At 40.9% G+C, this 72089-nt stretch overlaps 1 protein-coding gene and 1 pseudogene across 3 annotated transcripts; one reads left to right on the forward strand and one right to left on the reverse strand.

The window, feature by feature from the left end:
• Positions 1 to 6742: 6742 nt before the first annotated feature.
• On the reverse strand, positions 6743 to 47330 carry RAB18 (RAB18, member RAS oncogene family). Of its 3 annotated transcripts, XM_059711647.1 has the most exons (7): positions 47097 to 47317; positions 42142 to 42197; positions 32873 to 32934; positions 15285 to 15357; positions 11871 to 11989; positions 11730 to 11796; positions 6743 to 8043 (listed from the first exon to the last, which is right to left on the reverse strand). In XM_059711647.1, exons 1-7 carry the CDS (start codon positions 47162 to 47164, stop codon positions 7868 to 7870), a joined length of 621 nt encoding a protein of 206 aa, XP_059567630.1. In that variant the 5' UTR covers positions 47165 to 47317; the 3' UTR covers positions 6743 to 7867. The 3 variants fall into 3 exon arrangements, with proteins under 3 accessions (XP_059567630.1, XP_059567646.1, XP_059567638.1); XM_059711663.1 differs by lacking the exon at positions 11730 to 11796 and having other exon boundaries at positions 47097 to 47330; XM_059711655.1 differs by lacking the exons at positions 42142 to 42197; positions 47097 to 47317 and adding an exon at positions 37965 to 38013.
• A 7195-nt stretch (positions 47331 to 54525) lies between these two features.
• Positions 54526 to 55546, forward strand: LOC132242698 (leukotriene A-4 hydrolase-like; annotated as a pseudogene).
• Positions 55547 to 72089: the final 16543 nt, after the last annotated feature.

The following is a 72089-nucleotide window of genomic DNA, read 5'->3' on the forward strand; positions in this document are numbered from 1 at the left end:
GAAGGGTGAAGTCAAGAGAAGCTGACCCAGCTTCCATGGGTGGCAGGCCAAGAGTGAAGAGGGATCTCTCGGCTACCAGGTCTTTTCCCTCAGAAGATCAAGGCCCAGAACCCAGGCTGGGCTCTACAGCCTGGGGCACCAGAGCCAAGAAGAGTAGCCCACATAAATCCAGCCAGGAAAGGGGGCAGGACTTTCTAATTAGGGGAGTCTGGAGCCAGTTAGAGATAAACAATAAATAAGGCTACCAACAATAAAAAAATATATTTTAAAAAATGTATTATAAGAACAGCAACATGCAGAGATGAATATACAGATGATCCCATTAAAAAAATAAATAAGAGTAAAATAATATATATACACTAGAGGCCCAGTGCATGAAATTCATGCACTGGGGTGGGGGGAAACCTCAGCACGGCCTATGCCCTCTTGCAGCTCAGGACCCCTTGGGGGATGTCTGCCTGCCTGCTTGCTGCTCCTTACCACTCACCTCGCTGCTCCTTAGTGCTATCCCTGAAGTGGGAGAGGCTCCTACCACAACCACTGCACTTGCCAGCCATGAGCCCAGCTTCTGGCTGAGCAGCGCTCTCTCTATGGGAGCACACTGACCACCTAGGGGGCAGCTCCTGCATTGATAGTCTGCCCCCTGGTGGTCAGTGTGCATTATAGCAACCAGTTGTTCTGGTCCTTCCACCATAACAGTAGCTTAGGCTTTTATTATATAGACCAGGGGTCCTCAAACTTTTTAAACAGGGGGCCAGTTCACTGTCCCTCAGACATTCCACACATGCGCACTGCGGGCCCGGGACGAGTCGGCTGCTCAGCAGGACAGGCAGCGGTGGCAAAAACACCCAGCGGGCTGGATAAATGTGGCCCACGGGCCATAGTTTGAGGACCCCTGATATAGACTATAGCCCGATGCACAAAATTCGTGCACATTAAAAGGGAATTAATTAGCAGAGATATTTTAATATTGCTATTTGCCCTTTCTCTGTAATAGAAGTGTGAGAGATGAAAGGAAATTAGTAAAATGTATATGAAAATAATATATACATTTATTAATAAACAGTAACAAAAGGATATAACACCAACAGAGGCATGATATAAAAACGGCAAAAACATGATATGAAAACAAAATCATGATATAAAAACAACAGCGATGCAAACAATGACTGATAAAGTGATTAAACTTATTCTAATATCTCCCTGTACACCACATTAAGAGTGAAAACACTTTCAGAGTGCTTGACTAATTTCCCTTGTGATGAAGTATTTAGAACTTTAACTGTAACGTCACATACTCTTCAAACTCGAGAGAAAGCAACATGTAACTGACCATGTGCGAAAACGGGTTCAGGTAGGAATATGCCTACTCTGTCTAGAGTTTGTCCTTGTGATTTATTAATAGTCATCACAAATGCTGGCATCACGGGAAACTGTCGTCGAATCAATTTAAAAGGGAGGCCAGTGTCAGATGGGGACAAATTAATTCTTGGAATCAGAACAACCTCTCCCTCTGCAGATCCTGTTAATACTTCAGCTTTGATAATGTTAGGTCGTAATCTTTGGATAATAAATCTGGTACCATTACAAAGACACCATTTACTATTGAGATTTCTCAATACCATGATGATTGCACCCACTTTCAATTTTAATTTATGACATAGCATTCCCACAGGAGTTAATACTATTAAGAAATTTGATGGGAAAATTTTCCTTTTCAGCATCATCTGTGGACTCGATGGAATCATCACTCAAATATGTGTGAAAATTCCATCGAGTATATCCAAAATTTCTTCATTTAATTTTTGAACATGCTCATTTTTTGGACAAAGAATTGCATGTTTAGATATATTTTTAATATTATCTATAGATATACTATTTCCTAAGGTAGCTTCAATAATAGATCCATTACAAATCATTTCATAGGGGATTTCAATAATATCCATTCCTAAATGAAAACTGCTATCAAGTTTGCCATCTTCAAGTTTTACTAACCATTCACTATAAGCAGAATCCTCTGATCTCATATTTGTTGTAAGAGACAACTTTCTGAAACATCCCCAAACATTACAGTACTTTAAACTCGTTTGTACTATGACCGATCACATAGCATGTGGTACAATACTGAGACATTGTCGAAAATCCCCTCCAAGAAGGAGAACTTTCCCACCAAATACAACATTCAGACTCATAATTTCTCTTAGTAATCTGTCTATGGCGTTTATAGCATGACTGGATGCCATGGTGCATTCATCAATAATGAGAAGTTGGGCCTTTTTAATGGTTTTAGCAACTTCACTCTTTATATTGAGTCTAGAAATTGAAGTTTCATTTAATGGAATAGGTAATTTATATTGGGAATGAAAGGTGATTCCACCAAGAAGTAAATTTGCAGCAATTCCTGTTGACGCTGTGGGTAAAACAGTTCTACCATGACCTCTAATATAATGTACTAAAACTTTATACAGATATGCAGGTGAATAGGATTCCTAGCTGGCAGGCCCCTGAAAGCAAGCTGGCTATCTGTTGATTCCGTGAGGAATGGGGCTCCCTCCTCCCTCCTGTCAGGGTCCAGGGTGCAGGTGAATGGGGTTCCTGGCTGGCAGGCAACTGACAGCAAGCTATCCAACAGCAGATTCTGTGAGGAATGGGGCTGCCTCCTCCCTACTGTCAGGGTCTTGTTTGAAGGCTGGACTCAGTACTTCCACGCTCTGCTCCAAGGGCGGGTTCCTGCCTTAAACCTTGCCCTGAGGGCAGGTTCCTGTCTGAAACCTCGCCCTGCAGGAAACAGCTGGGGGAAGGCGCAGCCGTTTCCAAGACAACCCCTGCAGGACTGACTTCCTTCCAGTTGGTCGAGCTTCTGGACATGATGTTATACCCAGGGTTTTTATATAAGTAGATATTTACATAGGATTATAGAGGCATGGAACAATGCAGAAAGGGTAGACATGCCAGGCTGTAACAGTAATGACCTCAGGGAGAACAAGGGAAGAGTGCATTTTCCCATGACAGAGAAAATTAAATAAAAAACCATGAGACCCTATAAAACAATAGGTCTTTAAAATCACATGTATGAAGTTAACTCATTTATATGTATATATTCACAAATATATGAAGATACCTCACTAAATTATTAAGTTACTTAACAATATTGGCTTTCATCAACACATTGAGCCTAATGGATAAAGAGCCCCTACATATGCACTTACACAGCATACATTTGGTTGTAAGAAAAAATGAAAATCCAACTCAAACTGGCTTCAACAAAAAAGGAATTTATTGGCTCTCATAAGTAAAAAGTGCAGAAATAATCTGACTTCTGTTCCAATTTGATGGAGGTTCCAAATTGCTTCAGGGTTCCAAGTTAGAATCCCTCTCCTTTTCTTGGTACTGCCCTCAGGCTGGCTCCTTTATGTTAGAAAAATGAGCTGCAGCAAGGTCAGACGTGAATCCTCATACCACACCATCTCCAAGACAGTGTCTTCATCAGCAGTTCCTGAAAAAGCCTCAGCAAACATCCTATCTCATAAAGAGGTTATATGCAAATTGACCACCACTCCAACACACAAGATGGCCACCCCCATGTGGTCACAAGATGGCTGGCAGGAGAGGGCAGTTGGGGGGGACCAGGCCTGCAGAGGAGGGCAGTTAGGCATCAATTAGGCTGGCAGGGAGTGGTTAGGGGGTGATCAGGCTGGTAGGCAGAAGCGGTTAGGGGCAATCAGGCAGGCAAGTGATTGGGTGCCACCAGTCCTGGATTGTGAGAGCGAGGGATGTCCGACTGCCGGGATCGGGCCTAAAAGTGCAGTTGGACATCCTCCAGGGGTGCCAGGGGAGAGGGTGCAGGCTGGGCTGAGGGACAACCCCCCCCTCCCCCAATGCACGAATTTCATGCACTGGGCCTCTAGTCTTTTAATAAGTAGCATGATCCGGGTAAGGTGCCTATCCCTGAACCATTTACTTTGAGTGTGTGTGGGGGGGTGCAGGGGAAGCTGGGAGAGGAGGCAGCATGGCACTGTTTAAAATTAACTGGGTTAACTCTAGAGCTGAAGGCATGGCAATGCCATCCAAACCACATGCTCAATAATGGGGGGAGGGGGGAGTGGGGAAGGGGCAATAGTTATACAAAGAAAAAGTGGGTGGTATTGTGAAAGAAGGAAGTGGATACTGGATGGGCAACTACAACATACACAAACAAGGAAGTTATGCAATAAAATATTAAAAGTACTCAATCTAATTAGTTATCAAAGAAATATAAATAAAATTACATAATTTGTTGCTTATCAGATTGATAAAAAAGAAATATTTCTTATGTGTGTGAGAGAGATGGTAAAGGCAAGACTGAAAATTGGAGCTCACACTGCTATTGGAAAGGTGCTTATGTACAAAGCTGTTTTAACTAGAAGGCACTTAAGCAAATTTCATACCACAATTAGAAACATTACTGGTTTCTAAATATGAAACAAAAAGCTAACAACAAATAGTAAAATTCAGAGTCCCATAATGTAACAGAAGTTGATTACCTTTTCCCCCCGCTCCAATCTGATAGATGTTTCCATTTTGGAAAAAATAAAGATCAGATTTCCTGGGTAAATCTATATTCTTTAGCTCCAAGTCTTGACTTGGCCTATTTCTTTCTAGTCTCTTCTTTCAACATTCCTGGACAAAACCCAGAATGAAGCCTATAGTTGGCTAATCTTGGCATAGCTGGGGTCAGAACTAATAAAATGTCTTCTGAAAACCGATTAAAGCTTTTACCCCATCCCAACTCGGGAAAATACATGAGGAACAAGAAATTCCTTAAGTATGATTGTTGAAATAGACCTCAATACATAGAAGCATAATGCTTGAATACTGAGACTTACAGTCTAGAGTACCTACAGGATTATTCTGATAACTTGATAATCAGAAAAAATATACACTAAACTGTATTTAAAGATATTACGGCTATGAGGTAGGTCTGTGCCATCCCACAGGTAGAATAAGTAGTGGCATAAGAAGGATGCTCTTATGAGCTATGGGGTCAGTCCCACACTTTGTACAGAATCATGTATATTTAAGTAAGCAAACTACAATGAATCAAAATGAAGTCCAATTCCAGTGCACTCAATTAGAAAATCAACACCAAGTGTGAATTTAGATGACAATTAAGTACTTGAAGTGAAAATACCTCTCCCCACCCGCCCCCAAAATTTGATTTTGAACAAGACTGTTCCTGGATTTTTCTCAAATCCAGTTACAAATAGGAAGTTAAGGTGCCATAAATCCCCTGACATTGTACTATTCTAAGTCAGAGATTTTCATTCCACCCTGAGAAGATAAAATAACTGAGAGACAACCTACTCCACTACCTTAACTTTTTGGTTAAATGACTTGTACATGGCTGGTTTACATCAATGGGATTTATTCTATAACCCAAAAATCTGAAATATTTCTATTATATGTAAAAAATAACAATAAGAAATAGGAAAACTCTTTCAACCCTGCTGAAACTAGTCACAGCAAAGGGAGCAGTGGTCAAGAACATGGACTCAGCAGTGAAGATGCCTTAACTGGAATCCAACTCCATCACTGATTAGCTATGTGATCTTTGGGAGGTTACCTAACAAAATTGTGGTTTCATTATCCTCATCTTTAAAATGGAGTACCAACCAATCTCTTAAGGTTGCTGTGAGGTTTCTTGAGATAATTCAGCACTTAGAACAGCACTTCACACAAAGGAAACTTTCAATAAATGCTATTACTCCATATTAAGAGTAATTGAGTATGTGTTTGTTTAAGTCTATTTCTGTATTCTGAGAACTCAAACACTATATCCTAATTGTTCTAATTTGCACCATCTGCATAAAGCACTTTAAAACTACTTCAAATGCTTGGAAAATAAAAATTAACAAATTCCTTTCAGTGGCTAATTTTAGATATTACAACTACTTCACTTAGAAAAACTCCACTATGAAACAATAAGCTTGCAACAAAATAGTAAAGGGAAAGCCACAGAATACAATAGAACTTGAATAACACTATATTCAGAGGTTCTTCAGTTGATGAGAGTAATCAGGAAATGGATAATACTTACTGAACAAATTCATCTAGGGAAAGCAGGCTATATTTATTCAAAAACTATAAAAGATTACAATATAAATCAAACAAAATTAGTTTTTAAAAGTTAAGTGATTAATGTATCCAAATTCTGACCAATTCAAGGCAATAATACAATGTACAGAAAGATTATTATATAGCCCAAAGAGCAAAAAACAATAAACAGAAATGCCTTATCAATACAGACACTACATGAATATAGAAACCTACAGTTTCAATGTAACAAAGAAATCCTAAGTACATGTGTTAGCTACCTTTTTTCAAATTAAAGTAGTAAATGTTTTATACTTGGTAAAAACATATATACTGTACACAACTTTTAATCACATGTAATGAGGTCTAACAAGTGTGAATAAAGTAGAATGTAAGGTTTCATGTGGAGGTGGACATTTCAGAAAGAACCCAACTTCAGGTAAATCCATTATCACATATATTGCAAAGATGACCCACAAAAGTGCTTATCCTTTGCAACTGCATACAGAGAACAAAATGCCCAGAAATTAGTATCAGAATCTTACTGTGAAGGGTATTAGAGTGACTGACTTATCTGAAAAGACACATTACTTATTTGGGGGCTTAAACAGCAGAGGTCAATGTGAATTAAATAACATGAGTAAAAAAAAACCATACAATGTACAATAGGTAGAGGTTAGAAAACTGAATATTGTGGGAAAGATTTATTAGTCTGTACAAGTTGGTTTTAATAAAATATTGACTACATGTTACAATAAATTACCAAGATTTTCATTGCAACACTATTTCCCCACACACATCAAAATCTGGAAGCAATATGTCTTTCTCAAATTGTAATTTAGTGTTTTTTATCCCAACCCTCAAAATACAGACATAGGTTTTTGAATATTAACATGCCATTTATGGAAGTCATTAGATACAGCTATTCATAAACATTACACAGCTACAATGGAGGTACCTGGACGAACACCATCAACATTTATAGAAAAAGGTGTTGGTTTCAAAGGGTAAGTACAACATGAGCCACAAAAACACTCTATTCGTGTCTTTCCGAAACCAAAATGGGGAAAACCTTATTGCCATTCTGCCAAACACCCACTAAAAATGCTGCATTAAGGGTCATGAATCCAATGTACATATCACAGAATTAAAACTCCAGTTAAGCAACTGAGCTACTCATTGAAGTAAATTAAAAAGATCAAACTTCTTTAACATATCAATGCTATTTTAGAAGCATCATCAGAACAGAAATTTAATTATAAATTGGCCTGGACTGCATTCTATAAAAAGAATTTTGCTTAATACCACAAGAGAATCTGTCAGCAGACATCCTAGGGAAAGCTGTGGAATCATGCTTTTTGTTATTCTTGAAGAAACTCACCAGGTTGGATACCTGTAATCTCTCAGCAGTTCTAGGAGTTCTACATATCAATTAATTCAGTAATTGATAGGAGTATTTAAGCAAAAAAAAAAAAAAAGACCAAAATTAGACCTTGTTCTCACATATATTAGATAGGTGGATTTTTAAAAATCACATGATAAATGTAAATCATAAAATCAAGTGTACTTATAAAAGGTACACCAATTTTATGTTACATAAAAACTGTAAACTGCAAACTGTGCATGCTTACCATAACATTTTACCTGGGAAAGCCAATGAGTGAGATTTCTTGTAAGTACTTATGCCATGATACAAAACAAATATGTGCAAACTGCAAGGTCCCTAAAATAGCAGTTAAGGAGTTTATATACAGAAAGATGTCACTATCTGATCAAATATGGCATTTCCCAGAGTTTATAACACAGAACAATAACCTCCACAGGCTCCTCCTCCATGGCCATCTTCCCTGTGTGACAGTTTGACTCCTTTATTCTGGTTCTCACTTTCCCACAGTCCAGGCGTCTGAATGATCTTTTCAACAAGTTCTTCAAAGGCACACTGTACACCATCACAGGTTTTTGCACTTGCCTCTGAAATTCAAGGGAAAATGTCATAGTATATTCCTTCTGATCATAGGCCTATGCTTTTATGGGAAACTATTATGGCATATATATCAGCCTACAATATGTAAAGACCCAAATCAACAATTTCCCCCCACAGGTTTAGTATTAGTGAATTTCCTCAAAGTCTCAGTGCCTGTCAGCTTTACCATTAACACATCTCCCAGATTAGCTAACTTTCCACCACCTGCCAAAAGCTACAGTCAAAGCCACCAGCTTCATTCATCTGGGCCAGTGGTTCTCAACCTTCCTAATGCCGCGACCCTTTAATACAGTTCCTCATGTTGTGGTGACCCTCAAACATAAAATTATTTTCGTTGCTACTTCATAACTGTAATTTTGCTACTGTTATGAATCGTAATGTAAATATCTGATATGCAGGATGCATTTAGGCAACCCCTGTGAAAGGGTCGTTCGACCCCCAAAGGGGTCGCGACCCCAGGTTGAGAACCACTGATCTGGGCTATCTACACTAATAAAAGAGGAACATGGTAATTGGCGTACAACTGCTACCCTTCCTATTGGCTAATCAGGGCAATATGCAAATTAACTGTCAGCCAAGATGGCCGCCGGCAGCCAGGCAGCTTGAAACTAACATGAGGCTTGCTTGCTTTAGTGACAGAGGACTCCAACGTTCCCCGCCTGCCGCTGCCGGCCTCTGAGCTTGCAGTTTCAAACACTGTAACAAATATAGACGCTAAACAAAACCCCAGAAACCAGCTTTCAGCCGGATGGGATCGCAGAGCTGGAGTTGATACAGAGTTTCGATTATAGAACCGAAACAAACCAGATACCTGCTTTCAGGAGCAGAGGCCTAAGAGCTGGAGCCTCAGAGCTAAAGCTGGCCCAGAATAAAAAAGAAAAAAGAAAAAAAGGAGCAGTTGGGAGCTTCAGTCCAAGCCTGAAAACAGCCCTCAGCCCCTCACCCAGGCTGGCCAGGCACCCCAGTGGGGACCCCCAGCCTGATCCAGGACACCCTTCAGGGCAAACCAGCCGGCCCCCACCTGTGCACCAGGCCTCTATCCTATATAGTAAAAGGGTAATATGCCTCCCGGCACCGGGATCAGCGGAGCTGAGAGGCCTCCTGGCACCGGGATCAGTGTGACAGGGGGCAGCACCCAAACCCCCTGATTGCCCTGCAGCTTTGTGTGTGACAGGGGACAGGGCCACAACCTCCCTATCGGCCCTGCTCTGTTCGTGACAGGTGAAGGCGCCCCAACCCCCCCCCCCCCCACGGGCCCTGCTCTGTGTGTGATGGGGTAGAGCCATAACCTCCCCATCGGCCCTGCCCTGAGTGTGACAGTGGCAGCGCCCCAACCCCCTGATCGGCCCTGCTCTGTGGGTGATAGAAGACAGCGCCCCAACCCCCTGATCCGCCCTGCTCTGTGGGTGATAGAAGGCGGTGCCCCAACCCCCTGATCAGCCCTGCTCTGTGTGTGACAGGGGACGGTGTGCCAACTCCCCTATCGGCCCTACTCTGTGAGTGACAGGGGGGAGCTCCCCAACCCCCTGATGGGCCCTGCTCTATGCATGACGGGGGGGAGCTCCCCAACCCCCTGATCGGCCCTGCTCTGTGCGTGACAGGGGGCAGCGCCCCAACCCCCTGATTGGCCCTGCTCTGTGCGTGACAGGGGGTGGCGGCACAACTTCCCCATCGACTCTGCCTTGAGTGTGACAGGGGGCCCTACCCTGAGCGTGACTGAGGGTGGCATCGCAACCTCCCAATCCGCCCTGCTCTGTGCATGACAGGGGGCGGCGCCCCATCTCCCCAATCGGCCCTACTCTGAGCCCAACCAGGGGCTGCACCTAGGGATTGGGCCTGCCCTCTGCCACCCGGGAGCAAGCCTAAGCCAGCAGGTCATTATCTCCCAAGGGGTCCCAGACTGCGAGAGGGCACAGGCCGGGCTGAGGGACCACCCCCCCCCCCCCAGTGCACAAATTTTTGTGCACCGGGCCTCTAGTTGTATTATAAGAGAATAACTAGCCTCTTGCTTCTGCTTCTCATAGTCCATTTTCTACACAAATGGGTCCTTTTTAAAAAAAGTATCAGATCACAGCACTATTCCCTTGCTTTCCACCACACTTAGAATTAAAATCTATTTCTTTACCATATCCAGTGAGGTCCAACATGACCTTTTTAAATCCCAGCTCCCATTATCACCAATCTTTCCCCAACACACACTGCTCCAGCCACAGCTTTCTTCCTGTTTCTTAAATACACTAAACTGGCTTCTACCTACCTCAGGAAATATCTGGTATTCTCTCAGCCTGAAATGCTCTCCCTCTAGGTTTTCATATGAGTGATTCTTGTTTAAATGTCATTGCTTTACAGAACTCTCCCTAATCAGTTCCCACACCGGTCATCCTCTCTTTCCTTACAATGTTTTATTTCTTTCAGAGGATAATTCACTTATTTGTTTCCTATACTAGAACATAGGCTCCATGAAAACAGGGAGTTCGCTCTATTCACTATTATATCCTCAGTAGCCAATCAATATTTATTAAATAAACAAATATTGAAATGAAGGACACCCAGCAAGTAAGCTGTAGAGATAGTACTCAGTTCCTTTCTAAAACTCCCTATACCTCCCACTTACAGCACCCTGCTTCTACCTATATATGATGTGTTCCCATATTAATTTATTGATTACTAGTCAATTCTAACACTATGGACTAAATTGGTAATTCCTAAAGCTGGCTTCAAATTAAAATTAACTAGGATGTTTTTTATATATCGCCTTCTAGGCCTTCTTTCAAACCCATAATACGGCCCAGGGGCCTATAATTTTGAAAAGCTCTGCAGGTGCTTCTGATATAGGCGGTCCACTTTTCGAGGTGAGGGGGTCGGCAAACTTTTTTTGTAAAGGGCCAGATAGTAAATATTTTGGGCTTTGTAGGCTATATGGTTTCTATTGTAACTGAACTCTACCATGAATCCAAAAGCAACCATAGACAATATGTAGGTAACTGAAGGTGGCTGTATTCCAATACAAATGATGGGGCCAAATTTGGCCCCAACTGTAGTTTGCCAAACCCTGCTCTACCATGCTTCTGAAATATTAATCTGCATGCAAATCCCATGAAGATTTTATTAAACTGCAGATTCTAATTCAGAAAATCTGGTTATAGCTTGAGATGAAGCATTTCTAGCAAGCTTCCAGGTGGTGCCACTGTTGCCAGCACATGAACCAGCAAGGTACAACTTTAGCACTGGGAGTGTGGCTTTATTGAATGGCATAACATCCTGAGAGGAATAATTTGATTGTTTCTGTATGACTTCATATAATGAGATCCTATTTTTTATTACAGAAGGAAAAATAAAGAATCTGATTCTATAGTTAGATGCTATACCATGAGACAACTATGAACTAAATACCTCTATCTATAATAATAAAAGCATAATACGCTAATTAGACTGGGCGATCTTCCAGACGAAGCTAGGGCTGCAAGGGAAGCCCGGGAGCCAGAGGGAAGCCCGGGTCCCGGGAGCCAGAGGGAAGCTGGTGCCGGCAGCCGGGGGAAGTAAGGCCTACTCTTGCACAGATTTTGTGCATCAGGCCTCTAGTATCATTTATAATTCATTGAGAAAAATTTAACAGAAATTCCAGTTTTAAATTGCTCATTAACAATGAAATGATAAATATTCACACACCTACCTATAAATAACATGGAATGCTTTCGTGCAAATTTCAGGCCTTCATTTCTATCAACTTCACGATTTTCCTAAAAGATGGATGCAAAGATTTTAAAAAGCTACCAAGACACAGAGAAAAAATGCCAAGTGTCTAACTTCTTACCTTATCGATTTTATTTCCAACTAGCATGTTTACTATGTCATTTCTTGTGCAGTATGTTTCCAATTCATTTAACCAATTATCCAGCTTAACAAAGGTGTCTCTTCGTGTGACATCATAAACTGAAATAAAGAGTCATTTATTAAATAAGAATTTAAAAATAAGAGCAATGATATCATATTTTTGATATGAAAATAAAAACTAACATTACCAATAGGAAAATCTGTTTTTTAAGTCTTTGATGCTTAACAATCAGTATTTACTAATTCAAAAGAAGAAACAAGTACATGAAAAAAATACAAACACATACACATTTCAATACACTGTTAAGAAGAATTGAGTTATATCCTGTGTGATAACTGAAAATTAATTGAAGCAAAACAACTGCTGCCCCCATTCATGATAAGAAAATGAAATCTGTATAAAAACCAAGTGTTTTGGTTCAAATCTGTGGCAAAATACCAAAAATTTTACATGAATATAAACATCTATGACCCTGTTGATTTGTTTCTTACAAAGACCAGAATTTGAAAACCCAAGTAAAATTAGTACATGGGATCCTGACTGTGTTCCTCTGTTATCACTTTCACATTATCTGAATTATAGTAAGTAAAGAGCTTTATTAATTTACAGTATTTTCTAAACTTAGGAGGTGCTAAAACCAAAACAGTAAGACTCACTGTCAAATAGAAGTAAAACCAAAGCCTCACAAGTCACAATTTGAAAGAATTCTCCCTACAACTGGTCAATATTCATTTTAAACCATTTCCCAGGAGCATTAAAAACACTTTTAATGCAAGCCTGTAAGATAGAGCAGCATCTGAGGTGTGAGGTTTAGGCTCTGCTGCTCCATAGCCTGGCCTCCAAGCCTCCCAGCCCAGGAGAGCATCTGTCAGCTCTGGCTGGCTCTATCACAGGAATGTCATTGATCAAGATGAAAATCCCAGAAATGTGGAGTTTCTTGACAAGACATCTAAAAATGTTGGAGGATCTGTGGGGGCTCCAGCATGTAGTAATGTAATGAAATTATAGATTCAAGTGGATGGAAAGGGGAAGATCGTGGATACCAAGTATAAAACATTTGGCTAGCTGAAACTGGTTTGGCTCAGTGGATAGGGCGTCAGCCTGCGGACTGAAGGGTCACGGGTTCGATTCTGGTCAAGAGCATGTACCTTGGTTGGGGGCACATCCCCAGTGGGAGATGTGCAGGAGGCAGCTGATTGATGTTTCTCTCTCATCGATGTTTCTGGCACTCTATCTCTCTCCCTTCCTCTCTGTAGAAAATCAATAAAATATATTAAAAATAAATAAATAAATAATAAAATAAAATATATATTAAAAAAAAACAAAACATTTGGCTATGGTTCTGCAACTGCCTCCAGCTCGTTGGCCACTGAACAGCTAAAAAGGAAGACAGTGAAGGAAGCCTTGACCATCAAAAACACAAATATCATCGAGGAACTCTGCTTTCTCCCTGTGGAACTGCACTATACCACATTGGCTGAAGATACAATCAAGGTCACCCTGGCTAATTAAAAACTGAAACAAGAATCCAGGAAAGGCAAGGTGAAGAAGAAATGAGCCCTTGGCAAAGCTTCCAGCAGGACACATCAGCTGCTAGCCCACCAGCCATGCAGTCACCATAGATTCCAAAAGCCCCTCGCATACTATAATAAAAGAGCTATGTGATACCCACATTTGTGGTTCTACTGCAAGCAAAATACAGTTTAGTTGTTCTGAATCCTGTAGTTTCTTTCAGCCCACTTTTATTACTTTAACCCAATTTGTGTATATTTTGTATTGTGTGTATGGCCTTAAAAGTGAAATCAGTAAGTCTCAAGTTTTGATAGTACATGAAATGCACAAAGATTTATTTTACCTAAATCTACTTTGGGGAACATTACCAATAGAACTCCTTAGTATGGTTATTTGATAGAACTAAGTATTATACATAATATATATCTGCATATATATAATAAAAGAATGTAAGAACAAAAAATAAAGGACAAGCACTTTTCAATAAGTTACAATGAGAATCCACATTTGGTTTTTAAATTTTGTGTGATTATAAATCAATAGTGTTAAGGGCTTTGTGCTATTTTTTTAATGACTAATAAAATGCCACTAACTGAAAATCAGTTTTTGGTAATACTCTGAGACCAACTATATGTGGATTAATCCTCAATTATTTCCTTAGTAACATGTACTTTTAAGTCTAATAAATCAGTCTGATCTTTATTTTTTAATTGCTAGACAAAGGGTTGAAAATAAATTTTGAAAGTTCTGTTACCATTGTAATTAGCTGATATTAGTAACAGGAAAGGAGCAAAGGGAAGGCCAGACATTATGAACATAGTCATCTGGGCAGCTTCACCAGAAGGCTGCAACTTTACACTTCCCAGGAAACCACCATTCCCCACAGATCACCATGGGAAGGGGTCCAACAAAGGGGAAGATACAGGCAAGCACCCTCCCTACGTCAGGGTGATGTAGGGAAGGTGCTTGTCTGTCAGCCTAACCTGGGAACAGAAATAATTGGCCAGAGGGGAGGAGCCAATGCAAGCCCACAAAAATTTGGGAATACATAATCTGAAAATAAATAATTATCTCTCTTTCTTGTGCCTCTGGCTTTGCTCCTGCTTCCTTCCATTCACCCATGTTCCCTCCCTAGCCATGTGGCCCTAGAAGCCACATGGCCCATAGCCATGTGAACCCCACATGCAATGAACTGCAGCTGGGAACACAAGCTAAACTAGCCAGATGCTGGACTGGACTTGCAAATATATGGAGATTCTGGGTATTGGCTTTAATCCTAGCATTGCTGAAGATAAGACTGGACTTTTACCATGGCAAGATGAAACGAGATGAGGCCTTGGAAACACAGGGGTTTAATTCCACAGAAATAAAACTTTCCACAAAACTTCATCCTCCCATGGAGAGCTCTGAAAATTCTTATCCCAGAATCACCCCCGTCCTAGCCAGTTTGGCTCAGTGGATAACAGCCTGTGGTCTGAAGGGTCCCACGTTAGATTCCAGGCAAGGGCACATGCCCAGGTTGCGGGCTCGATCCCCAATAGGGAGAGTGTGCAGGAGGCAGCCGATCAATGATTCTCTCTCATCATTGATGTTTCTGTCTCTCTCTCCCTCTCCCTTCTTCTCTGAAATAAAAATATATTTTTAAAAAAAAAAGCACCCCAAGAAGCCCACTTCCATGGGCAATGGGTGGAGACACAGGGAGCACCTCACCAATAACCATTTCAATATTTATTAATATTAAATGAAGTTAGTACAATGTCAAGTTACACAAAAGTAGCCCTAAAGAAAAATAAAAACATATTGATGTTCACAGATAAGGAAAATCAGAAATTACTATAATAAACAACATTTTAAAAATAGTATATTAAAGTAAAAACTTACCTAATATAACACCCTGTGCACCTCTATAATAGCTGGGAGTTAATGTTCTGAACCTCTCTTGACCAGCAGTATCCTAAAAGTGACAATCAATTACTATTAAATTAAAAAAGTATAAATAACAGACATTCAAAACACTAAGAGTAAAAAGTAAACAGCATTATTAAAAATATCAATGCACAAGTTGATTTAAACTTTGAAATTTAAATGAGTTCTCTTAATGACAAGTGTTATCTATAGATATAAAAGCCTAAGCAACAGTTACGACAGGTGACCAGAAGACCAGAAGACCGGCTGGTAGCTATGACGTGCACTGACCACCAGGGGGCAGATGCTCAATGCAAGCTGCCCCCTGGTGGTCAGTGTGCTCCCACAACCAAGCTCCCTCAGCCAGCCAACCTCCCACGGTCCCTCCTCCCGGATGGCCGGGTGATCAGTGCACTCCCACAGCCAACCTCCCGTGGCTGGCCAACCTCCTGCGGTCCCTCCCCCTGGCTAACTGGCCCCCATCGGCCCAATCACCGGCCAGTCTGAGGGACCCCACCCATGCACGAATTTGTGCACCAGGCCTCTAGTATTAAATACTAGTAAAATTAAATGCTGACTCATCTCTCAAAAATGCACCTATGTAAAGGTGTTCTACCACTTTGGATTTCAGATTTTTATCAGACACAAAACCTATTTCATTGAAAGCTATGATTCTCAACTCTGGCTGCTCAATGAAATTTCCTGGATAACAGGTTCCAACCTACAAACATTCTAACTTGATTGGTCTAGTCTAGGGACTGAGGGAAGTTTTTAAGATCTTCCCAGGTGATTCTAACATAAAATCAAGGTTGAGAACCACTGATTTAAAGAGAATTACAGGGGTGTCTTATTTTAGGTAAGCAACTTTTAGGTTGGACTTTTTAAAGTGTCTTCTTTACCAGTATATCTTCTTTTAGGAAAATGCATAAAACCGAACCACTCCTTATTTCTGACTCATGCTGGGTGTAATAAACATAAACTGTACACTAGCAGAAAATTAAGATTTCATGAGGAAGGAACCTCATCTGCTTAAGCACCAGGTTAACCCCAGTGCCTAGAGAAAGTCCTGCCATTGGATAGCTGCTCAACTTCTGTTGGGGAAAAACAAAATGAAAAAACTAACAAGTCTCTACTTCCAGGATGGTTCCTTCTACCTTCTTTCTACTATCCTTGGACTGTGGCTTCAAGGTATCTAAGATTATGCAAAGCAGCAGTTGGCAATTTGCTGCCTCAGCTCACCATGTATTTTATTATATAAGGTTTTATTAAAGTTTTATTGGAACATAGCCAGGCCCATTTACTCATGTACTGCCATATGGCCCACTTTAGAATTGAATTAAATATTTACTATTCACCCTTTTATGGAAAAGTTTATACCAGAGAAGACAAGGGTTGGGGGACTGTGTGAAGAGGGTTAAAGGATCAAAAAGTACAAATTGGCAGTCACAAAACTGTCATGGGGATGTAAGTACAGCATTGGGAATATAATCAGTAATATTGTAATAACTATGTATGGTGTCAGGTGGGTACTAGAAAACAGTGTGGAACACTATATAAAGTTTATGATTGTCTAACTACAATAATGTACACCTGAAACTAATATAAAATAACTAGAGGCCCGGTGCACAGATTCATGCACCAGTGGGGTCCCTTGGCATAGCCTGCGGGGATTGGGCTAAAATCGGCAGTCCAACGCTGCCTGCCCCTCCTGCTCACCCCGGCCCCACTGTGCCTGCTGCCGCCGCTGCTCAGTAGGCTCACTGCCACTCCGCTGCGGTCTCCGGAATGCAGTGGCCAGCCGTGAGCCCTGCGTCTAGCGCCCATCAGTCAGCTGAACAGCACTCCCACTGTGGAAGCACACCGACCACCAGGGGGCAACTCCCGAGTTGAGTGTCTGCCCCCTGGTGGTCAGTGTGTGTCATAGTGACCGGCTGACCAGTCGTTCAGTCGCTTAGGCTTTTATATATATAGAATAGAGCATGTAGGGTCTGTGCACCAGTGGGGTTCCTTGGCCTGACCTGCGGGATCGGGCTGAAACTGGCTCTCCGACATCCCCCGAGGGGTCCCAGATTGTGAGAGGGTGCAGGCCAGGCTGAGGGACTCCACCGGTGCATGATCAGGGCCGAGGAGGCACTGCGGGAGGGCTCCAAGGCGTGTCTGGCCCGTCTCGCTCAGTCCCGTTCAGCCAGACCCCAGCAGCAAGCTAACCTACTAGTCGGGGCATCTACACCCTGGTGGTCATTGCACGTCATAGTGAGCAGTTGAGTGGCCTTAGCATATCATTAGCATATTACACTTTGATTAGTTGAACAGATGACCAGACAACCGAACACTTAGCATATTAGGCTTTTATTATATAAGGTAATTAATGTAAACTAATTGAAAAATATAATTAAAAAACAAAAGAGTTTATAGACTGTTAACGTAAAGTATCCTGAAAAAAAGGAAAGCTGTATATCAAATGTCAACTTAGCTACCATCCCCATGGTTGTAAATTTGAATTTAGCCATGGAGCAAACAAAAGCTAGCTCCTTTACATATAAAATATGCTAATAACCTCCAAGAGGTTTAGAAGGTTGGAGAAAAATTTTAAACCAGCAGTGACAGGCTCCAGCAATAACAAGTTTCTTTCCCTCGCCACAGTAGACAATGCTTTAAGAAAATAACAATAGAGAGAACCAAGATGGCGGCATAGGTTAACGCCGGAGTTTGCTGCTTTGAACAACTACTTCAAAAGTGAAACCAAAAAACGGAAGGGACATCACCCAGAACCACAGGAACGCTGGCTGAGTGGAAGTCCTACAACTAGGAGGAAAGAGAAACGCATACGGACACTCAGAGGAGGCGCAGTGCTGAAGTCAAATTCTGAGGTGCGGAGTGTGCGGAGCGGGCTGGCGGCGGAGGGCACGGTTGTTGTTTTCAATCGGGAGGGAGTCGCAGACTCTGAGCACCAGATCCGGGCGAGTCTTTAAGGACCCAGACTCAAATGGGAGAGGCGGGACTGTCTGGCTTCGGTCAGAGCGAGTGCAGCTTTCTCTCCGAGCTTTGCAGCGGGTGCTGGGACTCAGAGAGGCAGAGCCCCTTGGGACAGGACTGAGAGCCGCCATAACTGCTCTCTCCGGCCCACCCTGTTGATCCTGTGCGACCCGCCCCGCCCAAGCCCTGCACAGAGGCATTTGCCGGATAGCCTCAGGCAAAGGCTAGATTAGCACCTCCCTAGAGGACAGAAGTTCTCTCACTGCTGACACAGCTGATTCTCATAGCCACTTGGCCTGGAGGTCAAACCCTCCCTGGAATTAGCTACAACAATCAAGATTTATCTATAAGACTGCGAACAAAGACCATTAGGGGGTGCACCAAGGAAGCATAACAAAATGCGGAGACAAAGAAACAGGACAAAATTGTCAATGGAAGAAATAGAGTTCAGAACCACACTTTTAAGGTCTCTCAAGAACTGTTTAGAAGCTGCCGATAAACTTAATGAGATCTACACGAAAACTAATAAGACCCTCGATCTTATATTGGGGAACCAACTAGAAATTAAGCACACACGGACTGAAATAACGAATATTATACAGATGCCCGACAGCAGACCAGAGGAGCGCAAGAATCAAGTCAATGATTTGAAATGCGAGGAAGCAAAAAACATCCAACCGGAAAAGCAAAATGAAAAAAGAATCCAAAAATGCGAGGATAGTGTAAGGAGCCTCTGGGACAGCTTCAAGCGTACCAACATCAGAATTATAGGGGTGCCAGAAGATGAGAGAGAGCAAGATATTGAAAACCTATTTGAAGAAATAATGACAGAAAACTTCCCCCACCTGGTGAAAGAAATGGACTTACAGGTCCAAGAAGCGCGGAGAACCCCAAACAAAAGGAATCCAAAGAGGACCACACCAAGACACATCATAATTAAAATGCCAAGAGCAAAAGATAAAGAGAGAATCTTAAAAACAGCAAGAGAAAGAAACTCAGTTACCTACAAGGGAATACCCATACGACTGTCAGCTGATTTCTCAACAGAAACTTTGCAGGCCAGAAGGGAGTGGCAAGAAATATTCAAAGTGATGAATACCAAGAACCTACAACCAAGATTACTTTATCCAGCAAAGCTATCATTCAGAATTGAAGGTCAGATAAAGAGCTTCACAGATAAGGAAAAGCTAAAGGAGTTCATCACCACCAAACCAGGATTATATGAAATGATGAAAGGTATCCTTTAAGAAGAGGAAGAGGAAGAAAAAGGTAAAGATACAAATTATGAACAACAAATATGCATCTATCAACAAGTGAATCTAAGAATCAAGTGAATAAATAATCTGATGAACAGAATGAACTGTTGATTATAATAGAATCAGGGACATAGAAAGGGAATGGACTGACTATTCTTGGGGGGGAAAGGGGTGTGGGAGATGTGGGAAGAGACTGGACAAAAATCGTGCACCTATGGATGAGGACAGTGGGTGGGGAGTGAGGGCGGAGGGTGGGGCGGGAACTGGGAGGAGGGGAGTTATGGGGGGAAAAAAAAAAGGAACAAATGTAATAATCTGAACAATAAAGATTTAATTTAAAAAAAAAAAGAAAAAGAAAATAACAATAAGGTAAAGTGCGGTTTGAGGTAATTTATAGCCTAGAAGAGAAACTTAGGAAAATAACTTTGATGTAACCCACTCTGCACATTCATTGCTCTGCCACAGATCAATTTACATAAATGTAGAATGTCCTTGGCTTCCAGATTCTCACCACTATAGAAACTGCCCCCACCCCGATCCCTGCAATGTTAAAGTAAAAAAAGTATTAAACTTTCTAGCTCTGGCCATGTGGCTCAGTTGGTTGGAGTGTCATCCCATAACCCAAAAGGTGAAAGGTTTGATTCCCAGTTAGGGCACATACTCAGATTGTGGGTCAGTACAGGAGGCAACCGATATTTCTCACATTGATGTTTCTCTGTTTCTCCCTCTCTCTTTCTCTCTCTCTCTAAAATCAATAAAAACATATCCTCAAGTGAGGATTTAAAAAAAAAATTAAACTTTCTAAAGAAATAAATTTATGATGAAAAAATAATTTCTCTTTACAGAAGTTCTCCTTGCTTCAAAGTTTCTTATAAAACCTGCCTCTGATATTTAAAATTATTCAATTTGCATGTTTACTCTCAAAACAATATTGAATTAAAAGCTGCATAAAGTGAAGTGGATTTACTATCCAACACAGTTTATAATATTGACAATGTGATATAGATTAGGGCAAGGACCAAGCATGAAATATTTTTGTCCAAAGACTTTTTGTTATAACAGGAAAAAAGTCATTCTACTTGCATAGTGAAAATATCCACAATTTAATAATTAATTTCTAGAACTAGCAGAAAACCATTTGAATATTAATTTTGTTCCCTTTGGTCTTCACTGAGATCAACTTCAGTAACTGCCTTAATAACACACAATATAAAAATCAGAACTTCAATTCCTGTAAAATTTGCATGAAGTCCAATGTTTTAAAAATAAAGACTGTAGCAAAAAATATTTGTGTTAAAATATTACACATGATTTTGACACTTGAAATGTGAACATTTAATTAGGTCAGATGTTTGAGTCTTAACATTTTTTATTCACCGTAAAAAATATTTATATAGCCCTAGCTAGTTTGGCTCAGTAGACAGAGCGTCAGCCTGCGTGCGGACTAAAGGGTCCCAGGGTCAATTCGGGTAAAGGGTACATGCCCGGGTTGCAGGACAGTAGGGGGTGTGCCGGAGGCAGCTGATCACTGATTCTCTCATCATTGATGTTTCCATCTCTCTCTCCCTCTCCTTTCCTCTCTGAAATCAATAAATATATATATTTTTAAAATGTTTATGTAGATATGATAATTTGAGCAAAAAACCCTGTGCCATAGTATTGGATCAGGATTTATAACAACTATAAAATTTGTATGTGTAAATAGAAAATTTTTGCTTGTGTTTGTTCTCAAAACAAAAATATGCAGTAAGGGGGAATGAGGACACATTTGTAATTCCTTAACTAATAAAGAATTTAAAGATAAAAAAAATGCAGTAAGTGTGAATGACATCTTTGTAAGAGAAACACAGCAGGGCTTATTATCTTGATCCTATGATTTTATTTTCTGATGGAAGATGAGAGAAGAGATTATTGAAGATGAGATGTATAAAGAAGCTAGAAAATATCTGGACATTCAGAAAGCCAAGAGACATATGAAAACATGTTCAAAGTCACTAATCATCCGAGAGATGCAAATCAAAACAGCAATGAGGTACCATCTCACACCTGTCAGACTGGCTATCATCAACAAATCAACAAACGACAAGTGCTGGAGAGGATGTGGAGAAAAAGGAACACTTGTGCACTGCTGGTGGGAATGCAGACTGGTGCAGCCACTATGGAAAACAGTATGGAGTTTCCTCAAAAAACTGAAAATGGAACTCCCATTTGACCCTGTGATCCCACTTCTAGGAATATATCCCAGGAAACCAGAAACACCAATCAGAAAGGATATATGCACCCCTATGTTCATAGCAGCACAATTCACCATAGCTAAGATCTGGAAACAGCCTAAGTGCCCATCAGTAGATGAATGGATTAGAAAACAGTGGTACATCTACACGATGGAATACTATGCTGCTCTAAAAAGGAAGGAACTCTTACCATTTGCAACGGCATGGATGGAACTGGAGAGCATTATGCTAAGTGAAATAAGCCAGGCAATGAAGGAAAAATACCACATGATCTCACTCATTCATGGATAATAGAGACCATTATAAACTTTTGAACAATAATAGATACAGAGGCAGAGCTGCCTCAAACAGATTGTCAAACTGCAGCGGGAAGGCCAGGGAGGGTGGGGGTGCAGGAGGTAGGGGGGTAAGAGATCAACTAAAGGACTTGTATGCATGCATATAAGCATAACCAATGGACATAAGACACTGGGGGATAGGGGAGGGGAGGGGACTGTCTAGGGCGGGGGGAAAAATGGACACATATGTAATACCCTTTGTAATACTTTAAGCAATAAAAAAAATAAAAAATAAATAAAAAAAAAGAAGAAGCTAGAAAATATCTAGAAAAGCTAAATAACAGAATGTGAGGTACAGAAGTGAAGAAAGAATATAGAGAAAAATAACCATAGAGTAGGTCATAATACATACACAGCATTTTCAGGAGGCAGTGGGGGCAGGGCTATGTTTGATTACTCTATTTCATCCTAGAAGGAGCTTCCAAATGGGAGAGAAACTAATTATACAAATAAAAGCATAAAGGAATTGGAGGACTACGGATTCATATATTTCTAATACTGAGTGAGAAGGTCTTCCTAAATATGACATAGCATCCAGTTGCCATGAGAAAATAACTGATCTGACCACATATATACTAAAACTTTGGTATGGCAACAACAGCTCTTCCCTGACCCCCTCCACTCCCTAGACACACATTCTCACCCTAAACAAGACCTGAAGGTAAATGACAGACTAGAATAAAAACAAATCTTATATTCGTTATAGAGTTAGTATTACACACACATACAAGAACATTAACATATATTCATCTTAAATAAGTTTTAAAGACAAATGACAGTGGAAAAAATCAGCATTTGACAAAAGCTAGTATTTTTAATATATAAAGACTTAATCATGAAAAAGATGAATGCTAATATAAAATGGGCAAAGTATATAAAAAGAAAATTCATTTACGATATAATCAATAAATATGAGATAAAAAATTCACTAATCAAAAGAAATGCAAGTATAAAAGAAAAATTACTCAGGCAAAAATGAAAAAAAAAGTTAATATATAGTACAGAAAACCTGTTTCATATGTACCAATGTTAAGTCTTCACATTCTCTTGAGTCAATAATTCTATTTCTAGGTATACATCCTAAAGTAACTGGACAAGGACACACGGATGTATAAATTAGGATGCTCATTAGATCATTGCATATTATACTGCAATTAATGAAAAATTAATAACAATGTAAATATCTTTCACTAGGGTTGACTAAATTAAGGTATAGCCATAAGATGGAATACAGGTAGCCACCTGAACTGATGTACCTCTATATTCATTGACAGAGAAAAATGTACAGAATGTAAAGTGTGTGTGTTGCCCAGGGGGTGGGGGAGAGACAAAAACATGGAGGAAAAAGAAAAAAAAAGATATAATCCTTTCTTTTGGAAAATTGCATACAATATGTATAACAGTATGTGCATGCCTAGGTAGTTTAAAAGATGTTAGCTAAAATGTAGAAATTGGTTAAAGATTAATTTTCTTCTCTATTTTTTATTGCTTCAATTATCCTTTTTAGAATGAGCCTATATTATCCTAACAGTCGGGGGGAAACTGTTCTTTAAAAACTACTTATATGCCTATGATAAAGATGTCACTTCAATAATACCTGTCAACTTTTTATTAGAGAGGAACTAGTGAGTAAATTAAAAACAAACAAAAAGCTTCTTATATGAAAGATCTCGTGGCAACCATCAACCCTCAGATCCTACTCTGATTTGTGCCTTTCACAAAATAGTAGCAGGGGCAGAAAGAGGTGACAAATCAACTATTAAAAGCACATGAAAAATAAGGATCCTACTTTAGTAAAGAAAGCAGCCAGCATTCTTAAACTGTTAAATATATTTTTACTACCCTCTAATTCAACATTTTTCAAATTGTTTTCTGTAGGCATTACTGTTCTGATTGACATTAAATATATTTTAGGGGAAGGGGCAAATAGGCCACCAATCATGTAAATTATTGTATGTTAGAAAAAAATCAATAGGAATTAGCCACACTTACACAGTTATTTGATATTTGGGATAGAATGTTTCTTAGGAATAGTGTGTCATTCAAAGAATGCCAGGAAGATGAGATCATAAAATCCATTAATACTTACAGTAGTTTCAATCTGTAGTTGATGCCCAGATAGCACTTAAAATTTAACCACAATGTTGATGTCTTAATTTGGTGATTGTTGACCACTTCTAACATTATTTACAATATATTACAAATAAGTACATGGAGAAATTAGATATGCAAACTACTACATTTATATAACTCCCATATGTAATATCTATTTAATATATTAGCAATCACATTTAAATAGAGATAGACATAAATAGATAGGTAAGTAGGTAGGTAAATAGGAGCAAGGGAGAGATAGGCAGACAGACATAGACAATAAACATCTTTGGTGTTTCTTTTTTTAAAATTCTTTATTGTTTAAAGTATTACATGTGTCTCCTTTTTCCCATTGACCTCTCCCCGGCTACTCCCACCCCCCCAGCACATTCCCTCACCCCCCTACTGTCTGTGTCCATGGGTTATGCTTATATGCATGCATACAAGTCCTGTGGTTGATCTCTTACCCTCCCTCCCCCGCCTTCCCTCTGAGGTTAGATGGTCTGTTCGATGCTTCTATGTCTCTGGTGTTTCTGACAATAAAAGCTACCTATTCAAAATGAGGATACTTGAAGGGACCTCTGGGACAACATGAAGGGTAACTACATATGCATCATATGGGTACCAGAAGAATGACAGAGAAAGGGATTGAGAACTTATTTTAAAAAATAATGGCTGAAAACTTTCCTAACCTGGTGAAGGAAAAAGACAGACAAGTCCAGGAAGCACAGAGAGTCCCAAACAAGATGAACTCAAAGAGGCACACACCAAGACACTTCATAATTAAAATGCCAAAGGTAAAGACAAAAAGAGAATGTTAAAAGCAGCAAGAAAAAGACAGTTATTACCTATGAGGTAGCTCCATTAAGACTGTCAGCAAATTTCTCAACTGAAACATTTCAGGCCAGAAGGGATTGCCATGAAATATTCAAAGTGATGAAAAGCAAGGACCTACAACCAAGACTTCTTTACCTAGCAATACTATCATTTAAAACTGAAGGAGAAATAAAGAGTTTCCCATAATAGAAAAGCTAAAGGAGTTGATTACCACCACACCAGTATTACAAGAAATATTAAAGGGTCTTGTTTAAGAAGGAGGAAAAACAAAAAGAAAACAACAAAAACACAGGAACACTGTTATAAAGATAAAATGGCAATAAATATGTACCTGTCAATAATCATTTTAAACATAAATGGCTTAAATGCTCCAGTCAAAAGACAGAGTAGCTGAATGGATAAGACTATAAGGCCCATATATATGCCTTCTATGAGAGACCCACCTCAGAACAAAAGATACACATAGACAGAAAGTAAAGGAATGGGGAAAAAATTTCATGCAAATGGAATTAAAAAATAGGTGGGCTAGCAATACTTACAGCAGACATACTGACTTTAAAGGCTATAACAAGAGACAAAAAATGACTCTACATGATGATAAACGGAGCAATCAAACAAGAGGATATAAACCTTGTAACATTTATGAACCCAACACAGAACCCCCAAATACATAAAGCAAATCTTGATGGACATAAAGGGAGAGATCAACAATAATACCGTCATAGTAGGGGATTTTAATACCCCACTGACATCAATGGATAGATCTTCCGGACAGAAAATCAACAAGGAAACAGCCACCTCAAATGACACATTACACCAGATGGATTTAATTGATAACTTCAGAGCATTTTATCTCAAAGCAGCAGAATATACATTCTTTTCAAGTGCCATGGAATATTTTCAAGGATAGATGACATGTCAAGACATAATACAAGTCTCAATAAATTTAGGAAGACTAAAACTATATCAAGCATTTTCTCTGACTAAATGGTATGAGATTAGAAATCAGTAACAAGAACAAAAACCTAAAAAACACACAAACATTTGGAGACCACATAGCATGTTACTAAGCAATAACTGGGTAATAAATGAGATCAAGGAATAAATCAAAACATGCCTTGAAACAAATGAAAATAAGAACACAACAACCCAAAAATTTATGGGATCCAACAAACATAGTCCTAAGAAGGAAATTCATAGCATTACAGAAAACAAGAAACAGAATAATTTCAAATAAACAATCTAACATTACACTTAAAGGTACTGAAAAAAGAACAAACAAAGCCCAAAGTGAGTAGAAGAGAATAATAAAAATCAGAGCAGAAATAAACAAAATAGAGTCTAAAAAAAAATCTAAAGATCAATGAAACCAAGAGCTGTTCCTTTGAAAAGATAAACAAGGTTGATAAACTCTTAAGTAGACTCATCAAGAAAAAAGGAGAAAGGCCTGGCTGGTGTGGCTCAGTGGTTGAGTGCTGACCTATAAACCAGAAGGTCAGGGTTGAATTTCTGGTTAGGGCACAGGCCTGGGTTGCAGGCTCAATCCCCAGTAGGGGGCGTGCAGGAGGCAGCCAATCACGATGTTCTCTCATCATTGATGTTTCTATCTCTCTCCCTGTCCCTTCCTCTCTGAAATCAAAATTTAAAAAAAAGAGAACACAAAGTCAGAAATGAAAGAGAAGTAACTGACACCATAGAAATTTATAAAAAAAAAATATTACAAACAAGTATATGCCATCAAATTGGACAATCTGGACAAAATGGATAAATTCCTAGAAACATACAGTCTTCCAAACTGTATCATGATAATCAGAGAATCTAAATATACAGATTACAGCTAGTGAAATTGAAGCAGCAATCAAAAAATTTCCAACAAACAAAGTCCTGGACTAGATGGCTTCACAGATGAATTTTACCAAACATTCAAAAAAGAACCAACACATTGCTTTATCAAACTACCAGAGGCCCGGTGCACAAAAATTCATGCACTGGGGGGGGGGGGGGGGGGGGTTGTCCCTCAGACCAGCCTGCACCCTTCCAATCTGGGACCCCTTGGGGGATGTCCAACTGCCAGTTTAAACCGGCAGTCGAACATTCCTCTCACAATTCGGGACTGCTGGCTCCCAACTGCTCGCCTGCCTGCCTGCCTGATTGCCCCTAACTGATTCTGCCTACCAGCCTGATCACCCCCTAACCACTCCTCTGCCAGCCTGATCGATGCCTAACTGCTCCCCTGCTGGCCAAATCACCCCCAACTGTCCTCCCCTGCCAGCCTAGTTGCTCCAACTGCCCTCCCCTACAGGCCTGATCTCTCTCCAACTGCCCTCCCCTGCTGGCCCGGTCGCCCCTAACTTCCCACCCCTGCCAGCCTAGTCACCTCTAACTACCCTCCCGTGCAGGCCTGGTCTCCCTCCAACTGCCCTCCCCTGCTGGCCTGGTCACCCCCAACTGCCCTCCTTTGCCGGCCTGGTCACCCCTAACTGCCCACCCCTGCCAGCCTGGATAGCCCCAACTGCCCTCCCCTGCTGGCCTGGTAGCCCCTAACTGCCCTCCCCTGCTGGCCATCTTGTTGCGGCCATCTTTTGACCACATGGAGGCAGCCATCTTTGACCACAAGGGGGCAGCCAGATTGTGAGGGTGTGGCAGTTAATTAGCATATCCCCTCCTTATTGGCTGTGGGTGCCACCATCTTTGAGGGTGGGGCAGTCAATTAGCATATTTCCTCCTTATTGGCTGTGGGTGCCACCATCTTTGTGATGGAGTGAGGGTCAATTAGCATATTCCTTCTTTATTAGATAGGATTCCAAAAAAATTCAAGAGAAGGGCAGCCCCACAAACTTAGTTTATAAGGACAGCATTATCCTGATTCCAAATCCAGATAGAGACAATACAAAAAAAGAAAATTATAGGCCAATTCTCTGATGAACATAGATGCTAAAATCCTCTACAAAATATTAGCACACTATCCAGCAATAAATTAAAAATATCATACACCATGATCAAATGTGATTTATTCTGAGGATGCAAGGTTGGTACATTAGCTGCAAATCACTAAACATGATATACCACATAAACAAAATGAAAGATAAAAATCACATGATCATATCAATAAATAAAGCATTTTATAAAATCCAGCACCCATTTATGATAGAAACTCCCAGCAAAGTGTGAATAGAAGGAACAAACCTAAAAATAATAAAGGCCATATATGACAAACACACAGACAACATCATATGCAATGGGAAAAACTAAAGTGTTTCCCTTAAGATCAGGAACAAGATAGGGATGTCTGCTTTCATCACTAGAGGCCTGGTGCACAACATTCATGCACTGGGGGTGGGGGTGTCCCTCAGACCGGTCTGCACCCTCTCACAGTCCGGGACCCCTTGCTCCTTACCACCCACCTGCAGTGGAGGCAGGGAAAGGCTTCCGCCACCACTGCTGAGCTTGCCAGCCATAAGCCCAGCTTTTGGCTAAGCAGCACTCCCCCTGTGGGAGCACAGTGACCACCAAGGGGCAGCTCCTGCATTAAGCATCTGCCTCCTGGTGGTCAGTGCGTGTCATAGTGACCGGGCATTCTGCCGTTCGGTTGATTTGCATATTAGAATTGTATTATATAGGACTAGTGGCCCGGTGCATGAAATTTGTGCACATTAAAAGGGGATTAGAGGAAATATTTTAATATTGCTATTTGCCGTTTCTCTATAATAGCAGTGTGAGAGATGAAAGAAAATTAATAAAATGTATATGAAAATCTTCATCCTGTCAGAGTCTGGGGTGCACCACGGGACCCAGAGTCAAGTCCCCACCCACCCACGTGTGCCTCAAAATTGCGCGAGACCTAGACCCAGCCTCCCCACGCCCCCATTGGGTTAGATCCAGAACCGGCCAGTCCCACCCTTGTCACACCCCGCCGGGTCGGGGGTGCAGCCTCAGGTCCCCTGGCCTGGCACCAGGGTGGGGGGGCAGGGGCCCGAGGTCCCCCATCAAGCACCGCTGGGCAGGGGGCGTGGCCTGAGGTCCCCAGGCCTGGCACTGGGGTGGGGGGCACGGCCTGAAGTCCCCCGGCCCAGCACCAGGGTGGGGGTCGCACCTTGAGGTCCCCTGTCAAGTCCCGCTGGGTGGGGGGGGCGCGGACTCAGGTCCCCTGGTCCAGTGCCAGGGCAGGGGGCATGGCCTGAGGTCCCCTGTCAAGCCCCATGAAGGGAGGGGGCACGCAGTCTCAGGTCCCTGCTGATTGCTCCTTAAGGCTCATTATGGGAACTTGGCCTCAGCTGTGGATGCAGCCATCTTTGTGGCAGAGTGACAGTCAATTTGCATATTCCCTCTTTATTATATAGGATAGTACTGGCAATCAAACAAGAATAGAAGACATCCAAATGGAAAAGGAGTAAAATTGTCATTATTTGCAAATGACATGATACTGTATATAGAGAAGCCTAAAGACCCTACCAAGAAAAAAAAAAAAAAAACTAGGCTGACACATGAATTCAGTAAACTAGCAGGATACAAAATAAATATTTAGAAATCAGTTGCATTTTTATGCACCAATTATAAACTAACAGAAAGGAAAACTAAGAAAAAAATTCCATTTACAACTGCATAATAAAACACACCTAGAAATAAACTTAATGAAGGGTGTTAAAAGACCTGTACTCGAAAAATTATAAAACACTGAAAAAAGCATCTAAAGAAGATACAAATAAGTGAAAGCATATACCATGTTCATGGATCGGAAGAATTAACATCATTAAAATGTCCATGTTGCCCTGGATGACTTGGCTTAGTGGACAAAGCGTCAGCCTGTGGACTGAAGAGTCCTGGGTTCGATTCCAGTCAAGGGCACCGACCTCAGTTGCAGGCTCCTCCCTGGTCCGGGCCCTGGTCGGGGCGTGGGCAGGAGGCAACCAATTGATGTGTTTCTCTCACATCAATATTTCTCTCCATCTTTCCGTCTCTCTTCCACTCTCCCTAAAAATCAATGGAAAAATATCCTCAGGTGAGGACTAAGGGGAAAAAAAGTCCATGCTAACTAAAGCAATCTATAGATTCAACACAATTCTATCAAGATACCAATGGCATATTTCACAGAACTAAAACAAATATACAAAAATATTTACATGGAACCACAAAAGACCCTGAATAACAGTAATCTTGAAAAAGAAGAACAAAGTTGGAAAAATCATGCTACCTCACATCAAACTAAACCACAACCACAAAGCCCTAATCAAAACAGCATGGGACTGGCATAAAATATAGATCAATGGAACAGAATAGAGAGCCTAGAAATAAACCCACTCCTTATGGTTAATTAACATTTGATAAAGGAGACAAGAATGTAAAGTAGAATAAAGATGTCTATTTAATAAATGGTGTTAAGAAAATTGGACGGGGGGCAAGGGTCGGCTGGAAGGGGTCAACGAGGGTGGGGGGAAGGGTATGTAATACTTTCAACAATAAAGATTTTTAAAAAAAGAAAGATGGACAGATAACATGCAAAAAATGTCAGACCACCTTCATACACCATACACAAGAATAAACTCAAAATGGATTAAGGACTTAAATGTAAGACTCAAAACTATAAAAATCCTAACAGAAAACATAGGCAGTAAAGTCTCAGACATTTTTCTTAGTAATATTTTTTTCTGATATATTTCCTTGGGCAAGGGAAACAAAATAAAAATGTAAAAAAAGAAACTATATCAAACTGAAATGTTTTTGTACAGCAAAAAAAAGAAAAAACCATCAACAAAGTGAAAAGGCAACTTAATGAATGGGAGAACTTATACACCACCACCAAAAAAATGAACAATACAATTTTTTAAATGGGTAAAAGACTTGAATAGACCTTTCTCCAAAAAAGACATACAGATGGTCAACAGACACGTAAAAGGTACTCAACATCACTAATCATCAGAGAAATGCAAATTAAAATGACAAAGACATATCACCTCACACCTGTCAGAATGGCTATCATCAATAAATCATTAAACAACTGTTGGCAACAATGTGGAGAAAAGGGAACCTACATTCCCTGTTGGTGTGAATGCAGATCGGTATAGCCACAGTAGAAAACAGTGTGAAGTTTCCTCAAAGAGTTAAAAATGGAACTGCCTTAAGAGCCAGGGATTCCACTTCTGGAAATATATCCAAAGAAACCTGAAACACTAATTCAAAAGAGTATATGCACCTCTGTGTTCATTGTAGCGTTATTTACAACTAGTGTCCTGGTGCATGAATTCATGCACATTGAAAGGAAATTAACTAGAAGAAATATTTTAATATCATTATTCACCCTTTCTCTATAATAGAAGGGTCAACCAAATTCACGATCGACAATGACACGCGTGCAATTGGCGCCACTCAGAGCTTTATACGTATCGCACATGCGCGAGTCAACTTAGCCTTTTATATATATAGATAGCTAAGACTTGGAAGCAGCCCATCAGTAGATGAGTGAAAAAAAAAGCAGGGGACATTTACACAATGGAATACTACTCAGTCATAAAAAAGAAGGAAGTCTTACCTTTTGTGACAGCCTGAATGAACCTGAAGAGTATTATGCTAAGTGAAATAAGCCACTTAGAGAAAGACAAATACCATATGATTTCACTTATATGTGGGATTTAATGAATAAAATAAACTAGCAAACAAAATAGAAACAAACTCATAGATACAGAGAACACTCTGACAGCTGTCACATGGGGAGGCTGTTTGTGGTGGGGGCCCAGTCAAAAAGATGAAAAGATTAAGAAAAAAGAAAAACTCATAGACACAGACAATAATATGGTGATTACCAGAGGAAAAAGGGGGGTGGGGGGAGAGGAGATAGAAGAAGGTAAAAGGGGGATAAATGATGATGGAAAGAGGCTTGATTTTGGGTGGGGAACACACTATACAATATACTGATGATGTATTATAGAATTGTACATCTGAAACCTACATAACATTATTAATCAATGTCATCCCAATAAATTCAGTGAAAATTTTTAAAAAATAAAGGATTCAGCAATACCATGAAGAAGGTTTTTCAGCAGAGCAATGTGATCAGAATAGTTTGGTGCACAGGCAAATGAAAAAAAGAGCCAGTACGTAAAGACTGGGCATCAGTATGAAAAAATAAACCCAGCCCTGGCCAGTGTGGCTCAGTTGGTTGGAGCATCATCCTGAAAGGTTGCCAGTTTGACTCCTGGTCAGGACACATACCTAGGTGGCAGATTTGGTCCCCGGTAGGGGCGACTACTGGTGGCAACTGATTGATATTTCTCTCATACATCAATGCTTCTCTCTCTCTCTCTCTCTCTCTCTCTCTCTCTCTCCCTCCCCCCCCCCCCCTTCCCATATCTCTAGATCAATCTTCAGGTAACAAGAAAGGAAAAAGATAAAAGAAAGATGGACAGACATAACAAACAAACCCAAAGTTGGCAAATTCAAATTTTATAAATATTTATACTAACAAACATGAAAAATTATGACTCCATTCCCCTTCACCCCAGTAACTGCCTTTATGTTGTGTTAGTTCAGTCTAAGCTGCCTTTTCAGAACTTTAAAGAAATACATTCAATAACAATAATTCTGACAGGCAAGATGATTTTTTAAATATTTTGTTCTGTTTTTTGATATTCAGAAGGGACTATATATTTTAAAATTTTAAGTAAAATAATCCTCTACCTAATTACCCAATTATAACTATTTATTGCTTATCTTTAATCAACATATTTCCTAAAAGTTATATAATACAAGACCTCAAGAACACTACATACATCAATATCTGCTTCTTTAAAAAGTACAGTTTAATATTCATAGAAATACATTTTAAAAACTCTTACCCATATTGCAAGTTTAGCCTTATTTCCATCCACTGAAATTGTTTTCACCTTAAAGTCAACACCTTGAAAAAAATAAAAATTTTGGTAAGAATCCCAGTAAAATATATTTTTAAAATAAATTACCTATAAAAAGTCACTTTATCAAATGCCCTAATTTACACCCAAAGTGCTTAGAGTTATGGACGTAAAGATAAAAGTGTCACTAAATTTCAGCACCTTATGATTTAGTTAGGATAAATGAAAACCAGATGCTTGAAGAAGTCAAACATTCACCTACCTGTACTTCTTGAAAAAATAAAAATGTTATTGAAAAAATAAAATTCAATGTAAGGTGGGCATTAAATATGCACATTAATAGCCAAGAGTTGGAATATTCACAGAGCTAATGTAGAAAAGACTTATCTATGGCTGACTGTGGAGCCGGGCAATTTTCAGAGGCTCCCAAAGCATCTACACACTATATTAAGAGTACTGTTCATAGCTGACCAACCCCAAACTCGGGTTCTGACTGTAAGCAACTTGAAGGACTGTAAAAATATAAAGGAGCCATTCACACTCCTTGTCTTGTAAATTCTTTCTTTGTTTTTATCCTATAAAACAGTATTAGTTTTATATAACCTTATCAATGATTACTTGCTACTGCACAATTTCCAAAAGAGAATTTACACACCAAAACATTTGTGCACAACCCATTAAGAATCTTCATTCATGCAAGAGGGATGTTCAAAGTTCTGTAAAAATCTTCTATTGGTATTAATTTATGTAACAAGAAGAGCTTCATAAAAAGTCACATGAGATTTTACTACAGCAACCCAAAAAAAACCTCCTTTTCAGGAAAAGGAACTGTCACATGCCATCTGGTTTAAATGAACAGTATCCATATATCTTTAAATAGGATCAAAAATAATATGCTGTCTACCCAGCCGGCCAGAGGGAAAACATTAGCTCAAGAGGCTTGGGAAAAAACTTACAAAAGATCTTACTTATTTGCTTGTCATAATTAATTCAGAAAGCCACAGCTAAGATGAATAGCACCCTCATATACTAACCGCTTAATAGAACACCTGTCATCAATAAAAAAATATATAGTAGTAATTCTTGGATGGTTTCTGGTAATTCACTACATATACAAATAAGGTACTAAAAATGCATTTCAAAATGTGTTCTATACCAGGTTTTTCTGTGTGCAAAAGATTAAGAAAAGAAAGTTTGGTGTTTTGGGCTATAGTGATAAAGCAGTGGATAAAGTCATGCCTAGAATGATGTGCAACCATTAGTTAAAGGATAGTGCCAATTACATAGTCCAAGGAAAACCTTAGTTTCTTTGCAGTCAAAAACAACAACAAAAAACAAAGAAAAAAATCCCATGTTAAATAATCTGGTATTCACCAGGTTCTAGGTTAAAAAAAAAAATAAAAAGAAATTATGCCACACCATCTACATAAAAAATATAAAATTACTTACATTTTATTCATATCACTTTAAAAAATAAAACAAAACCTAAGAAAATCCATGACAGAAAGGGTTCTGACTTGGTGCATGTACTAAATGAAGGCCATTGGTAGACACTAGGGAGAGATAGCCTGTCATACATATTCTACAGTTAAATTCTCAAGGTTTTTCAGATAGTGAAGAACTTTTGTTTTCCTCCTTAATATCCTGACAGAATGATCAGGGGAATGCTGGCCTTTCTGCTAACTACTGGTTAAAAGAAACTCATTGTTCCCAGAATGTTTGTTTTCCTCCTCCCCAATCTCCTTCCTATTTTATAATTTCCTGTTTTTGCACGTTTGTGGAAAGCCTAATTCCTTTCTCTGTAATGTGTAATTTGCATGTTGATAATTATCTCCAAGATATTCTTCTAACATATGAGTTCTGAAAGTTACAGAGAACACACTTCAGGAAACTGCCCACTTAAATCCTACCATCAAAGTCAACAGACACTGTTAGCCTGACAGAGCACCTCATCTGGATTCAGACCCAAGTCCCCCATTCATCTTCCCTTGTCTCCTCTGGTGATTCTCATGTGCTGACATTGAGCTCCTTAGCTCGCATATGTTTAAATTGTTTCTTCATCAAGGCTGGTGTCCAAGTAGCTGTTAATTAGTTTTCATTGGTGGCAGCGGTAGGAATCTTTTTGATAAATTTGACTTTGCCGACTTCTAACTAGATTTGATTAAACTGTCTTTCCAACATCTTCAGGTGGATAACAAGGAGCTCATAATAGAAGCAGAATCTCTAGGGAAAAAACACTCCCGTGTTTCTCCTCTAGTACAATAATGAACATTTACAGATATGTGCGCTGTAAGAAGCAATTCTCGAACTCTCCAGGGACACCAGTGGGGTGTCCTACAATTCAATCCAGCTCTGATTCTACCTAACTGGAATTAGAGTCAGATCCTACAGAGCAAAGGCTCAGTTCCACAAGACTGCTATACTCATCATTTCAGATGCCAATTGCAAATCCAAGTTATCTGTGCTTCTGACCAATTGGCTATAAATCAGAGAATCCCATGATCCCCTCTTCAATTCGATTAATTTGTGATAGTAGCTCACAGAACTCAGGAAAACTGTTTGCTTACTAGATTATCATCTATATATATAAAAGGCTAATATGCTAAGTGTCTGACCGTCCAACCGGTCACTATAACACGCACTGACCACCAGGGGGCAGACGCTCAACATAGGAGCTGCCGAGCTGCAATGAGTTGGCAGCAGCGGTTCTCAGGTGACGCACCCCGAAACCAGAGAAGAGGGAGCCTGATTCCTCGCGGACCGCGATTCCACCTTCGGCCGTGGGTTATGTTGTTGCTGGGGCACTGTTGGCCCCAAATCTGGTTTACTCCACACTTGCATTTGTGTTCCACACCCTGTACAACAGCAACTTTGCAGAGTGCCCTCTCGCACTCCAGGACCACTTGGGGGATGTTGAAGAGCTGGTTTCAGCCCGATCCCTGCAGGCCAGGCTGAAGGACCCCATCTGCCAGAGGGACCCCACTCACTCTGCAGATGCCAGGGAGAAACTGTGGGAGGTTGGCTCCAGGGCGTTTCCGGCCCATCTCGCCCAGTCCTACCCTGCCAGCCACCTTCTAATTAATTTTCTTTCCATGTACACAAATCTGTGCACTGGGTCACTAATCCTACCTAATAAAAGAGAAACATGGTAATTAGCGTATGACCGCTACCCTTCCCATTGGCTAATCAGGGCAATATGCAAATTAACTGCCAGCCAAGATGGCGGCCAGCAGCCAGGCAGCTTAAAGCGAACATGAGGCTTGCTTGCTTCAGTGACGGACGACTCCAATGTTCCCCGCCTGCCACTGCAGGCCTCTGAGCTGCAACTCTAAGCAACTATGTTACAAATATAAAAGCTAAACAAAACCCCAGAAATCTGCTTTAGTCCGCTGGGCTTCAGCCAGCAGGATCACAACATTGTTTCAAATACATAAGGTATACAAAGGCCAGAAACCTGCTTTCAGAGGCGGAGGCCTAAGAGCTGGAGCCAAGCCTCAAAGCTAAAGCTGGCCCAGAATTAAAAAAAAAAAAGGAAAAAGGAGCACTTGGGAGCTTCAGTCACCCGCCAGCCTGAAAACGGCCCTCAGCCCCTCACCCAACTGGCCAGGCACCCCAGTGGGGACCCCCACCCTGAAGGGTGTGTGACCAGCTGCAAACAGCCATCATCCCCTCACCCAGGCTGGCCAGGCACCCCAGTGGGGACCCCCACCCTGATCCAGGACACCCTTCAGGGCAAACCAGCCAGCCCCCACCCATGCACCAGGCCTCTATCCTATATAGTAAAAGGGTAATATGACTCCTAGCACTGGGATCAGCGGAGCCGAGGCCTCCCGGTACCGGGATCAGTGTGACAGGGGGCAGCGCCCAAACCCCCTGATCACCCTGTGGCTCTGTGTATGACAGGAGGCGGGGGCACAACCTCCCTATCCGCCCTGCTCTATTCCTGACAGGGGAAGGAGCCCCAACCCGCGGATCAGCCCTGCTCTGTGCCTGATAGGGGGGAGCTCCCCAACCCCCTGGTCGCCCTGCGGCTCTGTGTGTGACAGGGTGCGGCGCCCCAACCCCCTGATCGGCCCTGCTCTGTGTGTGACAGGGTGCGGCGCCCCAACCCCCTGATCGGCCCTGCTCTGTGTGTGACAGGGTAGAGCCACACCCTCCCCATCGGCCCTGCCCTGAGTGTGAGAGTGGTGGTGCCCCAAGCCCCTGATCGGCCCTGCTCTGTGGGTGATAGAGGGCGGTGCCCCAACCCCCACCCCACGGGCCCTGCTCTGTGTGTGATGGGGTAGAGCCATAACCTCCCCATTGGCCCTGCCCTGAGTGTGACAGTGGCGGCGCCCCAACCCCCTGATCGGCCCTGCTCTGTGGGTGACAGGGGGCGGTGCCCCAACTCCCCTATCGGTCCTACTCTGTGAGTGACAGCGGGGAGCTCCTCAACCCCCTGATCGGCCCTGCTCTGTGCATGACAGGGGGCAGCGCCCAAACCCCCTGATTGGCCTTGCTCTGTGCATGACACGGTACAGAGCCCCAACCCCCCTGATGGGCCCCGCTCTGTGCATGACAGGCGGCAGCGCCCCAACCCCCTGATTGGCCCTGCTCTGTGCGTGATAGGGGGTGGCGCCGCAACCTCCCCATCGACCCTGCCTTGAGTGTGACAGGGGGCAGTGCCCCAACCCCCCAAATGGCCGTACCCTGAGCGTGACTGAGGGTGGCATCGCAACCTCCCTATCCGCCCTGCTCTGTGCATGACAGGGGGCGGCGCCCCAACTCCCCAATCAGTACTGCTCTCAGCCCGACCAGGGGCTGCACCTAGGGATTAGGCCTGCCCTCCTCAACCCGGGAGCAGGCCTAAGCCAGCAGGTCGTTATCTCCCAAGGGGTCCCAGACTATGAGAGGGCACAGGCCGGGCTGAGGGACCCCCTCTCCCCCCCCCCCAAGTGCACAAATATTTGTGCACTGGGCCTCTAGTTTTATTATAAAAGGATACAACCCAGGAACAGCAAAATTGAAGAGATGCATAGGAAAAGGTATGGTGGGAAGGGGCAAAGGGCTTCCATGCCATGCCCTCCTCCAAGCTCACCATCCTCCCAGCCCCTCCAAATGTTCACTAACATGGAAGCTTGCCCTGTCAGCTCACCACTTCTACAAGAGTACTGGAAGTTCTAGCCAGACCATTAAGAAAGAAAAAGGAAATAAAAGACATTCAAATTGGAAAGGAAGAAGTAAAATTATCTTTGTTCACAGACAACATACTCGTAATATGTAGAAAACTTTAATGATTCTATTCCACATGTACACAAAAAAGGAACTAATAAATGAATACAGCAAAGTTGTAGAATACAAAATCAACACACAAAAATCAGCTGCATCGCCCTAGCTGGTTTGGCTCAGTGAGTAAAGCGTCAGCCTGCGGACTGAAGGGTCCCGGGTTCAATTCCGGCCAAGGACACATGCCTGGGTTGTGGGCTCGATCCCCAGTGTGGGGCATGCAGGAGGCAGCCAATCAATGGTTCTCTCTCATCATTGATGTTTCTGTCTCTCTCCCCCTCTCCCTTCCTCTCTGAAATCAATAAAAATATATATAGTTTTTTTTTAAATCAGCTGCATTTCCATATACTAGCAATGAGCAATCCAAAAAGAATATTTTTTTAATTCCATTTACAATAACATCAAAGAGAATAAAATATTTAGGAATTAATTTAACCAAGGAGGTTAAATTACACACGCACACCTACAAACACTGCTGAAAGAAATTAAAGAAGACATGAGATATAAATAAGTGGAAAGACATGTTGTGTTCATGATTGAAAGACTTAACATTGTTAAGATGACAACACTACCCAAAGCAATTTACAGATTCAATACAAGCTCTATAAAAATTCCCAAAGCTTTGCCCTGGCCAGTGTGGCTCAGTTGGTTGGGCATCACCCAGTACATCAAAAGGGCACTGGTTTGATTCCCAGTCTGGGCACATGACCAGGTTGCAGGCTCTATCCCTAGTTGGGGTATATGTGGGAGGCAGGGAGTCGATGTTTTTCTCTCTCCCTCTCCCTTCCTCTCTCTCTAAAATAAATCTTTAAAAAAAAATTCTAAAAGCTTCTTTGCAGAAATGTTTATGAAGAGGATTTTAGACTCTACCTAAGGATGGGGGCTGGTTTCCAGGGGACCCAACCTTGTGATTAGAAGATTGGAACATTGAGACCTACCCTTGACCTCTGGGGAGGAGAGAAGGGCTGGAGGTTAAATCACTCACTAATTGTCAATGATTTAAACAATGTTGCCTATGTAATAAAGCCTCCATAAAAACCCAAAAGGTGGGAAGTTCAAAGAGCTTAGAGGGGGCGGCGGCGGGGGGAGCCTGACCAGTTTGGCTCAGTGGATAGAGTGTCGGCCTACAGACTCAGGTTCGATTCCGGTCAAGGGCATGTACCTTGGATGCGGGCACATCCCCAGTAGGGGGTGTGCAGGAGGCAGCTGATCGATGTTTCTCTCTCATCGAAGTATCTAACTCTCTATCCCTTTCCCTTCCTCTCTGTAAAAAATCAATAAAATATATTTAAAAAAAAAAAAAAAAAAAGAGCTTCCAGGTTGGTGAATACATAGATTTGGGAAGAGTGGTGCATGGAAGCTCTGTAACCCCTTCCCACACATCTTTCCCTATGCATCTCTTCCATCTGCCTGTTCCTTGTATAATAAACCAGTGATCTAATAAGTAAAATGTTTCTCTGACCTGCTCTAGCAATTTAATTGAACCTGAGGAGGGACTCCAGGGAAACTCTGATTTAAAGCCAATCAGTCATAAGTACAGGTGACAACTTGAACCTGTGACTGACATCTTAAGACCAAGGAGGGGGTTGTAGGAACACCCCACGTATAGCGGGTCAGTCAGAAGCATAGGTGACAACCTGGGATTTCCACTGGCATCTGAAGTGGTGGCGAGGAGGGAGTGGGCATATGAAGTGGGAATAGGGGAAGTGAGCAGTCCCATAGGGCTGAACCCTTAATCTGTGGGATCTGACGCTATCTCAGTTACATAGTAGCAATAATCTTCTTCTATATATAAAAGGCTAATATGCAAAGTGTCCTCTTCAGAGCTCGACCAGGAGACGGGGAGTTCAATCGCTTACTGTGACGTGTGCTGACCACCAGGGGGCAGCACAGAAGGAAGGAAGGCTCTGGCCAGCAGCTGGCAGCCAGGGAAGGAAGGCCTATAGGGACCCTACCCATACATGAATTTCATGCATCGGGGCTCTAGTATTATAATAACTATGTATGATGTCAGACGGGTACTAATTTAGCAGGGTGATCATTTCATAAGTTATATAAATGTCTAATCCAGCAGTTCTCAACCTGTGAGTCGCGACCCCTTTGGGGGTCGAACGACCCTTTCACAGGGGTTGCCTAAATATATCCTGCATATCAGATATTTACATTACGATTCATAACAGTAGCAAAATTACAGTTATGAAGTAGCAACGAAAATAATTTTATGGTTGGGGGTCACCACAACATGAGGAACTGTATTAAAGGGTCACAGTATTAGGAAGGTTGAGAACCACTGGTCTAATCATTGGGTTGTATACCTGAAACTAATATAATACTATACGTCAACTGTAATTGAAAAATAAACATTATTTCAAAAAAATGTCAAAGCCATGAAAGATAGAGATTTAAGAACTGTTTGGATTAAAAGAAATTAAAGAGAAATCACAATTAAATCCATTGTGTGATCCTGGACAGATCATGGACCAGAAACAATTCTTTTACTTTTACTATATAAAACATTAATGGGATAATTGATGAAATTTGTCTGTATACAGTAGAATTGTATCTATGTTCATTTAGAAAATACACAATAAAGTATTTAGAGGTTAAAGGCATAAAATCTGCAATTTACTTTCAAACAATTTGGAAAAACAAGAACACTGTATGTAGAGAGAGGGAATGATAAAGCAAATGTGATAAATATTAATATTTGGAGAATTTGAATAAGATATACAGGAATTCTTTGTACCATTTTTACAACTTTTCTTTAAAAAATAAATATAGCCCTGGCTGGTTTGGCTCAGTTGTTAGAGCATCAGCTGGCAGACCAAAGGGTCTTGGGTTCAATTCCAGGTCAAGGGCGTGTACCTGGGCTGCAGGCTCAATCCACAGGGGGATGTGGGTCAGGACTCGTGTGGAAGACAATCAATTGATGTATCTCTCTCACATCGATGTCTCTTTCCTCTCTCTCTCTCACCCCTGTCACCCCTTCCCTTCCTTCCACTCTCTCTAAAAAAAATCAATGGAAAAATATCTTCGGGATTAAAAAATAACAATTAAAAATAAACAGACACACAATAAATGAAAACAAATGAAGCCAGTTCAGAGAAACCATTTTCCCTAACAACAATGCTAGGATCATCCTTACTACATTCTACTCATTAGATCATGAAATTTTAGAGCTGAAAGAAAAATGTACTCTCTCTCACCAAAACTTCTCCATTTACAGATGAAGGCAATGAAGTTAAATGCCTTGCTCAAGATCACAACTATTTCAAGTCAGAGCCCAGACTACTATCTTGCTCTAACACAGCTCTTTCAACTATGACAAGCTATTTCTTGATATCATTATATTGTCATCTACCCCCTAAACATATGATACCAAAATATTTAGCTGTATCTTTTCATATATTCTAAGAAGCTCATGCGACAAGTCACTCTCAGACAATCTAAATTTCATTTTAAAAAGGCATTCAGGTATCACTGTTCCTAACAATCTTTAATAACTAATATTGGTAAGTATGTTGAGTTCAGAATTCATGCCAGATACTGTAGTAATGCTAAAAATACCAAATTACTGAAAAGTGACACTGTTAGGTCTATGATGATAGAGACCAACTTTGTATTATTCATCATTATAACCCCACCTCTTAGGATAGTGCCTGGCATACAATAAATACTCTAATAATTGACTGCTGCTGAATAAAAGACCATCTACAGTACAGGAATGAAACTGTGTTTGCAGATAAGCATATTATACACAGTGTTAATAAAGTGTCATGAGACAATAGATTAGAAAGTTATTTTTACTTGGTGAGAGCTACAAAGGCTCCAGAAATTTAATGACATCAAAGTTAAGCTTTGGAAGACAAATAAGATTTCAACAGACATAGAAGTAATGGGGTAGAGGAAGAAGGGTAGGGTGAGTTAAATTAAACAGCCTGAAGGCAAGATATTTGGCATTTCTACTGAATTTTTAAACACAGGCTTACCTATTGTTGCTGCAAGTTCTGGATCAAAAGTATCATCTGTGAACCTCAAGAGCAGGCTAAAAGAGATGTTAAAAAGACAGATTAAAAATTTGACTTTTCTTTCTAATCATTTGATAAATGTGCTCATGGTTGTTATATTTAGTCACAAATAGATGCATATGAGAATAGCTGATGTAGGTCTGCTCCCAAAATATTACCTCAGTGCAATTAAATTATTGGAAAGGTAATTAAAGAATCCCCATGCTTTCAAAGAATACAAAGTAGTTCGGATTAGAAAACATTCCCATGCTTCCTTATATAATTCCCCAAGTGTGAAAAGGTTTGTTGTAACTTTCCTGGTATAAACTTCTGAGAAAATGATATAACAACATATGATGCTTTAACTGACATGGACAAAAGGGAGAAAAATAAGTCTCTCTAAATACAACAAATTAATTTTTTAAAAAATACGATGTGTAATCCACTCTGAATTTAAATAAAAACAGAAAGGTGTGAATGTCTAGCATTTTGTAATACATAGTATGACTACTACCTAAGTGGGATAAAAGGATATACTAGTAAAAAGTGAGGGCATATGTCCAGAGTACATATATTCTGGCAAATGATATGCAGGGTATGTGAAATCAAGTAGGCAATAGGGAGCTACTGAAGAGTTTTTTAAAAAGGAAAGGCAAAAACTGCTCTACATTTTGAAAAGTTATGCCAGAAAAAAAAAATCAACAGAAGACAACTGCCATGGTTATGGTAAGAGATTAATGAAGAACTAAACTAGGAAATGGAAAAGAAACTAAAAAGGAAGGGGTGAAATGAAAGCAAAAAATACCAGTGTAGAAGAATATTCTAAGATTTTTACATCTCCTAAGATTATTTTATTTAATACGAGAGGCCCAGTGCACAGATTCGTGCACTGGTGGGGGGTCCCTTAGCCTGGCCTGCGCCCTCTCGCAGTCTGGGACCTCGGGGGATGTCTACCTAAGCTGGCAGTAAGACTCTCAGTCTGGGGCTCTCGCAGTCCCGGACCCCTTGCTCCTTACCACCCGCCTGCAGCAGAGGCAGGAGAGGCTCCCGCCACTGCGGCTGCACTCACCAGCCATGAGCCTAGCTTCTGGCTGAGCAGCACTTCCCCTGTGGGAGCGCAATGCCACCAGGGGACAGCTCCTGCACGTCATAGCGACCAGTCATTCCACCATTTGGTCTATTTGCATATTAGGGTTTTATTATATAGGATGAGGCAGAAGGGTCAGTTATTAGAAGCTCTTCAAAAATAAAGCCTAAGCTTTTGTTAAAGCCCTAGATTTATAGTTAATCAATCTTCCCTCACATTACCTCCTAAAGTAGGACAAAACTGTTCTATTGACCTGCTTGCATTAATAAAATCAAGGCAGCAGATATCAGATGTCTTGAGTTGTACAAAAATATTTCTATAGGCTGCAATTATTGCTGTTAGAGATTTTTTCTTTTTTTTTGGTCCACAGAGTATATTGCAAAACACAGTGGCCTCCTGAGAATTCCTAAGCCCAGTAACATTGATTGTATTTGAAGGATTAACTGTCCTTTTCTTAATTTTGCTTTCTTGTGTTTACCATAAAAATCAGCACCTAAAAAGCAAAGAAGAGTCAAATTGTAGATTTTTCTACTTAACATTGAGCCCACTTGACTATAACTAATTTTACTTACTTTCAACATGACTTAGGTGAGAGCAGTAATTAAGAATCTTAAAATAGTTACAAAAATTTTCTTCTCTCTGCAACATTAAACTTTAATAAAAGTGAAAATGTCATTAAAAATTTCAGTTATCCATAATTTAAGATTAGAAAAGGCATGTATCTATACTTGGTCACCACAGAAAATATCATTACAAAAACATAAGTTAACATAACCTTTTAGAGCAGCAGCAGTAATAATAATGACAATACCTGAATAATATAAATAACAATGCACTGGCTATTATTTACTGAACATAGACAATGTGCCAGACAAGGAGCCAGGGGTTGTTCTTACGTTAATTGCTAATTCTTACAATATCCCTTGTCTTCAATGATATTTTGTCAGGAAAGGCAAGGAATTAGTATGGTGCAAAGAAACAAATTTTAAAACAGGTTCTTAATATAAATCAGCAGATCTTAGCCAGGGATACACTGGTAGCTCAAAATGCATCCAAAATTCTATGCATGCATTCTTGTAGGCAGAGAGTCCATGTCTCTACTGGATTTTGAAAGGAATCCACAACTTGAAAATGATTAAGAACCAGTGCTTTGAAAAAAAAAGAAGCAAAACACTCCCCATGCAGAGCTAAAGATGGAAGGAGTAACTACCACCACTCCACTAAGAGATCAAATTTATAATAAACTAGAGGCCCAGTGCACGAGATTCGTGCAAGAGTAGGCCTTCCTTCCCCCAGCTGCTGGCACCAGCTTCCCTCCGGCCACAGGCAGGCACCCAGGACCCAGGCTTCCCTGGCAGCCCCAGCTTCGTCCGGAAGGTTATCTGGAAGGATATCTGGAAGGATGTCTGGTCTAATTAGCATATTACCCTTTTATTATTATAGTGAGATTATAAATAATCTGCATTTCTCAACTTACAAGTTAAATCAGCCAAAAAGGATGGGGATACAAGGGACATAGGAGAGGCAGCAACTTGGATAATAGATCTCTAGAATCCATTCTAGTCTCTGAAACACTTTTCAATGTCTTTATTTCACCCTGGCTAGCCCTAGAATCATAGGATCTTATACATTTAACATTAAATAGGGTTTGAGAGATTTCTATTCCAACTTCATTTTTCAAGTGAAGAAAGTCTAGAGTGTTCAAGTATCACACAGGAGGTCACACCAAGTGGCAGCGCTAGTTTCTTAATCCTAATCTCCTGGTTGCTAACAGACATGTTTATTACACTGCAAGAGTCTGAAATAAACTGAAAATTTAACCCACTAATTTGAATTAGTTAAGGTATCCTTTGTTGTGCAATGATTTCTCAACAACACAAGTGATATCTCATCTCCACTAACTCTAAATCTCTAAAGAAATATAAATGAACTACTGATTAGAAGAAGCCTTTAAGATTATACCCATGACATATGTTCTGTACTAACTCACCTTAAAAAGCATAGGCTCCCATTTTAGTAGAGTTATTTATTCTCGTCTTATCCAGAAAGATAAGTGTTGTTTTCCATTACACATTACATATACAATAATGTATATCTAGCTAGAAAAAATAAGCCAGCTTTCTTCCTAAATGCAATTCTCCCTTGAAAGAGACAGTTAAAAGTGTTAAAACTTTGTAGTGAGCAATTGATAACTCACCACGAAGTACTGAGAAAAATTTTGGGAGCAGATTAGATTCAAATAAGTTTGTATGAGAGAACGGAACCAAAGAAGCCAATAATTACACTTAACAAATTTTACTCTAGAGAGGAAGAACCACAATTAGGTAAATACTGTACTTCCAGTTAACCTTCCAGAAAATTATAACACAGCTTAACTAGTCATCTATCCAACACATTTAGAAGAAGTGCCAACCAACCATGTATTAGGTCGGATCACATGAAATGACATTCAACTATTAATGACTTCAAAATCAGCCATTTCAGAGGCCTTAACTTAAATGAGAGTCAGATCTCAAGAAAAAAAGAAAGGTTACAAGGCTATGGAATTCCTATTAAGACAATATTCAATATGTTAACTAACTTTTTAAAGTTCAAACATAATAGATGGTGATCATAAAATTATTTTATTCAGCCCTAAACACACACACACACACCATACTTTTTGGGTAGCCCATAGTGTTTCAGTAATTTATTCCTTATGTGCAAGTCCCTTAGTCCAATATATACAGAGTACATTAAATGAGGAAAACTATGAAAATGTGTTGTCATGTTTTAAAAACATATAAAATTTCAGAATGTACTACAGAATAAGATGTCAAACTTAGGTATCTAAAAAAGTAAGACTTTATGAAGTAACTTCAAAGATAAGTTTACCAGGAGGTATTGCTAAACTGTGAAATTGCTTACAACTCCTGAAGTTTGAATATTGTTTAAAGATCAAGGCACCCCAGAATATAACCTACTCACAATCAAATGGCAAGAAGAACTTCACGGGGAGAACTTTGTTCTAAGACCTGGATGAAATCACTTCCCTCTTGTAATACCCACCCAGCTCCACATCTTACTTCATACTCAACTCTAACAACTGTCAATGTTATTTCCCCAAGAAAGCGTCAAGGAAGAAAAGGCACACACTAATTTGTTCTTCTACCTCTATATGATGCGGCAGAAGGAGAACTAACGATTACCCTTATTTTCAAAGGTGGCCTACACCTTAAGCTCTCTCATCTTAGACCAACGGGACTGACTCAAGTAGTCAGAAGACCAAAGAGTTCTTTCACAGCTCACTCATTTTACACATACACACACACACACACACACACACACACACACACACACACACACACGCAATGGGGTGCACCAAAATAGGCCAAGAATATGACCTCAGGTGCCACGAAACTTCCTGCGAAGAACATTACATATTTAGACAAAGGCCAGAGAAATCCCAAAGTGATCACATTACAATGCTTAACTCGCGGGGTGACAGGTCCCCTGAACTCGAGGGGCCTAGACAAGGTCTCGCGCTCGGCAGGACTCGGGCCTAAACTCGGCCGGACTCGGCCCAAACCTGCCCGCCACGCCCTGTGCTCCTCGCCAGCAACCCGGCCGGCCCTGGGAACTGTTTTCGTGGTGAGCCGGACGGGAAAGCCATCCACGGGACGCGGGCCTGGCGGAGGCCCTGAGCCAGGGCGGCGCGGGGCGCAGGGCCTCCGGACCGCGAGCTTCGGAGAGACCCGCAGGGCGCGAGCGGAGCGGCCGCCGCCGGTTACCGTTGCCGTCGCCGAGAGACAGCGGCCACGGAGGCAGAAAGGCCCCGCCGCCCCCGGCACGGCCCGCAGTCCCGCCTCACCTAGACTTGCCCACGCCACTCTCGCCGATGATGAGGATCTTCAGGGTGGTCAGCACGTCCTCATCCATCCTGACCCTCGTCGGCTCCGAGCCCAGCCGCCCCTGTCTGGCCCTCAACCCTTCACCAGGGAAAGCTGCCCGTGCAGGCGCACTGCTCCGCGGCCGCCACCTTCTTTCCCCAGGGGTTATTTAGATTGCTGAAGCCCTACTTCCGCCCTGAGGTAGTTCTGCGCCTGCGCAAACCTAGATAGTCCCCCCTGGCATCCCTTGCGCAAGCGCAGATGGGGGGAGCCGTGTGTGAGTTCACAGACTTCCCGGGCTCTCCCTGCTCCCCAACCCTATAACCTAACGCTGCTTCCCTGGGGTACTTGAGAAAGCGCTGAGTTGGGGGAGTAGAATACTCTAAAATTTCAGCCCTAGCTGGTCTGGCTCTGTGGGTAGGGCGTTTTCCTGCGGACTGAAGGATCCCTGGTCTGATTCCTGTCAAGGGCACTTGCCCAGGTTGCAGGCTCCATCCAGGAAGGGGGCGTACAGGAGGCAGCCGATCAATGATTCTCTCATTATTGATGTTTCTATCTCTCTCTCCCTCTCCCTTCCTCTCTGAAATCAATAAATTTTTTAATAAAAATAAAGAAAAGAAAATAATTATTTTCAGAAATACATAATTCAACTAGTAATAGGTCTATTTTTTAAAGGAATTAATACATATATTTAAATTTTGGAATAAATATTAACAATATAGCCACATACCAGCTCTTTAGAGTCCTCAATATTTGTAAAAGTATCCAATAATTTGTACAACAAAAAAGTTTGAGAACTGTTGCATGGTACTATTCACAAGATTAAAAAATTAAAAATTAAATTTTAAGAACCAGGCCTGGATTTATTGATGATGCGTGGGACATCATCGACTTACTTTGGCAACACTATATTCTCTTAAATTTTTTACTACTTCTTGGCCACTTCTCGGTTTTTTGTAAGATTCTCTTGCTCACCTTTTTTTTTTTTAATCCTCACCCAAGGTTATTTATTTTATTTTATTTTATTAATATATTTTTATTGTTTATAGTATTACAGATATCTCCCTTTACCTCCCTCCTCCCAGCCCCTACCACCCCCCAGATCCTCACTACCCTATTGCCCATGTCCATGGGCTATGTATATAAGTATACAAGTTCATTGGTTTATCTCTTCTCACCCACCCAACCCCACATCGAAGTATGTCAGTCTGTTCCATGCCTCCATGCTTCAGGTCTTCTTTTATTGGTCAATTCATTTTCTTCATTAGATTCCACAAATAAGTGAGATAATTTGTCTTTCTCAGATTGGCTTATTTCAATGAGCATAATATTTTCCATGCTGTCCCAAAGGGTAAGAGTGCCCTCTTTTATACAGCTGGGTAGTATTCCAAGGTATAAATGTACCACAGCTTTTTTACCCACTCATCTACTAATGGGTACGTGGGCTGTGTCACAAATCTTAGCTATTGTAAATAACACTGCTATGAACATAGGGTGAATATATTCTTTCTGATTGATATTTGGGGGTTTTTAGGATATATTCCCAGAAGTGGGATCACTGGGTCAAACAGAAGTTCCATTTTTAATTTTTTGAGGAAACTCCATGCAGTTTTCCACAGTGGCTGCACTAATCTATATTCCCACCAGCACTTGTTTGTTGATGTTTTTATGATAGCCATGCTGACAGGTGTGAGATGATATCTCATTGTTGTTTTAATTTGCATCTCTCTGATGAGTAGTGACTGAGCATTTTGTCATATGCTTCTTGGCCATTTGTATGTCCTCTTTGGGGAAATGTCTATTCAGGTTTTCTGCTCATTTTTTAATTGGTACGCCCTTTTGTTGAGTTGTATCAGTATTTTGCCTATTTTGGATATTAACCTATCAGATGTATCATTGGTAACTATATTCTCCCATACAGTGGGTTCTCTTTTCATTTTGATGGTAGTCTCTTTTGCTGAGCAGAAGCTTTTTATTTTGATGTAGTCCCATTTGTTTATTTTCTCCTTAGTTTCCTTTGCCCTAGGAGATGTATCGGTAAACATATTGCTATGAGCGATGTCTGAGGTTTTACTGCCTATGTTCTCTCTAAGATTTTTTATGGTTCCATGCCTTACTTTTAAGTCTGTTATCTTCTTGAGTTTATTCTTGTGTATGGTGTAAGTTGGTGGTCTAGTTTCATCTTTTTGTTGTGTCTATTCAGTTTTCCCAACACCATTTTTGAAGAGACTGTCTTGACTCTATTGTATGTTCTTGCCTCCTTTATCAAATATTAATTGAATATAATGGTATGGGTCATTTTCTAGGGTGTCTGTTATGATCCATTGACCTATATGCCAGTTCTTGTGCCAGTACGAGGCTGTTTTGGTTATAATGGCTTTGTAATATATTTTGATATTCAGTATTGGGATCCCACCTACTTCGTTCTTCTTTCTCAAGATTGCTGCAGCTATTCAGGGTCTTTTATGGCTCCATATAAATTTTTGGAGTATTTTCTCTAGCTCTGTGAAGTATGCTATTGGTATTACAATAGGGATTACATTGAATCTATACATTGCTTTGGATCGTATAGACATTTTAATGATGTTAATTCTTCCAATCCATGAACATGGTATACACTTCCATTTGTTTGTATCTTCCTCTGTTTCTTTTTTCACTGTCCTATAGTTTTCCAAGTACATGTGTTTTATCTCCTTGGTTACCTTTATTCCTAGGTATCTTATATTTTTTATTGCAATAGTAAATGTGATTGCTTTTTTAGTTTCTCTTTCTGAGAGTTCATTATTGGTCTATAAAAATGCCATCAATTTGTGGATGTTAATTTTGTATCCTGCTATCTTGCCAAATTCATTTATTAAGTCTAGTAGTTTCCTGGTGGAGTCTTTAGGGTTTTTTATGTACAATATCATGTTACCTGCAAATAATGACAGTCTTACTTCCTCCTTTCGAACTTGGATATACCTTTTACCTCTTCTTCTTGTCTGATTGTTGTGGCTAGGACTTCCAGTACTAGCCTATATAATAAAAGCATAATATGCTAAGTGTTCGACTGTTCATTCAATGGTTCGTTCGACCATTCCACCAGTTGCTATGATGTGCACTGACCACCAAGAGATAGACACTCCGACTGATAGGTTAGCTTGCTGCTGGGGTCTGGACAATCAGGACTGGGCGAAATGGGCCAGACATGCCCTGGAGCCCTCCAATGATCCCTCCCTGGCTGGCCTGCCACCATCAGCCCCAATCAGGACTGGATGAAACAGCCCTGATTGGCCCCGATCACTAGCCAGGCAGAGGGACCCCACCAGTGCAAGAATTCATGCACTGCACCAGAGACTCAGTGTTCAAGAGTGTCTTCTTCCTATTCTTAAGGGGAACACTTTTGGTTATTGCCCATTGAGTATGATGTTGGCTGTAGGTTCGTCATATATGGCCTTTATCATGTAGAGATGTGCTCCCTTTATTCCCACTTTACTGAGAGTTTTTATCAAAATAGGGCTATGCTGTTGTAATAAAGAGACCTCAGAATAGAGTAGTTTAAATAAGATGCTTATTTCTCTCCCACTTAATTGTGCAAACATACAAGGCAATACAGAGTGGTTAGATAGCTGTATTCTAGGTGGTTACCCAGACCCAAGCTAAACTCAACTTGTAGCTTCCATTTCTGGATCCAAGATAGCTTATTCTGTTGTTGTTGTCATTTCCCTTCTAGTTGGAAGGGGAATAAATGATTTTGGTGTACCGTTCTATGAATTCTAACACATGAATTTGTGTTGCCACTACCACAAAACAGTTCCATCTCCTCCTCCAAATTCCCTTATGCCATCCGTTTATATTCACATGCTCCACCAAAGCAACCATTGGCAACCATTGCTTTGTTTTTTATGGTTTTATCATTTTTGAGAATGTCATATAAATTAAATAATATGTATGCAAACCTTTGAGACCTGTTTTTTTTACTCAGAATAATGCTTTTGAGATACATATGAATTATTGCATGTACCAATAGTTTGTTCCTCTTTATAGTTAACACTAGAGGCCCAGTGCACAAAATCCATGCACTGGGGGTGGGGGGAGGGGTCCCTCAGCCTGGCCGGCGGAGATCAGGCCTAAGCCAGAAGTCGGACATCCCTCTCGCAATCCAGGATCCCTTGCTCCTTACCACCTACCTGCTGGCTGCTCCTTACAGCTCAGAGATGGGAGAGGCTCCTACCACCGCCGCTGTGCTTGCCAGCCATGAGCCTGGCTTCTGGCTGAGCAGCGCTCCCAGTGTGGGAACACACTGATACCAGGGGGCAACTCCTGCTTTGAGCATCTGCCCCCTGGCGGTCAGTGCACATCATAGTGACTGGTCATTCTGGTCATTCCACCGTAATGATCGCTTAGGCTTTTATTATATAGAGTAGAGGCCCATTGCACGAAGAGATTCATGCAATAGGCTTTCCATCCCCTGGCTGCCGGAACCAGTTTTCCTCCAGCACCCAGGACCCAGGACTTCGCTCTCGCTGCAGTGGAGAAGCCAAGCCTCTTCAGTCTTCAGTTGTCTTCAGTCTTCAATCGTCTTCAGTCTTCAGTGTTCACTTGGGCCGGAGCCTTCAGTCTTCACTCCAAGCCTGCATATGCAAATTAACTGCTATCTTTGTTGGGTTAATTTGCATACTCATCCTGATTGGCTGGTGGGCGTAGTGGAGTGACACCAATTTGCATATTTCTCCTTTATTAGTGTAGATTCCGTTGTATGGTTGTAATGTAATGAGTTTATTCATTATCCACTGAGGAACATTTGTTTCCATTTTTTGGAAATTCTGACTAGAAGCTTAGGAATTTTTCTTCTAAAAGTTTCTGAGATGTTATTATGAATAGTTGTTGAATTTAGTCAACCAACTGCTTTTCTGCATCAATTGGTATGAACATTTGGCCTGTTAAGACAGGAAGTTACATTGAATGATTTTCTTACTATTGAACCACCTTTACATTCCCAGATAAACTACAGTTAGCTTAAGTGTACTATTTTTTAAGATATTATTGGGTTCAATTGGCTAATATTTTCTTTAAAACTTTTGTGTCTACAGTTTTAGAAGAAATTGGTCTATACTTTTCTTTGTCAGTACTGTGTTTGTCTAGTTTTGGTTTAAGGTAATGCTGGCCTCATAAAATGAGTTAGAAAAGTGTTCTCTTTTCTGTTTTCTGGAAGAGATTGTGGAGAATTGAATTAAGCTCAACTTGAACTTAACTCTTTCTTAAATATTTAGTTGAATTCACCAGTGAAATTACTCAGGCATGGTGTTTTTATTTTTAGAGAGGTTATTTTTTATTGATATTATTTATTTAGAAGTTGAGTAGAATTGGTGATATTTCTAATTTACTTGTTTGGTAGAATATATTAGTAAAAGTATTTGAGGCTAGCTATTTCTATTTCATAAATTTATAAACTGGGTACTGGTTATGTAAAATAGTTATAGAATCATTCAGGTTATCTATTTCATCATGGGTTAGTTTTAGTAGTTTGTGTTTTTTGAGGAATTAGTCCGTTTAAGCTCTTGAATTTATGTGAGCAATTATCCTTTTAATGTATCCAGGGTATATAGTGTGTTCTCCTCTTTTTTTCCTCTGATAGATGGTAATTTGTGACTTCAAACTTGTTTTTATTTGTCACTCTTGCTAGAGGTTTATCACATTTATTAATTTTTTCAAAGAAACAGCTTTTAGCTTCATTGATCTTTCTCTAGTTTTTGTTATTACTTTCATTTATATCTCTTATCTTTATTATTTCCTTCATTCTGCTTATTTTAGATTTATTTTTCTTGTTTTTCTGGTTTCACATAAGGAAGTTTAGGTTAGTGATTTGTTATCTCCCTTCTAAATATAAGTATTTAATACTGGAAAATTCCTACTAAGCACTGATTTAGCAGCATCCCAGAAATTTAGATATGCTATACTCTTCTTTTGTTTCATTTGAAAACATTTTATTTCCCTTGAGACTTTCTCTTTGACCCACGAATTATGTAAATGTTTGTGGCTTAATTCCCATGTATTAGGAGATCATCCTGTTATTTTTCCATTATTGATTTCTAGTTTGATGTCATTGTGGTCAGACAACCATTTCTATGATTTCAACTATTCTAAGTTTAAGATTTGTTTTGTGACTGAGGATGTGGTTTATCCTGTTAAAGGTTCCATGTACAACTGAAATTGAATGAATATTCTACTGGTTTGGGGTGGTGTGTTTTATTGCCGGAAGCTTGTCCATCCTTGCTGCTTGACACAGTTGCTGCAGGGAAGAAACATCTGCACAGCATATGTTTCAAGGGACCTGGCGTATATGGCATACTGTTCTTAATATATTTACTCCCCTTCTTGGCACTATGTGTTTTAACCAAGGTCACCTCTCCAAGAAAGGTTGTTTCCCTAGGTAGGGATTTTTCCCTGAAGTTAGGGAGGGAATAAAACCCCTTAACTAAGTGCCAGGCAGGTAGTTAATCACTTCAACTATGAACAATCACACTTAAGCTACATAATCTTTACTCCCTGAAATGGAGATAAGAAACACCCTAACCTTTGGAATAGAAATTGATAGGATTAAAATCAACTGGTATAAAGACAGATGTAACAAGACAATAAACACAGAACCTGGCTAGGCTGCTGATCAACTGAACGCTGTCTCCATGTCATTCCTTCTTTGCCGACTCCGTCCACACCTTTGGGAACCCCTGGACCTGCTGGGGTTGAACCCCAACATTTTATAAATGTCAATTAGCTCCAGTTGATTGATAGTGTTGTTCAATTTTTGAATGTGCTGGCTGATTTTCTATCTACTGTCAGAGAAGAATAATGATCTATTTCTCCTTTTTTCTTCTATCAGTTTTGCTTCATGTATTTTGAAGCTTCATTGCTAGATATGCAAAAAATAATAAAGGGAACCACTTTAAAATGGAGCCAGAGCTTCCAATCCACAGAAAATGCCTACACATCTTTTTAAAAATATGTTTTTATTGATTTTTGAGAGAAAGGAAGGGAGATGGATAGATAGATAGAAACATCGATGAGATAGAAACATCGATGAGAGAGGGACATAATTGATCCGCTGCCTCCTGCATGCCCCCTAACTGGGGATTGAGCCCACAACCCAGGCATGTTCCCTGACCAGGAATTGAACCCTGATCTCTTGGTTCCTGGGTTGACAATCAATCACTGAGCAATACTGGCTGGGCTACACATTTTTTTTTAATTTATTGAATGATGAGAGAGACAGAGAGAGAGAAACATTGATTTGTTGTTCCACTTACTAGTATTTATTACTTGCTTCTTGTATGTGCCCTGATCAGGTATTGACCCACAATCTTGGCATATTAGAACATGGCTCTAACCAACTGAGCTACCTTGTCCAGGGCTTACTTTATACATCTTATGTCTCAAACCTTTAGAATGTTAAAACAGGGCAAGTCACTCTCCAATATTATTGCACATGAAATATCTCATAGTTGGACAGGAAATCTAGTGACCAACAAAACTTGGGATCACTTTTGGTTAAATGAAGGACATACGCTGTACTTGGAATGCCACATTTGCGGACAGTTGTTTGGTGAAAAGTTCAGACATTTTCATGCTTGGGAGGATGGGGAGAACTATAGAATTCGATAAAGACTTTTGGGGATACACATCCTTTCACCAAACTTGTGGTTGATCTGGAGAATGTAGACCCTGATATCGCATATTCTTCAGTTCCCTATGAAAAGGGCTTTACTTTACTCTTTTTTACCTTGAGCAGCTTCTTGGAGGACCAGAGGTTTTCCTAGGATTCCTGAAGGCTTATGTTGAGAAATTTTCCTACCAGAGCATAACCACTGATGCCTGGAAGGACTTCCTGTATTCTCACTTTAAAGATAAGGTTGATATTCTCAACCAAGTCGACTGGAACACCTGGCTCTACTCTCCTGGACTGCCTCCTGTAAAACCCAATTATGATATGACCCTGACAAATGCTTGTATTGCCTTAAGTCAAAGATGGATTACTGCCAAAGAAGATGATTTAAGTTCATTCAACTCAGCAGACCTGAAAGATCTCTCTGCTCATCAGTTGAATGAATTTGTAGTACAGATGCTTCAGAAAGCACCTCTTCCATGGGGACACATAAAGCAAATGCGAGGGGTGTACAACTTAAATGCCATTAACAATTCTGAAATACGATTCAGATGGTTGCAACTCTGCATTCAATTGAAATGGGAGGAAGTAATTCCTTTGGCTCTAAAAATGGTGACTGAACAAGGAAGAATGAAGTTCACATGATCCTTATTCAAGGCCTTGGTTGCCTTTGACAAGTCCCATGATCAAGCCGTCCATACCTACCAAGAGCACAAAGCAAGTATGCACCCTGTGACTGCCATTCTGGTGGGCAAGGATTTAAACGTGGATTAAGGACGTGTTTGATGCTCATGAATTCATAAAGAAATATGAAACTTCAGCTCATATTGTAACAAAAAAAGAAAAGAAATCATCAACAAATTGAAAGGGGATACCACTCTGTGGAAGAACATGTTTGCCAATAATACATCTAATAAGGTGTATATAAATATCCTATCTAATAAAAGGGAAATATGGTAATTAGTGTATTACCGCTACCCTTCCCATTGGCTAATCAGGGCAATATGCAAATTAACTGCCAGCCAAGATGGCAGCCGGCAGCCAGGCAGCTTGAAACTAACATGAGCCTTGCTTGCTTCAGTGACGGAGGACTCCAACATTCCCCGCCTGCCACTGCAGGCCTCTGAGCTGCAACTCTAAGCAACTATGTTACAAATATAGGAGCTAAACAAAACCCCAGAAACCTGCTTTAGTCCCCGGGCTTCAGCCAGCAGGATCTCAACATTGTTTCAAATACAGAAGGTAAACAAAGGCCAGAAACCTGCTTTCAGCAGCGGAGGCCTAAGAGCTGGAGCCTCAGAGCTAAAGCTGGCCCAGAATAAAAAAAGAAAAAAAAAAGAAAAAAAGGAGCGGTTGGGAGCTTCAGTCACCCGCCAGCCTGAAAATAGCCCTCAGCCCCTGACCCAGACTGGCCAGGCACCCCAGTGCGGACCCCCACCCTGAAGGGTGTGTGACCAGCTACAAACAGCCATCATCCCCTCACCCAGACTGGCCAGGCACCCCAGTGGGGACCCCCACCCTGATCCAGGACACCCTTCAGGGCAAACCAGCCAGCCACCACCCGTGCACCAGGCCTCAATCTATATAGTAAAAGGGTAATATGCCTCCCAGCACCAGGATCAGTGTGACAGGGGGCAGCGCCCAAACTCCCTGATCACCCTGCAGCTCTGTGTGTGACAGTGGGCGGGGCCACAACCTCCCTATCCACCCTGCTCTGTTCGTGACAGGGGAAGGCGCCCCAACCCCCTGATCAGCCCTGCTTTGTGCCTGATAGGGGGGAGCTCCCCAACCCCCTGATTGCCCTGCGGCTCTGTGTGTGACAGGCTGAGGTGCCCCAACCCCCTGATCGGCCCTGCTCTGTGTGTGACAGGGTGCAGTGCCCCAACAACACCCCCACAGACCCTGCTCTGTGTGTGACGGGGTAGAGCCATAACCTCCCCATCGGCCCTGCCCTGAGTGTGAGAGTGGCGGCGCCCCAACCCCCTGATCTGCCCTGCTCTGTGTGTGACAGGGGGCAGTGCCCCAACTCCCCTATCGGCCCTACTCTGTGAGTGACAGGGGGGAGCTCCCCAACCCCCTGATTGGCCCTGCTCTGTGCGTGAAAGGGGGGAGCTCCCCAACCCCCTGATCGACCCTGCTCTGTGCGTGACAGGGTATGGAGCCCCAACCCCCCTGATGGGCCCTGCTCTGTGCATGATAGGAGGTGGCACTGCAACCTGCCCATCATCCCTGCCTTGAGTGTGACAGGGGGTGGTGCCCCAACCCCCCAATCAGTACTACCTTGAGCGTGACTGAGGGTGGCATCGCAACCTCCCGATCCGCCCTGCTCTGTGCATGACAGGGGCGGCGCCCCAGCTCCCCAATCAGCCTTGCTCTGAGCCGGACCAGGGGCTGCACCTAGGGATTGGGCCTGCCCTCTGCCACCTGGGAGCAGGCCTAAGCTAGCAGGTCGTTATCTCCCGAAGGGTCCCAGACTGCGAGAGGGCACAGGCCGGGCTGAGGGACCCCCTCTTCCCCCCCCCCCCCGAGTGCACAAATTTTTGTGCACCAGGCCTCTAGTATAAATACATAAAGAACGCATACAACTTAACAAAATGAAGACAAACAATCCAATTGAAAAATGGGCAAAGGACCTAAATAGACACTTCTCCAAAAATGATATACAGATGGCCAAGAGATACAATAAAAAATGCTCAAAGTTACTGATCATCAAAGAGATGAAAATTAAAATGTCAATGAGATATTGCCTCACACCTGTCAGAATGGCTACTATCAAATCAACAAATGACAAGTGCTGGCAAGGATGTGGAGAATAGGGAACCATAATGCTGGTGGGAATGCAGACTGGTGCAGCCCCACTGTGGAAAACAGTATGGAGTTTCTTCAAACAATTAAAAAATGGAACTCCCATTTGACCCAGTCATCCCACTTCTAGAAATATATCCTAAGATTTCTAAAACTCCAATCAGAAAGAATAGATGAACCGCTATGTTCATAGCAGTGCTATTTACAATAGCTAAGTTCTGGAAACAGCCAAAGTGCCCATCAGTAGATGAGTAGGTAAAAAAGCTGTGGGACATTTACACCATGGAATACTATGCAGCTATAAAAAAGAAGGATCTGCCCTAACCAGTTTGGCTCAGTGGATGGAGCATTGGCCTGTGGACTCAAGGGTTCCAGGTTTAATTCCGGTCAAGGGCACGTACCTTGGTTGTGGGCACATACCCTGTGGGGAGTGTGCAGGAGGAAGCTGATCGATGTTTCTCTCTCATCGATGTTTCTAACTCTCTATCCCTCTCCTTTCCTCTCTGTAAAAAATCAATAAAATATATTTTAAAAAATAAATTAAAAAATAAAAAAGAAGGATCTCTTACCCTTTGGGACAGCATACAGGGACCTGGGGAGTATTATGCTAAGTGAAATAAGCCAGTCAGAAAAAGATAAATACCACACTATTTCATTCATTTGTGGAATATAGAGAACAACATAGACTGATGCCCAAAATAGATGCAGAGACATTGAAGCATACAACAGACTGATGAATGTCAGAGGGAAAGTGTGGGGTGGAGGGAGAGATTAACCAAAGAACTTATATGCATAACCCATGGAAAGAAAATTGTGTGCTGAAGGCCTGGGGAGGGGGCAGGAGCAAGTTAAAAGGGGCTAGTGGGGGGAAAGGGGTGTCATCTATAATACCTTCAACAATAAAGTTAAATAAAAATAAAATGAAAAAAATAAACTTAATAAGTTGGCTGAGATCTTTACTTCCATGTTTGCTAGTGAGACAAAGAATAAAGCCAAGACTTTCACTTTCTGCACAGTAAAACAAATAAACAACAACAACAAAACATCAACAATTAGCTAAAACTTCCTTCTCTTCCCTTTCTCCAAGACAGCTGACTTCTTTGTTTAGTGGGTGAGATAAAACTCTCCCTTCTCTCCACCCGCCCCCCTACCTCTTGCCTTAGCAGTTCCAGGGTAATTTAAGCTGTGTATTCTCTAGTTAGGGAAGAGAGACATTAACCATTTCTTCTCAACTTCCTTGGTTGGAGGGGATAGTGCTTGCTGTTTACAAGCTGGCTGCAAGCTGCCTAAATTGTTTGTCCTTCTTTAATTTTCCTGTCTCAGTTTCCCTATTCCTCCTGCCCAGGAATTTTCCTAGCTTCTTACTATCCTGTTACACTTGTCAGTGGCTACTTTTCTTGCCACAGGACTATTTGGAGGCTAGGACACAAAAGAACAAAAACAAATTAAAAAGAAGGGGCTAGAGTTCCACATTCTCTCTGAGTTCGAAGTTACGTTTTCCACTCTTAAGTCACTACAAGAAGACTTCTTCCGGAGCTCTTTTTGTGCTCCATTTCCCACTTCCAGCGCATTGAGCTGAGAGCAGATATAAGAGGGGGAAATGGTAAACTCCCTGCTGATTTTGTGGTATTTCAAATTCTGTCCTTCTTCCGCAAGCCATTTGCCACTATCTACTTTTCAGAGTCTTCAAATAGTGGCTCCATACATTCTTTGCAAATTTTATAGCTTCATTCAGTGGGAGAGAAAGAGTGGAGGATATTTACTTCCTCTTCCCTGAAACTTGACCCTTTGATCAGTGGCTTTTCAATTTTGGAATGTCTGGCCCTGTAGTTTACTCACATGGCTAGATCTATTGAGTAACAAAGGACAATCTACCATGGCAAAAGCTCACACTTCAACAGAATATCTTTTATTAATGTATTTAAAACATAATAATTTATTTTATGATATGCCATTCATACTCCTTGGTATACATGGAGGGAATTGTCAGGGTTTGTCCCACACCATTTCTTAACCCAGTTATATTGTCAAAGAGTATCCATTTAGGAATAGGCTACCTACCCTCTCCAACCCTGAACCTATGATTGTCTAGCCCAGCACCACATCAAATTTACTTATCCTGCTGCTCTCACCTACGTGTGCTTTTGTTAAGTATGTCTACAGTTCCAGTACCAAAAAGTACTGAAAAATACACAATTTGGCAAGTCTGGGCCCATATCTATGTATCTATCTATCTATCTTCTATCTAGAGTACTTGAGAACTCCATGTCCTATGGTACACCAAGCCAGCTGGCGGGAACCTGCTTCCAGCTTCATTCCTGCCAGCCTCTTTTCCGGGGGGCTGGGTCTTGTTCTTCTTTTTCTCTAGTTCTGAGATAATTCTTAGAACTGCCTGGCTCCATAACTAACCTTTCCACTATCCTGTTCCAAAGCAAGTCTGTGTCCTCGTTCTTTAGATTAGGTTTTCCTTGTTGATAAACTAGACTGAGCCTGTCAGCTTTTCCTATTTTGGTCTTTTATTGGTAGAACTATTCTCCCACTTTCTATTTATGATAACTTTAATAAATATGATAACTTTAATAACTTTAAGTATCAGCTTTCTCCTTTAATGCATTAAATAGCTAAGAAAAAATAGTAAATAATAATGAGCATCATTTTTTCTAGTTCCTAATTTAAATGAGAATAACTATAGTATCACCTATTATTTGTTATTTTTTATAATTTATTAATGTAATATATTATACTAATAGATTTTGTTATATTATTCTATGCTAAGATATATCTTGATTGATTTTGGTAAATTATTCCTTTATATACTGTCCAGTTCTATTTTCTGACATTACATTTGTGAGTTTATATATATAAATATATTCCTAAATGAGGCTTATTTATATTTTCCTATAGTCACTTTTACTTACAGATAGAGCACAGCAGACACTGTTCTAAGATAATCATAGATAAAGCATACAGGCACTTCTTTGTGAAAGGGCTCATTGTGAGATATACCTGTTGTTTTGAATTCCCCCAAATCTATTTCCTCTTCTTAGCATGCATCTAATTTCCTTGGGAAACACTTTCCTTAATGTCATTTTGGAAAAACTGATACCTTTCACAGCAATTCCAAGAGGTCGCACATAACCATGGCCTAGCTAATGAACTCATTCCCTCAATTAAAAGGATTTAATTCATGGATGGGCACATGATTCAATGGGATGAAATTACAGAATTCTTACTAAAACTGTCAGGAGAAGTGCATGTTATCAGAGATGCTGAAAGGTTAGGACATGGGCCTAGAACTATTGGGAGCCCTCTAGCTATCATCAGTAAGGAACCTGAACAAGAACAGAATCCAGAGAGAAAAAAGTAGAGCCAACATATGGACAAAGAGAACTGACAAAATGCTCCTCTGGATAGAGCTAGTTGCTCTCAGATTTTTATGTTCAATGAGCCAATAAATTCCCTTTTGAAAATGTCAATGTAAGAAACATTCAAACCTGTAGAGAATTTTTCTGAGTTTATTTGAGTCAAACTGTAGACAATTGTCAGGAAGCAAAATCTCAATGTATTGAGATTATGCTCCGGAGAACGGCAGTTTTGCATCTTATTTTATACATCATAATCAAAAGAAAAGATGTAAGTGGGTTACATGAAATCCGTTGGTGATAGGTTGGATAGATGGGAGAAAGCTAAGTGGGAAAGCTCTGATATTGGATAAAAAGTAAAATTACATATATATCAATAAGTGGGTACAGGATAGTTAACAGTCAATTATTAATTCAATAACAACGAGGGGATTTGTGGTCTCTGTTCTGTTGCAGTACCTATGCTTTGAGGGTTTGAGAAAAAAAAAAAACTACTTTGACATTCCTAAAGTATATCATTGTAGAAGCAAAAAAAAACAACAGACAGATTTAATTAAGGTAAAAACTAACTTTACTCAGGGAAGATTTTAGCCTAAGACAGCGGTTCTCAACCTGTGGGTTGCGAACCCTTTGGCGGTCGAATGACCCTTTCACAGGGGTCGCCTAAGACCATCCTGCATATCAGATATTTACATTACAATTCATAACAGTAGCAACATTACAGTTACAAAGTAGCAACGAAAATAATTTTATGGTTGGGTCACAACATGAGGAACTGTATTTAAAGGGCCAGAAGGTTGAGAACCACTGGCCTAAGACATGACTACCTGCCTTAAATTGATTTTAGTTAATAAGTTTTAATTTAAGACCATTCTTTTTCTTTTTAATATATTTTATTGATTTTTTTACAGAGAGGAAGGGAGAGGGATAGAGAGTCAGAAACACCGATGAGAGAGAAACATCGATCAGCTGCCTCCTGCACACTCCCCACTGGGGATGTGCCCGCAACCAAGGTCCATGCCCTTGACCAGAATCGAACCTGGGACCCTTGAGTCTGCAGGCTGACGCTCTATCTTCTGAGCCAAACCGGTCAGGGCAATTTTCAGACCATTCTTTATGTTACTTTAAGTTTATGAGCTTGTAAGGCCGCCATGCAGGTCTCTCCCGAGATTGTCAGGTTTAGCATATGGCCCCTTTTGGTCCACAAAAAAAAAACATGAAATATTTGAAACATACAGGTCAGAATAGAGAATAATAATATGATGAACACTTAGTTTTGTCAAATATGTCAAGGATCACACTTTAGATGTTTTTAATATAAAGCATTAAACATTAAAGACAGATTTGAGACACCCTGTGTCCTCCTGCCTGATATCTCTTCACCCCAGAGATGGTCAGAATTCAAGGTTTGCCATGCCCATACATGACATTATATATATTTTTTATATCCTATTGTGTATCCTTAAGCTCCTTTTATAGATTTTTGAACTTTATAATTTTATCAAATTACACAGATACTTCTGAAACTTGACATGTTTATTCAGTTTTATATTTTGGAGATTTAACTATGGTATGAGATATAGCTGTAGTTCATTTAAAGTACTATATTCTAACTTCCATAAAGCTTTGTATTCATCATTCTCTCTCTGATGTTTTCCATATTTTGCCAGTATATCTTCTTTTCCCTTAAGCCAGGTTGAGTTTGAGTTCCCTTACTCGCCAACTAAAGACCCATTCAGCAAACCTCTAAAAACAACCTATGTATCTCTCCCTCTCTACAAGGTGCCTATAATCCTAACCATCAGCATCAATCTCGGGTAAGGCGCTGCTTTTGTATGTCCCTCATAAAATAAAGGTATCCAAGAAGAGCCCAAAACCAACGCATCACATGCTCCGGGTAGCTATCTCCTAAAAGAGGACAGGGTCCTGGGTAGAGAGCAGTAAATAGCTCTCTTCATGTGAGACCTTGAAGGAGAACTGGCCTGAGCTGGGTTGTAAAAGCTGGGTCAACTTTGTTTATGAAAGAAAGCAAGATCTAATCAGACAGACTTGGTTTCAAAGCTTTATCCAGTCATTTACTGTCTTTGTGACCTGAAGCAAGCCATTTGAGTTTCTGAGCCTTCATAGCTTCATTTGTAAAATAAGATGAGTTTTACCTGCCTTGAAGTGTTGATTGTATTATATGATGTGATGAATATACAGTGTCAGGTGACCCACAGATCCTCACTGATGATGGCTATTAATATTATTAATTCAGCCAGCCTCATCAGTCAGGTTGGTGATTCCCTAGGGATTTTACTATGGAAAGATGCCTTGAGAATGGTTTGCCTTGGGCCAGGTTGCAAAGCTGGGTTTAAAGAGAAGCTTATCAGAGGGTTACTTTTTTCTTCCAGCAAGAATATCTCTTAGAAGCCTGGAGATTTAAAGTAAATTACCTAATGTGACATCCATTCTCCTAGCCTTTAACACGGGAAAATATTAGGTTAAAGGGAACTTGATGAGCAACTAAAAGGAGGGAACAAGCAGCATGAAGAGAAGGGGCAGAAAGAAAAGGTGGAATTTCCAATTCCTTTATCTGAAACTTGTGGAAAGGATATTACAGGGGTCAAATATATTTGGGGCTAATTTCATATTTGTGTATGAGCCTCAGGCCAGGTGACGTGTGGCCTCTGGGGCACCTTCTCAAACTGTTGCCCATCCTTCAGTTACTACATCATTCAGGTGCTGAAGACAGATCTCTTGGAACACAGCACTTCTTGATAATAGAGAAAGCCAGAGAATATGGGCACATGATGACATGAAAGGAAACAGGAACAGATATTTTCATAAGAAAAGCCCTCCACAACCCTGCCAATACCTCCACCTCTCTCTAGACTCTTTCTGAACCTAACTTCTGGGATACCCCCTGTCCCTGCCAGCCACCTTGTGCAGCCCCAGGCTTTTCACCTCACTCACCCCCTCACATCACCACTGCAGCTCACAAGCTACCAAAACATAGCTGGTGAGTCACTGATGATTGTAGAGAGTAAAACTGTCTTCAGAGACAAGAGAGCACTTGTTTATGCGGCTCTGTTTAGGTAGCCCATACATGTCCTGGAGTGAATGCAACCAGATGATGACACACTTTAGTGTTGAAGAAGATTCAGCTTCCTCTGGAAATGGGCTCTAGTGATCACATCTTCATTGTAGGGATCTCAGGTGATCTCACCATTCCTGCCCAGCGCTCATTGGAAGGAAATTGGGAGATGGTGGATAGTCCCTTCATTGTGTGTGTATGGGGGGGGACGGGGAGAGAAAATGTCCTTCCCTATGTTTAAAAGGCAGTTGGTAATCAAATTTGGGCTACATTTTCACTCACTTTGAGAATGTACTTAGAGTTGCTCATATGCTTAAAATCAAAATGGAAGTGAGCTCCAAGAAAAGGTTGAAAGTCGCAATGCTCTTCAACCCTTTAGAAATACATGAAACTTTAAAATTATCAATGCTGGTTCCCCTCAAGAGATTCTGATGTCATTGGTTTAGGGTGGGCATAATCTTCTTAAAAAAATTATTGTAATTTTTCAGATGATTGCAATGCACTACCAGAGATAAGATCCACTGAGACAGGGAATTCTACCACTTCAGTGTCTCATATATGTTGAGACAGTTACAGTGTAAAATGGCAGTACTGGTGATTATGGGAGCAAGTTTCACATGCTTTACTGAGAGCATTATAATCACTTAGAATAGATAATACCCATGGAGTCCAATGGAAATTGGGCTCTTGTGTGACTAGGAGAGAACCCCACCTAGGAAAGATTGATGGGCTCTGAGAAGTCCCAGGAACAGGACCTAGGAGGTTTCTCTTCCTCCTCAAACCCCTAAATCACAACACTAACATAATCACTACGTTTTCAATGGTATGTATACAAATAATATAAGCAAGTGTGCCTTGTGATTGAATGCAACACAGTAATAAAAACAAATAACTCACTGCATTGCTCCTAGTTACAGAGCATATGCTGGCCTGTACAACTCTTTGTCATGAGAAATTATTACACTGATTGGCGGAGGGAGCAAAGAGGCTTCTGGAATGCTTGTAATGTTCTTTCTTGTTCTGGATACTGGTTACACAGGTGTGTCCAGTTTATAAAAGTTCATAGAGATGTACACTTGTAAATTTGCACTTTCAGTATCTGTTTTATCTTTCAATACAAAGTATTTAAAAAATCAAGAACTGACTAACCACTGCTTCCTTTTGAGATGTGTATGGCAATTGGCTAGATAGCACTTATTCATGGAAAAATGAGTGTCGATGTTGAACTCTTCCACTTACAGCGCTTGGGAGGAGGAAAACAGGGACAGAGTGGGGACTGAAGAAGAACTGAAATTGCCAAGTCCGCCAGTTCTTTAGTGTTGCACAGGGCAGAGCTCCTGAGGAGATGCCTTTTGTTTAGCAAAGTGACACCTATTTTCAAATATGCAGAGGTGGAGCCGAACCTGAGGAGGGAGTGGAGAGCTAATTGTTCTGCCCTGGGCGTGAAGAGAATTACATTCCCAGAAGAGCTAAAGGTAAAGGGATCTAGAGAACCAGGGAGTGAAAGGGGCTAACTGGGGAATGGAGCCGGAGGAAAAGATGGCTGGGGAAAAAGGAGATGCATTCTGGAGATGCAATGGCAGAAGGACTTTTAAGAAAAGGGTATCTAATATTTAATTTCAAATATTTTATGTGGCAGCAGTGAAAACCAGCTCCATTCCTCCAAATCCCCAGTAACATCCGCTGCTCTCGCTACCCTGCTAATCACCTGCCATATATTACAAATCAGCTGATGGAAGGGTAATGTAACTTAATAACCCAGAGAGAGTTTGGGTTGGTTTGAATTTTTTAACTGGCTGTTGCATAAGACTAAATTGAATTTTCTTTTAATGATGATACATGCCTGCAACTTGGTTATTTGAGGCCAATCTCTCAAATTGTAAAATGGAAAAGTGTAAAAACTAACCTGGGCCCTTTGTGAGATAGCTTAATTCTGACACATAGATTATAACTGCTATTTTCATCATCAAGGATAAATGATCAGCGTCTCACTGACAGCTGTGATGTGGGACAAAGTGTAGTACAACTTGAGCCCTGGCCAGTGTGGCTCATTTGGTTGGAGCGTTGTCCTGTATACCAAAAGGCCTGGGTTCAATTCCCAGTCAGGGCACATAACTAGGTTATGGGTTCGATCCTTGGTCAGGTCGTGTGTGGGAGACAACAGATGGATGTTTCAATCTCACATCAATGTTTCTCTCTCTCTCTCTCTCTCTCTTCTCTTTCCCTCTCTCTAAAATCAATAAAAGCATGTCACCAAAAAACAAACAAACAAACAAAAAACAACAACAACAAATGCAAAAAACTTGAAGTTAGAAGATTATCTACATTTCTTGGGCAAGTTGCTTAATATCTCTAAATTTGTTTCCTCATCTATAAAATGGAGGAAAATAATTCCCAAAGTAGAGATACTCTGAGACTTAACTAGAAGAGTGTGTTTGAAGCAAGTCCTTTAGAAGATGGCATATAGAGAATAATAAATATTAACACCTTTCCTTCTTTCACTTATATAATATTGCATGTAGAAGTACTTTGTAAATTGCAAAGCCCCAAAATAATTGTTAGTAAAATTAGTCGGAACTAAAATTTGTTGATTATTTGAAAAGCATGTCCTTTATAAGAGCAAATTTCTAGAAGCAAAAAAAAAAAGTATTTTTATGCAGCAAATTTAATTAATGGTTTTAGTGCAGTGATTTTTAACTGAGATTGATTTTGGCCCCAAGGGGACATTTGGCAAGACCTGGAGACATTTTTGGTTGTCACTACTAGCATCTAGTGAGTAGAAGCCACAGATGCTGCTAAATATCACACAGTGCACAGAACAGTCTCCTACAATAAAGAAGTATCCAGCTCAGAATATCAATTGTACTGTTGTTGAGAAACTGGTGGTAAGGCAAGTTAGTCTGGTTAGTCTTGGTTTCCAACTTGGTTGATGCCTATGCACATATTAACATACCCTTAACTTTAAAGTATTCCTTTTTTAGCCTGTGAACGCTCATAAAAAAATGGAAATTTTCATTCTAAAGTGATTATATGTTCAAGCCTATATAAATCACACAACTTTAATATCAAAACAAAGCTTTTGTTCAGCCCCAGAAAAGTCTAGAAAACACCATCACCACACATTCTTCTCCTCACTCCATTAAAAGATGTATATTTTGTAAAATATTACCATTTTGAAACCTGTACAGTTCTGCTTATCTCAAGCAATACTTGGTAAACAAAATTCCACTGTACTTAAGTCATTTCATAATTCAACAATGTGGATGGAGCTCTTTCCAGTGGAGGTGATTGCTTCAGAGTAAGAGCTCTCCTTCATACCACTTCTAAATTTTAATTTTAGAGATCAGAATGAGATAGCTCAGAGTCAGAAAAAAACCTGTTCAGAAACATTTGTGTTATTGCATAATAATTGTCAGAAATGTTCTTCCCAGCTGCGAATTTAATGGACGGAGTAGTTGGTAACCTGGAGCAGCTGAGCTATTAGTACTGTTGTTCAGTTCTTCATCTCCCATTGTCCACACCACTGCTGCTACAATCCAATCACTGGCTCCATGACAGAGCCTAACTGGTCATAGCTGAGTCAGGTGCAAAGAATGCTGGGAAAGTGGGGTGGACCAAGCAGCACGAGTTGTAGAGTGCAGTAATAATGATCCTATAACTTATTTTTGTATTTTCACAGCACATTACTTGATCATTTTAACAACCCAATGCTGTGAGCAAGATAAGTAATTTTATCCCTATCTTGTGTGTTTGTTACATGCTGTTGAGTCAGCTCCAACTCTTGGTGATCCTTTGAATGAGTGATGTCCACAATGATCTATCCTCAATAACCCTGCTCAGCTCCTGTAGATGCATGCCTGTGGCTTCTTTTATATGATATAGAAGTGATCAATCCCATAGTTGATTTTCCTCTTTTCCTGCAGCCTTCTGTTTTTCCCACCATTATTATCTCTTGCAAAGAACCCTGCCTTCTCATGATGTACCTGAAAAAAAAGGACGAAAAAAAAAACTACAAACAGATCTATGAAGTTTGACTGTCTTGCTCTAAATCATGCAGTGTCTAGGCTCCAGATCTCCGATCTTTTAACCTAGAGATCTGCACACTATAGGACACAAAAATATAAAGCCTACCTTATGGTCCTTTGCTTTGAGCTCTTTCTTTTTTAAAAAAGCACTTTTATTGATTTTTAGAGAGAGAGAGAGGAGAGAGAGAAACATCGACATCAGCTGCCTCCTGCATGCCTCGTATTGGGTCGAGCTGGGCATGTGCCCAGACCAGAATCGAACCAGCAACCTTTTAGTGTAGAGGACAACACCCAACCAACTGAGCCACACTGAACAGGTCTCCTTTGAGTTCTCTTGGTTTGCTTTTCTTGTCTTAGTTGCCTGAGTGCAAAGGAGAACTGGAGATATCGACCTGATGTAGTGGGTCAGCAGACTGCAGAAAAGGGACAGAAATTCTTCATTGGAACAAAGAGATTTGAACTCATAGGCATTCTCTAAACCAAAAAGGAACAATCATTAAAAAAATCTTTGGGAAAATGATTTTTTTTCCTAAAACATCATTTTCAGATCATAATCAATCATTCTGGAAGTATTTTTCAAAATTAGCCTTAATAGAAAATAATAAATAGTTTAGTTCATGCCTAATTTTACCCCATCACTCTAATTCAAACATATTACTGTGATTTAATGTGCTTTTCTTCAGGGTGATTATTTTAAACATTTGAAGGCAACTTGTTCCAAATTGGCAATGCCATGATCTGAGTGTATATATTTATTTCCTTCATTAACTTTTTTAGCTATTCATTGTCCTTTGAAAGGATTTTTTTCAGTTCCTTAACTTCCTCTTACTTGAATACTCAGTATAATTGTTTTCATACAGAGCATACAGGGTTTGTTTGTTTTTTATTTCTGAGAATGTGAAGCCACACTTGTCCATTTATAGGAAATCATTTTGATGAGAGTTTTTGTGCATGTATGTACAGGATGTAATTTTAGTTTTGTTTTTGTTTGTTTTCAGAGGAGTTAAACATTTCACAACAAACTTTTAGTACTATTTAGAGTCAGGAATTTTTAAAATATATAGCCACAAAATTATAGGTTGTCTTTACAACTATAAATGACAAAACCAGGAGTGAAGTATTTCTGCAGCAGTGTAGAAGTCCTGAATTAACAACATGTACTTTCTAACTTCTACAAACAAAACTGTTATTCCTTTCTGCTACTGAATTTGAAAATTCATACCTTCAAAGACATAGCAAAACTCTGAGTGAATAGATGTGAGTCATTCACTTCCTTCATAGTGAGAGAGGCTTTAGTTGGAAAATATAGAACTATTCTGTTCTGGTCTCATCTACTTCTAGGAGAAAACAGGGAGACAGTAATTTAAAGAGTCACCATGAACTTAAAAAACTTCAGCACAGATCAAGAGAGGCAAGAATGTCATGGATTTGCTTCAGCTCACCAGTTCTTTAGCATTTCAATCCTTGTCTATCTCTGAATGATACAATAATGATCCTATCTAATAAAAGAGAAAAATGGTAATTGGCGTACGACGATACCCTTTTCATTGGCTAATCAGGGCTATATGCAAATTAACCGCCAGTTAACTGCCAACAAGACGGTGGTTAATTTGCATATGTAGGCACAATGCAGGGAGGCGAAAGGGAAAGCAGGAAGAAGCCCCCTGCCACTGACAGTGATCAGAAACCCAGGGGGGAGCTAAGAGCTGGGGGCAGGGCAAAGGCGCCGCCTTTGCCCTGCCCCCCAGCCATGATTGGAGAATCAGGCGTCTTTGCCACCCTGGCCAGTGATAGCAGGAAGTAGGGGTGGAGCCAGCGATGGGAGCTGGGCACGGTCTAAGCTGGCAGTCCCGGGAGCTAGGGGTCCCTTGCCTGGGCCTAAAGTGGAGCCCACGATCGCAGGGCCGCTGCAGCTGCGGGTCCCCGCTGCCCGGGCCGGACGCCTCAGCCAGAGGCGTTAGGTCTGGGCAGGGGCGGAGCCTGCAACCGCGGGGAGCGGGGGGTCCCCTGCCCAGGCCTGACACCTCTGCCAGAGGCCTCAGGCCTGGTCAAGGGGCCGATCCGGTGATTGGTGATCGGAGGGTGATGAGGGTCAACTCCTCTGGCCGAGGCATCAGGCCTGGGTGGGGGGCGGAGCTGGGGATTGGGGGGATATGATGGTTCCCTTGCCCAGGCCTGAAGCCTGGGTCAGAGGCGTCAGGCCTGGGTGGGGGGCGGAGCCGGGGATTGGGGGGATATGATGGTCCCCTTGCCCAGGCCTGAAGCCTGGGTCAGAGGCGTCAGGCTTGGGCGGGGGGTGGAGCAAGCGATCAGAGGGAGATGGGGGTCCCCTGCCCAGGCATGATTCCTGGGCCAGAGGCCTCAGGCCTGGGCGGGGGCCAGAGCCAGTGATCAGGGGGAGATGGGGATCCCCTGTCCAAGCCTGACACCTCTGGTGGAGGCGTCAGCCCTGGGCAAGGGGCCGATCCTGCGATTGGAGGGTGATGGGGGTCAACGCCTGAGGGCTCCCAGTATGTGAGAGAGGGCAGGCTGGGCTGAGGGACACTCCCCTCCCCACACACACACCCAGTGCACGAATTTCGTGCACCGGGCCCCTAGTTTCTTATAACTAAACAGTTATTTTCTCATCTTCACTCCACTTTTTTAAGAGACAAATTTTTTTAAGGAAAAATTTTATCATTGATGACAAATGCCTGTTTCAGGGAACAATAAGTTTATTGGGACCATATAAATCAGACTAAGAATAAATATCTCTCTCTCTCTCTCTCTCTCTCTCTCTCTCTCACACACACACACACACACACACACACACACACACACACGGAAATATTACCCACATATAAAACATACCTGTATAATTTAACAAATATGCCCATGCCACCATGCCAATGTAGGTCACAAGGTAGAAATTTTCTAGCACAGCAGCCACCCATATGTGCAGTGCTTTCTACTTCCAATCCCACCTCTCTCTCTATTAGAGGTCATTGTTTATTCCAAATTTTGTGCTAATCATTTCCTGCTTTCCATTATATTTTTACCATATATTCATGCATCCATAAGTAATATGTTTAGTTTTGCTTGTTTTTAAATTTTTAAGTGGAATAATATATTTCGCCTTTTTAAAATTTGTTTATAAGATGCAGTTATATTATGTATAGCTATAGTTAATGCAATTTTGTTGTTGTATAAGATTCGACTTTACAAAAATACCACAGTTTCTCCTTTTTGCAGATGATGAACATTTGAGTTTTTTCCAGTTTTTCGTAATTGTATCGACAACACTACTATGAATATTATTGTACATGTATTTAGAATATAGTCAGAGTGAAATTTCTGAAACATAGAGTAGGTATATCTTGAGCATTATCATATAATTTTAAACCATCCCCCAAAACTCATTGTACCAATGTAAGCACTCATTCATTCTACATGTGAGCTCTTGCAGTTCACATCCTTGTCAGTTTTGGTATTGTGAAACTAGGAGCCCGAGAGAATTCAGAATGTAGTTTTCTGGGAGTAAATATTATTTACCTCCCTCTTCATTGTTCTTTTATGCACAATGCCTGATCTAATATTAAGAATTATGACACATTCAGCCCTAACCGGTTTGGTTCAGTGGATAGAGCGTCGGCCTGCGGACTGAAAGGACCCAGGTTCAATTCCGGTCAAGTTCATGTACCTTGGTTGTGGGCACATCCAGGTGTGCAGGAGGCAGCTGATCGATGTTTCTCTCTCATCGATGTTTATAACTCTCTATTCCTCTCCCTTCCTCTCTGTAACAAATCAATAAAATATATACTTTTTTAAAAAGAATTATGATACATTCAAAGAAAGAAGATAATATGAGCTATTATTTAAAAAAAAGAAGCAGTTAATAAAAGCAAACCCAGGCCCTGCTGTTGGGCTTGTCAGACAAGGACTTTAAACAAACCAAAATAAATATGTTAAAAGATGTAGTGAAAAGATAAGGGTTTAATCTCCAAAATTTACAGGGAACTCATACAACTTAACAAAAGGAAGATAAACAATCCAATCAAAAAATGAGAAAAAGGGCCTAAATAGAC

The sequence above is a fragment of the Myotis daubentonii genome, chromosome 1 (assembly GCF_963259705.1).
Source record: "Myotis daubentonii chromosome 1, mMyoDau2.1, whole genome shotgun sequence".
NCBI classification, from domain to species: Eukaryota; Metazoa; Chordata; class Mammalia; order Chiroptera; family Vespertilionidae; genus Myotis; species Myotis daubentonii.

Excerpts from the sequence above, each read along its gene's own strand:
- RAB18 (XM_059711647.1), bottom strand. The coding sequence starts at position 47,164 with ATGGATGAGGACGTGCTGACCACCCTGAAGATCCTCATCATCGGCGAG. Across the intron at positions 42,198-47,096 it reads AGTGGCGTGGGCAAGTCTAG|CCTGCTCTTGAGGTTCACAG; the intron begins GTGAGGCGGGAC and ends CATCTCTTTTAG. Across the intron at positions 15,358-32,872 it reads AGGCTAAACTTGCAATATGG|GATACTGCTGGTCAAGAGAG; the intron begins GTAAGAGTTTTT and ends TGTCACTTTTAG.